The sequence below is a fragment of the Stylophora pistillata genome, chromosome 1 (assembly GCF_964205215.1).
Source record: "Stylophora pistillata chromosome 1, jaStyPist1.2, whole genome shotgun sequence".
Taxonomy (NCBI): Eukaryota; Metazoa; Cnidaria; class Anthozoa; order Scleractinia; family Pocilloporidae; genus Stylophora; species Stylophora pistillata.
The window spans coordinates 57,407,975-57,479,087 of record NC_142519.1 but is presented as its reverse complement, the minus strand read 5'-3'; the positions used below and the strand labels follow the sequence as shown (position 1 = coordinate 57,479,087).

The window sequence follows — 71,113 nt, the reverse complement described above, 5'->3', positions numbered from 1 at the left end:
GAAAGGAATTAAGATTGTTTTGTCAAAAAAAAAAATGGCGCTGATGGACACGGTCACAGCTATCTTATTTCGCACTTAATTGCACAGAAAGAGGCAATATTAAATTTTTATACCCGAGGGCAAAAATTTAATGATTTATTACCCATTATCGGTTTGTAGAAAGAGAGAGACAGAGAGTACTTATACTGTTCGCGCGGAACCATCAATAAGAGCTGAAGCTGCTGAAAAAAATGAAGTCCAGTTGAGGGTCACAAAGGACGTCAGAAGTGACAAGTGCATAATTAGAACACAATATTTCCGGTTGAGGATGAGCTTTTAAGTTTTCAAAAAGACGTCCATTCATCCCCCGAGACTTGGTAGAAGACTTAAAAGAGTTATAAATGGAATAGTTTTTTTAGATCGAGGAACACTCTGGAAATTTATGAACAGCGAACGAATTTCCATTTCGATGTTTCGAATCTGGACTATGAAACTCGTACATTTGTGAAGTTTGAAATCCCTAAAGCAAGTCGTTTTTTGTCCAATATCAGTTTGTAAATCAAATATTGGCTTATCGAGCATGGCAGACAGCCATGGTATTGTTATCATAGCGTCCAATAAAGATATATTGCTTCCCTGAACAAATAATGGAAGGTGAGAGTCTTAAGTGCAAATTTATAACACGTATATCTTTAATAATACAGTCTGCAAGCTGCTCGAAGTCTACAGTTACAGGACTTTCAGAGGGCTGCAGAAAGATATATGAAGTTTGTGGTATGGCCAAGTAGCGAATATGCCTTTCGCTCTCGGAAGAAAGCGAATGGGATTAATCCTCGCACACACACAAAAAAAAAAATTTCAAGTGGACAGGTCAGACGAGAAAAAAAAATTAATATCAGTTGGGGGACAATGTCTGATTTGACAACAAATATTTAGAATTAAAATTATGAGAAGAGTAAAGCAGACGGTGAGCACACATTACTGGTGTTTATAACTCAGCAGAGGACTCGGAGGGGTTTATGGAAATGATAGCCCGGTAATGGCCGTAGATTTTCACTGAAAAAGCAGCCTACTTCTTCAAAGCACCAATTCAAAAGCACAGCTTGTTGAAGCTTAGTCAAACTTCCTATTTCTCTCCCATCATTATTATTTGTTGGCCGTTCAGTTATTCTTTTAAAACTCAGAAAAGGCATAGATATTGACTATTCCGTAGTTTACATTTTATGGAACGTTTTTGTTAATATTGTACCTAACCGTCGGCATAGGATCTGATGCATACCATCTGAATCCACTACTGAAGTATTTTATCTTATTGTCGGTTTGAAATTACATGTCGTTTAGGATTTATTTTAAATTTCGGTGTGCGAGCTCACTTCAAACTCCCCAATAGGGATAATGACCGCAATGAAAGTGAAGTTCAGGCAAATAAGGCCACGTATTGCGCGGCTATTAAGTCCGGCACATCTAAAGGAAAAAGCCATTTATTGGTCTAAAATCAAATATTCATGCTTTTGTCGGCAAAATATAAGATCATCACTACTTTGAAAGTCGTTGTGTCTTTCGTCAGCTCAATTACTCGTGTTTAAAGATCAATTTCAGTGGAACCGCCAAAGAAAGACCGATTGAAAGTAGGAAATATAATCACCGACATAGGGCTGAACGATTAATAAGGAACCCAAATTACGATCAATCAACGAGAATTAAGCCGAGCCGAAAAAGCTGTGAATTTTATGGGAATACATGCCAATTTAAAAGCTTTCAAGGTTGATATTTATTTTGTCAATAGCGAACCTAGAGTGAACCAACAGTTAAAGATCTGAAGGTTTTAAAGTCGATTCCTTTCCTTCTCCCACTGTGGGGTTTCTCAAAAATCGGATGGGATGAAAATCCATCCATCGGAAAAAGCCACTTAGCAGAAATGATTCTTGGCCCAACAACTTGTCAAAATGAACCCAGCGATATCTCTAACCCGGACCTAATTTTCCAAAAAGAACCTAAGGCTTTAGCTATTTTGATTACGCGTCTTCTAATGGTAAAACTCAATAAAAAATTGACTTAGAGTGGACAACACTCAAGTTGACAAGAACATAATTTTACAAGCACAAAGTACTATTCGTTAGCCTTCTTCTGTCGAAAACAGAGCGAAGACAAAAAATTTCCCTGAGACATCCCTGAAAGTGAAGTATTGTTTTGGCATATGTTCACAACACATTGACTGTTTCTAAACAAATTGCTTCACTATTATTTCGAACATACAACTTCAAATTTACCCGAAATTTAATAGGATTCTACTCACCTTTGGCTAAAGAAGAAATGCTTTTTCTTAAGCTTGCTTCTTTTCTGTTGCCGCGAGCACAAGGCCATTGTATCAACGTTAAGGCAAACCCTGTTTGGCATTAAACAGACTGAAACAAATACCGTGTCGAGGAAGATCATATTTTGCTTCTAATCTCATCAAACAAAAAAAGCTTAGGTAGAGATCGTGCTTCAAATGTAAAAACCAAACTTAATTCGCCTGCAGTGATAGAAAGAGAAAGTCTCTCAACTATGTGCTACAACAGAAATAAATAAGTCATTTTGCACATTACGAATGAGAATTTGTATGCTGAAATCTGGCTGTTTAATTGTGAACCAAGAACACACGATGTCAGGTTTTAAGTTTCAAGATGTGATAATGTAACTGACTGACTTGTTCTTTGGGGTGCGTTTAACTGACACGACGAGCTGTTAGAGAAGAGCACAGGTTGGTCTTACTCGTTACAGAATTGAGTAGTGCTGTTATGTGAGATTCACAAATTTCCTCTTAGTCCCCAACACTATTTAGTGTTGATGTAATGTTTTTTTTTTTTACGCTAGTTTTTGTTAAAGCTTCCCCTTCATGATTTACCTTGGTCATATTTCGGTTCTAGTGATTGTGGCTAGGCAAAAGTTGAGCCTCCCATTCGAATCAAGATGTGCAGCCATCTCTCTCAGATGTGCGTGGCGTGGGAGAGCCGATGTCCTAACTGTTATGTTTGAAACAGTAAATAAAAAAGTGCCAGAGTACATATCCAAAATATTTTTGAATACGAATACTTTCTATAGATACAGGCAATTAACATGGCTCTCAGCTAAATCTCATTCCAAGACCTAACACTGAAGCCCTTCAAGGGAGGTTTTTGTACAGTGGTACTCGACTTACCTGGAACAGCCTGTCAAACAAGGCTAAGTAGTTGACTAGGTAATTTGGTATATCAACTAAGTTGAAATTGTAAATTGGCTACCGTAACGAGTTAAATTGCTCGAAGCGTCTGCAGCTTTTTAACTCGTTACGGTGGCATAATTACAATTTCAACTTAGTTGATATCATTACTAAATTACCTTGTTACCCCCACTGACGCAGCATCACAGTTTCTTTAGAAACTTTCACCCTTTAAGTACTTGACTAGTTTAAACAATTTTAATGCAAAACAAATTTAATAGGATTTATTGTAAGATATTTTAAAATCATGAAATTTGTATAACGAATGAACTCTCTAAGAAATGATAATTATAGTGTTATTTTATTAATCGTAGTTGAAATGCAAGGCTCCTTGGGAATACTTCTTGGTGATGATAAATACCGTGGGTAATAAAAGTTTTCATTCACTCATCCAGTCCAGTCAAGCAAAACGCCCTGGAAAACCCTCACATGTATTCCTCTCTGAACAGTATATAACTTCGATTCATTCGATCCGTTTGATAGGTCACTTGGAGTCCAACAGAGGGAAACCTAGATAAAATGTAAAACTAGGTCAGTTCTATTTCAAAAGTTTCCACTAGCGATTTAGCTTCTCCTGATCCGATTTGGCGGCGTAGTCTGAAACTTTTTCCCCGTTTTTTGGAGGAGAATAACTTTGAGGAAAGTAAGTCGCTTTCAATCGGTATACCCATCACAACATGACCGAATACATTTAACGCTTAAAACGGCGAGCATAATAATCAATTATGCGATTAGCTAATAATTACTTCCTATCGGAAGATTTCTAAACTGAATAGGTCAATGTATTTTCCAGTTTAATTCCTAGAAAAGCTATAAACGCTACTGATATCGTTATTGAACCTGTGGTTGAGGCCACCTCGTCCTCTTGCCATGTGATAGAATTTTTGGTTGAAGAATTCTTGTTACATTTGGAACAAGCTAAGATCAGTAGAAACTGACAGATATTTTAAGAATAGATCACATCCAAGATGAAGTATTGCATTATTAAAGGAAGTATTTCATTATTAAAGGAATATTTTGTCAATTAGAGTAAAACTGATAAAACCACGTAAATACGACTCAGTGACCACAGAATTGGCAAATTAAATGGCTGGAAATGGTTCACGTCATAAAAGGACTATTTAATTTATTTGATCAACATTCGGTTTAGAAACAAAATATTTATTCGCCAAAATGTTGGTCTTCAAATACTGTATCACCATACTTGACACACTGAAAACTCATCTTTTCTAAAAAAAGGAATTTTTTAGACGAAAGTGTAATTACTAATCCGATTTTCTGCCTAATCCCCGCTAGGAAATAATGATCATTATAGCTGCACAATTGTTTATCTCTTTTCCATGCAACTTGACGAGTAAACAAGTGCGAAATTGTTATGCCCAATGTGTACTTAAAGCATACACGAGAGTGCTGATATGAATCACGATTAGACTAGGCTTAAAGGTTAAAAATTTATAACTTACTGTGGTGACTAGGAGTCAAATAAGAGGTTCTAAAACAAGTCCCCACCCCAAATAAAGGTTGTATTTGCTGACTTGAATGGGTGGAGATTCTATTACCAGCTGAACGATTAATTTATGAGATCCGCCTGTTAAAACTATTGACTGGGTAATTCTTTGAACAGACGACGCGTTTGTAGGAATAAATGAAAAAGAATGCCGCCTTGTTAATAGCAACTAATGTTGTCTCGTCAACATTTTCCTCTCTTTTTTTTGTACACCAATTCTGTGACTGATCAAATCCACCACACTTTTTCCTATGCTTTCCTTCTTATGAAACACATGAACTTGGGAAAACTTGGGAAACCATTCTTTATTATCAGAGGGTGAAAACAAAGGATGGCATCTCTTTTGGCCTCGAGTGTGGCTTCTTTACCAAAGCTTACCATACAAATGATAGCAGACTTAACTCTATTGTATTTGAAAAGACATTTTTACGATACCAATTGGCAGCTCAGACCGCTTTATGCGCCGATCAATTCGTAGTTTCAACATCTCCTCCGGGTAACCCACGAGCATTTGACCGTCGTTCGTGCCCAGAGGGTGGGGAATTTGAACCTTGCCTGGCTGGGGTAGGGAATTTGAATCGGAAATGTCAAGTCTTCCCAGCGGTATCTAAGTGTGATATCTTAAGATGTGGAAGTCTTTAAAGGTAAAGAGTTCACTTAGTGAGCGAATGACTCATAAGAAAAGGTCTTTAAGGTCAAGGTGTAAAAGCTTAGTCAATCTGTAGAAAGTCACTGTCGATGATTTTGACTTTCACAAAAAATGACCAACAAATGCGGCCCTTGGGGAGGAAATTTTGTTCACGATTTTGGCCCCTAGGGGTGGTAATATAAAAAACCAGTCGACAACAGTTCAAATGCCCGGAGGGATGTTAAAGCTTCGCCGTTAATCGACGCGTAATAATAATATATATCGATTTCTGTAGCGCATTTCCATGTAAATGCTCCAAGGCGCTTTACAACACTGTGCGGAGGACTTTTCCAGACTGCCGGCGGCAGTTTACAATAAATAAAGGAGAAATTTTACAGATGCCCCTTCCCCCCATCCCCAGTAACCAGGCCAGACCACATCACAATAATCTCGTGATGTGGATTCTTTAACGTCTCCTGCCGAAATTAAGTGATTGATAGGTGCAGGAGGCGAGACCTCCGGCTTTACGTCCTATCCGAGAAGACGAAGCAATGTGAGTGAAGCGTCTTGCTTAAGGACACAACGTCAAGCCCCAGTCAGGACTTGAACCCGACGCGTAAGACGTCGGGGAGGCTAAATGAGGAGAATGGAGCTATGTCTAGCAAAAAATAAGATGGGTGGTGGACCCCGAGGGAGTCACCCACTCTCTTTTGAAGGTGTGGTTCGGAAAGCCACCCGTTCAAGGGGCTACAAAGTGAAATTGTTTCCTCTCCTGAGGATTCAAGCTGTAAAAAAACATACCTTGACTGACGAAGCATATCTCTTCAAGTTTACCAACGGAGCGCCCTAAGGGCGGTGCTGGTGGAGAGGAGAAGAGGGGGTTAGGAGGGTATCGTACGACAAATTGAACTTGAACTCGGCTCCATCATGAAATAGTGAAATATTTCGTTTTTCTCCATCTGCGTTTGTCTGCTTCTTGTATTCTTTAGATACTGTTGCTCTGTCTGGAATTCCCGTCCCTGTTCCTAATGCAACAGCTACTACCATGGCCTGTTCTAGGCATTCAGTCCATAAAAGTAGCTGAGGAATAAAATACGAGGGAGGTTTGGGTCGGGACTCTACGCGACCCGGCCCAAACTTCTCTCTTTACGGGACCCGGCCAAAATATCTCTCGTTTTCGTGCAATAGAGATGCCCATGGACTAAATTGATATTCAGATAACCCCCTCCCTGTTTTTCAGGACTCATCTTGGTTGTCACCGAAGGTTACTTATTAGTTAATAAACATCTCTCATCATGTATAGCAGCTATTTCAAAAGTCGCTCAATGATTCGCAGAGGATGTTTTAATTAAAATACAAACTAAAACGTATGGTTTGACTGCGCCTTCTTACATATGGACAATTGATGCAAATGTTATGTTTTGGTTGTATAAATATATCTTATTAAACGTTTTGTTGTATAGTATCGCTGAGTATTTTTGCGAGTTGTGCCGTATTTGAAGTCAAAATACAAACAACGAGTAAAAATATTCAGCAATACTACACAACAAAACGTCTAATAAGAGATTTATCATCCAACACGCCAAATTGTTACTTCAGTGCAGGCGAATGTCTAACCAGTTCTCTGGAGTACAAATATCGCGAGATATTTGTACTCGTTTTGGGCATTATTTGTACTCTACGAAGCACAGTTGGATAATAATTAGTGAATTACTATTACCAGTTGATTATGTCTGTAATATCGACTGAAATTTAATTTTATTTGACTTCAACTCATTTACACAGTCGTCAGTTTAATACCTCAATTTTTAGGCAAAAAGACTTTCATTGCTTGACCAAACGAAATTTTAAATATGACTTTCTTTGAAATTAGTTACGCAATCTCTAATTTCAAAGTTGTTTCCTTTTCTAAACACAGTTTGCTGTAATTCCAATTGTTTTCGCACTCCATAAACCCGACTTTACGCTAACAAGTCTTCCTTCACGAGTTTTATTTCGGAAAAAGCTCCCCTCATTAGAGGGTTTCAATGGGGTTTACCGATAAACTTACCCTGGTCCTAGAGGTTCTCTTCTCTCTAAAAAAATAGCATAAATCCTTCTCCCAAACAAAATCGGTGCCAAGCGCCGACAACGAGCTGCGAAGCAGCGAGCAGTCGAGAGAACCTCTAGTGGAGACCGTTGAGAACCTCACTTTGACTCCGATTGTAAACAACTTAAATCGCTATTCACTAAAAACTCTAAGTCACTTATTGATTTAGTCGCTGTCAGTTGCCCGCAAAATGTGTGTGAGTCGGGGGTAGTTTCCACTCATTTAAGTGACCATGAACTGGTTTATTGTGTGCGTAAATTAAACTGGAAAAGAGCACCTTCCCAAGTCAAGACCTTCCGAAATTATGCGCATTTCAATGTTGACGATTTTCGCAAAGACCTGAAGGGTGTTACCTGGAACTCTGCTCCTGGTCCCGATGGACCTGCCATTGTTAATGATCTCTGGCATGACTTTAAGCGAAAATTTGTCACGATTGCTGATCGTCATGCACCACTGACGCAGCGCCGCGTGCGCGGCATTGACAATTGTCCCTGGCTAAACAAGAGCATAAAGGTGACTATGCACCAGCGTAATTATTTTCACAAAAAAGCAATCAAGAGTAATGCCTCAGAAGATTGGGCAAACTACCGCCATTTTCGCAATCGTGTGACAAATGAAATACGGTCAGCGAAAGCGTCTTACAATAAACGGCTCATCGAGGAAAGTGGTGGCGATTACAGATTGTTTTGGAAGACGATGAAGAAAATCCTACCGGGTGAAAAGAAAGCTACTTCTCCGAACATCAAAGTAGACGGCGCTATCTCTTCTGACAAACATTGCATTGCCAACGCATTTAACAAGTTTTTCGCATCTGCAGCAAGCAAATTGATGGCCACCTTACGGAAAACTTGTGGTCATAAACAACGTTATTCCGTTACTCCTGCCTGTCAGTATCCGCCGTTTAATTTTCTTGAGATCTCTGGGGAGTTTGTTATGTCTCAACTACGTAGCCTGAAATCTGGGAAGGCCGTGGGTTTGGACCGCATACCGGCTCGCCTGTTAAAAGATTCTGCGGACATTGTAGCTAAGCCTGTGGCGTTTATTATCAACACCTCGTTGCGTACTGCCCAAGTTCCTAGTGATTGGAAATCCGCACGGGTCATTCCACTTTTTAAGAAAGGAAAGGCTGATGAGATGGACAATTATCGCCCGATTTCCATTTTACCTGTTTTATCTAAGGTTTTAGAACGGGCTGTACATATCCAACTCTACAAATATCTCCAGCAAAACAAGATTTTGAGCCCTTATCAGTGCGGGTTTCGGAAGTATCACTCGACAGAATTCGCTGCTCTTAGTTTTTCTGATAATATTCAAAGGAACATGGATCAAGGTCAATTAACTGGTGCTGTGTTTATTGACCTTCGCAAAGCTTTTGACACTGTGAATCATGCGGTACTTCTGGACAAGCTTTCCAATTTGGGGATTTTGGATAAAGAGCATGGCTGGTTTACGGATTACCTGTCGAACCGCACCCAAGTTGTAGAGTTTCAAGGGGTGACTTCTACTTCAGAAGCCGTCTCTACTGGAGTGCCTCAGGGTTCTATTCTCGGGCCACTATTGTTTATTCTACACATTAATGATTTACAGGAAGTAGTGTCCGATTGCAATATTCTGATGTACGCCGATGACACCGTTCTATACTGTTCATCCTCTCAAGCCTCTGTAATTCAAGACAAGCTGAATGCTGAACTGTCTAAAATTGATGACTGGCTTTCTTTTAATAGTCTGTTTGTAAATGTAACAAAAACTGAAGCTATGCTTTTCGGAACCGCCCCTAGACTATCTGCTGTTAACTCCTTTTCTATTATTTTAAATAACAATGTAATTAAGCGGGTTTTTCATTTTACTTATCTAGGTATAGTTTTTGATGACCGCCTTAGCTGGAATGAGCAAATAAAGCACCTAATTTCGAAGGCGGGAAAACGCATAGGAATGCTCGGCAGGCTTCGTAGAAGCCTTTCTAGAGAGAGTGCAAATGTAGTGTATTGTAGTCTAATTAGGCCTATTTTAGAGTACTGTGTATGTGTGTGGGGCTGTTGCGGGGAAGGTCGTAAACAAGACCTTGAAGCCCTCCAAAACCGGGCTGCTAGGATAGTGGCTAGAACTGTGCGCAGCAAGCAGGCAATGGACGTTCTGAAATGGCCCACGTTGGAGGAGCGCCGACGTAAATCTGTCTTTAAACTCGTTAAGAAATGCCTGCAAGGTCAATGTCCCCAATATTTTAAACAATATTTTAAACGTAATAATACAATCCATGCGCGTGCTACTAGACAAAGCAACCTCTTACATCCGCCTGCTGTGAGAACTGAGATTGCAAAAAGATCCTTCTATTATTATGGTTGCACTCTTTTTAACGAATTATCTTACTGATATTTCGTGTTATACATCTTTTAATCTTTTACTTGTAAATAGTTCTCTATTTATATTATTTCCTGTTTTAGTGTAATGTTTTAATGTTGTTGCTCAGGGCTCCCATTGATAACAGACAGCTTTTTGCGTCTGAAGGGGCTACCCTGAGCCTTATAAATTAATAAAGGTTTTCACTTCACTTCACTTCACTTTGGTGCATTCAGCTGATGATCGTCGCGATCTGATTAGCTATTATTTTTCGATACCTGTGATTGGCCAGTGAAAAAATATGTGGGGGAGGGTGTAGCTATAGTATTCCGATATCGTACCGAGGGACCGGACAGTTAGTAGTTTTTTTTTTTTTTCAAGTTTTTACCAATATTATACACACGGGAGTTTGGCAAGTATCACACCTCAAGATCGCATTGCTCTACGAGACTTGTAAACACACTTTAAAATAAGACAAATTTCAGCATATTTATCATCAGAAAACGGTGTTATCGGAAAGTTAATTTGACACTTTGATTCTGGAGAATCATTTTCCAGAGATAGATCTACTCACAAACGAACAAAACGACGCTTTGTTTGCTTTGCTTAATCGTGAAGATGTACGTTTAGTCACTGCGATTTACATTTGACAGGCAACATTTTAGTTGTAATTTTTCGATTAAAAACTCAACTCAACTTAGAGAGAGGAGAACCTCTGGAACCAGGGTAAAACCAGCTACAAGAGTGTCGACAATATAACAGAAATCATTGAGTTTACTTCGAATGTTCTCACCTCTGTTCGTGCACGACTACGTTTTCGATCCCTCGAATCGCAGAAATAATCAACATCCAAAGCTGAAAAAGGATCTTCTATATCATTTGTTGAGGGGTTTTACCACTCGCTTGGCAAATTAACAAGAGGTACTGAGACTCTGTAATTTTCTTCTTTATTCTCTCCCTTGTTCCACTGCTTATTTCTACTACTTATTTCTACTACTTATTTCTACTACTTATTTCTACTACTTATTTCTACTACTTTCAGCAAGGAGTGCTCCAGTATTAAATACAAAAATCACAGACATGTTTGGGTTAGCTAACCGTGGGAACTTCCAAAACAGGATGTTCAGTGTGGGTAAAACTCAAGGTCAGTTTTACCAACTCAAACATGACCACCTAGCAAACTAGTTATCTCAAACCATAACAAGGGATTAAAATGTCTAGCACGGTAAGTGCTGAGCCAAGTTCAAGCACACACTAAAAATAAATGATCAAAACTATAGATTCATCAAAATAGCACGTAGGGGCGAAAAGGCGAGACTTAATAAAACAAAAGCTAAACCTAAAAATGCTTGAAATATCGAGCCTTGAAAACGCTCTACAACACATTGTTATTTTGCACACAAAGTTTTCTTTTGCTCTTTGGAGCTGCGGGAAAGATACACGCTTTTTTCCTTGCATTCTTTATGTCATGATTATCAATCAGAGTGTCTTTGGCGCACCTCTTCTCGCGCTGTATGTCAATGCTTTCCCATACAGATTCCTTATAGTCTAGTCGAAGTCTTTCAAGTTCTTGGAGTTGTTCTAAGAGTTTGTAATATTTCAAAACAGTTGTATAGCATCTTTGACATAAAACCTGAGATAAATCCTTCGTGTCTTAAACGTCTGAAGCAACTACAGTCCGAAAGATGTCGAGAAATTGTTTATTCTTGTCGGAGAAAATATCATTATACTGTGAACGGCCAGTGATCTTTATGTTTTCTTTACAGACTCTGCAAAAATCGTTAGGTGGATTGCTAAAGCGCTTGACAGGAGTGTAAATAGTTCTATTCATAAATACACCGTGGAAATGCAAAGGTCAAAGTTAATTTCTTTGTCGATACACGGTGGAGAACTGTCGCACGTGTAGCAGTATTTTGAGAGAGAGTAATTTCAAAACATTGGCACTCCCATCCCCTCCAGATTAGTTTCATATCTAACAACACATTCACGAAACCCCCCGACCCTAAGATTTTTTTTTGTTTGATACTGACGTTTCCTATTGGCTGTTGAAAAGTGATAGATTTGATCAGCAGTCAAAACAGCTGAATGCACCAAAGTGAGGTTCTCAACGGTCTCCACCAGAGGTTCTCTCGACTGCTCGCTGCTTTGCAGCTCGTTGTCGACGCTTGGCGCCGATTTTTTTAGGAAGAAGAGAAGAGAACCTCTGGGACCAGGGTACGATAAATGTTAAACAGCCAGAAAAATTAGCTGTTAGGTTGAGAAATGGCAAAGTTTAACCAATAGCCCTACAAAAAAGTTAACCGTTAAAATAGTTTCTGGTGACAAGGATGGAAAGATATTATTTGTTAGCCGCAAATTTGCAAAATTTTAACTGTTAGCCGTAATTTCCATCGCCCCATTGAGACCCTCTCATCAGTGCCGATGGAAATTAATTTTAAATCTTTCCTCTTGCATTCTAGTTCAGAAAAAAGGAAAAAATTGCCGAAGTAAAAGTGCTGATATTTTGACTACAACACTTGGTGTACCAGAAATTGACGTGGGCCTCGTTAAGATTCGACAACAACATCCTGTTCCTGACAGCGTAGCTGACTAACCTTCTCAGTTGACAAGCCTTGCGTTGCCAAGAAAATTTTATTAACCTTGCTAGTTTACTTAAAGAGATGCAACTTAATTTTTCCCGTCAACTCAAGCCCTATATCACAGTCTATGCAATTTTTTCTATGTTCTCTATCTCTTTTCTTCTTCGACAAATAGAGCTTTCTTTCTGAAGACTTAACAGTGTTAATTACACTAAGTCTTAGCGATGGCAGCTTTTCCTTAAACAATGCGATCCCATCATAAAAGGTTTTGCTTCCCTTCAACACATCATTAATATTTAATCATCGTTACCTTTAATGTATTGTCCATTAAAGAATGTTTGCGTTTCTTATTTGCGCTTTTCAACCTGAGCTTCGAATACTCAAGAACTTTCGTCCCCTCCAAGCGATAGATTTCCAGCGAGGAACTACGAAAGGATGTTTTCATTTTATTATTATTATAAATACCGTCATTTCTTAATGACCTGCCAAACTGCAGACAGCTTTCAGTCATTTAAGTTCTTTGTGTTGATTCTTTCTTTGATGACACGCAACTGGCAAAGTTTACGGGTGGATTTTCACCTGTTATCAACGCTATAATGTCACTTGTATCTCCCAGTTGACAGTCAGATCAATTATCGCTTGGAACTTTATTCTAATTTGACGCTAAATGCTAAACAAACATTGTCAATTGAAACACAATCTTTCGCCTCAATTGATAACAGGATTTTTTATTTTATCTCCACTCTTCCTTCCATTTTCTGGCAGTGATAAGCGAAAGGAATTTCAAAGTTTAAATATTTCTATTATTGGTGAATAAGTATAGTTGCTCGTTTAATTATCATTCGAGGTGTACTGCGGCCATTCCGTAACACTCGGTTTCGAAGGAAACTCATCGATAGACAAAAACTGCTTTTGCATAAATTCTGCATTGTAGCACTCTCGTATTACAGTTATTGGAAAAAATTGAAATATGAGCTTAAACTTTTGAGAAAAAATCGTTTTTTTGGTAACTGAATATCAAAGCTATCAGTATAAGCGATGGTCGAGTGTTATTGAAAGTTCAACGTTGTTTTCTTTTAATTTTTCATGCCACCCATTCCACACAAACATATACAAATTATCTCTATTTCAATACAATTTTTATTATATTCTAGGCGTGAGCTGTGCATTTGAATGTCTGTAAGATTTGAGCAAATCAACTTTTTTTCAGAGTTTTCCGCCGAAATTTCTTTCGTTTTTATTTTTCCCCACTAGTTTTAGTGGTCCTTTTCGCTGGGTCACATTAAAATTATTGTTTTCAACAATAGCCAAGAAATATTGCTGCAATGAAATTTGCAAATTTCACCTAAAGGGTTTCCAAATGTATTCGTTGTCTTAAGTGCATTAGCCAGATATAAAGAAACTATTCTGATGAATTGTTTGGAAAAAATATTCGGTCTTAGCTCTTTCGTTTCGCTGCCTTTCCACAATGTCATCGAATGAATGAATGAATGAATAGTGGAACCTGTCGTCCACAAAGCTTGGGGCTATTAAAACCATTTATTAGAGAGCGGGAAATTTCGATCCATTCTTTTTAACTCAGTTATCACCTCTGTAGGAGTGTCAATAACAAGTTCTTGTTCTTCAGTTAGCTGAGCATTTTCCTCCTATGTATGGATGGGTTGTTCAATCTCACCCCAAGTTTTGAGCCATTTGAAGAAAACGTGGTCACTTGGTAAATAAACTTGAAAGTATATGAAGCATAAAGGTCGGCACACACGAGGGGACTAGTCCCTGCGACTAGTCCCAGCGACCAGTTTCATGCGACTAGTCCCTTCGTGTGAACTACACATTTCTGTGGTCGCAGGGACCAAAATTTGGTCCCTGCGACTGGTCGCACGAATTCAAACTTGTTTGAATTCGTGCGACCAGTCGCAGGGACTTGTCGCATGAAACAAATGTTTGTCCCCTCGTGTGAACTGTTTGTGCGACCAGTCCCTGCGACTAAACGGTAAATAAGCCAATCACGGGTCAGTATGATGCGTGACTTCCGGTATTTGTAAACATTGCAGTCTCTATGAATTTTCCCTGAATTCTAGATTTCTACAACTGAAGAATAAAAAACTATTTCTAGTTTTGTAAACATATACAGATGTCTTGGAGCCGTTTTGATGGAATTTTTACCCTATTTGACTCTGTGTCTGTTAAAAATAAATAAATAAATAAAAAACGGAACGTAAAAACATGAATAATTCGACTGAATAAGTGTAGTTCATTTGCGTTGATGTTTAATAGTGCTACAATGAAAAGTTGCCAAATTTTCATTATTTTCGTGTAACGCCCCAGACTAAGAAACATCTTTTGCCTCTTAATTTTCCTATGTTCTTGTGCAATTGAGTGCCCTCGTGTGAACACCTTAAGGGACTAGTCCCTGCTACCGGTCCCCTCGTGTAAACCCTTCAAAGACTTGTCGCCGGGACTAGTCGCACGGACTAGTCACAGGGACTAGTCCCCTCGTGTGTGCCGACCTTAACACGTCTTGAGTTTCGATAAGATATTAGATGAGTTAAAAGCTGAAATATGAAAAAGTGAGTTTTGAAACCTAAATATGGTTCAATATAGCAACAAGAGCAGCAAAAATAAGCACGAGATGACACAATGAATATTTCTGCCTTGCATTTGGACCCCAACCAATCTTCCCATTTTCATAAAATAATATTTATTCAGGTTTGGCGCAAGCAGGTTCATGTTTCATTTTCTCTGACATGTGACTATAGCCGGAGATAAACTGCTTCAGAATGGAAACAGAAAAAAAAGTCTCCATTTTACAACTTATTAGTAAAGCAAGCACATGTACTGGAGGTAGCTGGTACAGATCTAGATTTTATTCAGTTAACACAGTTTTTGTCCAGTCATTGATACAATATTGTTCCACTTATTTTCGTTATCAAATTTTAAGTTAAAGCCATCAAATGCATAAAACCGTTATATTGCTTTCTGGATCTATTCACAAATAAAATTGAGATCCGATCCTGATATGAAAATGAAACAAACATCTGGCTTCCCTGGTATCGTATCAGTTACCGTTTCATGATATCCCAGGTAAGAGCCATCATTGAAAGACCTCTAAAATAATATAGTCAGAATTTTTTCAATATAGTTCAACTTCTTTGTCTCAAATCAAAAACATTTTAAAATTTTTCTCTCCAAGATGTGGCTTTCTTAATAACTTTTGTCTTATTATTTGACATCAGAAAAAATCATTTTTGACCAAAAAAAACTTTTTGACGTCGTTATTTCGTTTTATGACATCTGTGATGCTCTCGAAGATCAATTTTATGTCACTGAGTGTTTGCAGCTGTGTGAAAAAGGCTATACATAGTGATGGCAATATGAGGTGATTTGATTAAAAACAAATCATCATGTGGATCACCAAGTATTTTTCCAGAAGAATGTCTTCTCAATTTTACCCGCTAATTCAGTTCAGTTTTTGGTCAATTACCAAAACCTAACCCGGCTTTCCATTCTTATCTTGTGTTCTAAGTCTTCATTTTCTTTATGGATCTCTTCTCGAACTTCGAACAGGTTGCAGGTCGCACGCTTTCTATAGCTTTTTCTATGCAACAGTAAATTACTCAGTTGCTTAAATTGGTCTAATATTAAAATTAAATGAACGTAAAATTCACTTGTGTTTCAGTTGTTTACTCTTTTCGATAAAACCTAATTAGCAAATAGTTTTACGTTCAATAATTGAATACCCCGGTTGTTCCATAAATCTGGAGATTTCGTTACCCAAGTCGAACCTTTCTATACGTGTATTTCCTGTTTAAGTCTAATATTTTTGTGTTTTGTCTTTCTATTCTTATTCGACCCATTGTTCAGAATTTTCTTTCCAAAGATGATAAAATGTCTCACTCCAAGCTCAATAACGGTGACGAAAGCTTTTCTCTCTAAAATACGACGCCAATTACTGAGTATCAATAATTGATCAACCTTTTTCACTGCCTAATGGATGTTTTGCCCTCCTTTGTTTTTCGCTTGTTTGCCTTTTTTCTACTAATAGAGGGATTTTTTTTTTTTAACATCGAAGATCCTTTCATTTTTACTGATTTCTCAGTAAAACGACTTTGTCAATTGAAAGTTAAGTTTATTCTCAATAAACCAGTTTTAATGCAATGCTGGCACTTGTCTCGGTCTGTTTTGGCGAAACGTTATCCCTTTTCATGACCTGCACTGAGGTTTCCACCTTCTTTCAACGCTCAAGTGTCACGCAGCCATTTAAAAGCTAAAGTCAGGGTATCACTTGAAACTCGCGCCGCGACGCTATTTTCGCGCAGGATGTGTCAACAGATATCACTGGATGTTACTATTCAGACTCACGGGAAATATTTTTTCATTTTCTCCGAAAAATACATGAAAAAGAATTTCAAAAAGTGTGTGTTGTTGCATCGGTAGTTGAAGATTATTTTAATAAAACAGCATCGTCTGTAGAATTGTGTTCGTCTCGGAGAACTTTTTGACATATTGTTTTCTAAATGGAAGAGACAAGTCGAAAGCCCTGTAAAAAAAACCGCATTTCACCACAAAACAAAAAAAAGCTGTTATATGAGGTATGTCTGGCATGTTAGCGTTACCATTAAAAATTGAGCATTGGCCGGCTAATTCATTATTATTAATCTTTCTTATCTTTCTTTAAGTCCATCTTTAACAACTATCTTCTATTTCTAATCCTTAATTACTTTATGTGTGCGAACAAGGTTTCTGCCAAACTTCATTTGTCTTGGAGGAATATGATGCATTTACTGCAACATTTAACAGCGCAACTAAATGAGACCTCTTGTATTTACAATTGTTGCTGGAATATCTCAAACTGATCAATGACAACACTGGAGCTTGATAACACTTTTATGTTTATGAAATCTGACGTAATAATCTCCGATTTTGGCATTTCAAGTTTAAATAACCCATTATCGTGTTTTATTCTTCCGTTTTAACAGGAAATTTGGTATCTTGTATTCTGAATTTGTCGCTAATTTCATTGACATTCTAAATGTCGAAATGGCGGTTACCTGCACCAATTTAATTCATATAGGCTTTAGCAGTTTCCAAATTAATCGAGATCTTAAGTTTCCGGCTAATTTTTTTAAACATGTTTCTCTTAAGCAGTTCCGTGATGCATTTGGATAAGTCAGATAATCGTGCCCTTTACGTAATTCACTTAAAACAACTGAAAAATAAATGGACTCATTTAGCAGATATTTACGATATTTTCGGTTAATTAGCCAGCCAATTTACGCATCATTTCGAAGTAAATATTGCATGATCAGTTGGGGACTCCGTCTCACCCAAAGCGAAAAATCAGTATTTTTTCTCTCATTTCATTTTTCCTTCGTTGTTATTGCTCCAGTAGCATGTTTTTGGATGGATAAAATATGAAAATAACTTTCAACAGAGTTGTGGACAATGACCCTTTTTCAAGAACCGTGAACATGCGTGCAAATACGTGGAAAGATAATTGTTTGAAGTAGGAATATAATGAAAACTTTTGTTTAGGGGAGTTGCTCTCGACTCGTGAGCATTGCAAGATCAACATAAATGAGGTTTTACAAGATTACACCTTATCGTACCGCTATAAAAATTTTAAAGGATTTCATTTTGAAAAGAAAATTTTAATAAAATGTTTTGTCTACAGCTTTATTTACCAAGTAATCGCGATTACGCAGATAAGAAGTAAACAAACTACCGTACGTGATAAAGGTGTTAAAACAGAACACATTATTCAAAAATTAAACTAAATTTTTCACTAAAAGACCCGCTAATAATCTAGTTTTCAAAATAGATATTTAACTTAGAGTTACTGCTAATCAACATCGACATTTTCGTCGTCGCCTGTCCTGATCTGGTTCTTCTTTTTATGTTTTTTTTTTTTTTTTTTCTCACTCAAAGTGTCGTTGTTGTTGTTGTTGTTGTTGTTGTCGGACGGGGCAGGAGGAAGGCGGAAGATGGAGTCGTAGATCCAAGCTTTTTTCAGTCATTCTTCAGTTTTCATAAGCATCACATCAAATAATGTAAAGATGGAAGACCTGCCCTTGGCGAAGATCACGGTATCGTCATGAATATACTCTCAGCTGTCCTAAGAACTGCATGATGATCTCCTACGGACCAACTTTGATATTGAACCCTCCCAGAGATAACAACCTTGGGTTGACTTTTTTAAGGTCTCGTAATTATAGTATAAAGATAGAAAATATTGCTTTAGCTGTATTATTTCATATTGGCTGGTAAAATTTAAGTTGTCCTCCCAACCGAACCCACTGATTGGTGCAGTTTTTAAATATAATTTTATTATTGGACCAGTGCATTTTTTCTTTTCCATTCAGTCGGGGGCAGACCGTAAAACCCTTCCTACTTGTAAGAACTATTGAACTAAATTTGCTTCTTCGGTTCCAAAACACACACGTTGTGGGATCAATAATGTGATATTCCAGAATCACGTTATTCAAGAATTGAATAAATAAGTATCAGTCAGTATTTTTATACTTTTTCCCCCGCTATTTTAGGGATTTTCTAAACGCATACAATGCACTTCCGTTACACTTTCACTTTTATAGATAACCGGTTTTGAAAAACAGGAGGAAAAAACAGAAGGAAAAATAACTTTAAATTCTTATTGCCTCCATTCTAAGCCAGAGTAAAGTTTACTTTTTAAAAACTTCCTTACTTGCATAGCCTTGCTCAAACATATCAATTGTCTTCCTACTTTAAAATGAGTAGAATTTTATTGCTATACTGAACTTGGCTCTTAATTTCTGTATTTCATGGAGTTATTCTTCTTTTCCTAAATTGTCAATCCTTTAACCTCTTTAAGCAACTGTAATCTTTTACAATCTAACCCAATGGTGCATGGGCATGGGTTGTGCTAAGTCATCACTAAAAAAAACGAAGGTGGGTACTCGCTATTACATTCAGATTCATCATCTTTTTAAGTTATCGAGTTGACTCTAGAAGCTTAAGACACACGTCTTTTGAATGCTGTTTTCACAAAGTTACTAATATTTTGGATTTCTCGTCCTGTACAAATATAGCATAGCTTGCTTTGAGAATGTTATTGTCAATTTTGGACTAATTTTACCAGTATCAAACTTCTCAAGTCACATTAGAAATCTTTTTAACAAGCAACTTTTAAAAATTTTCGACAAGGCAGCATGTGTGGCACAAATCTACGATGCGTATTTGACTCAAATGGTATGGCAAGCATAGAAAGAGAAAATCTGCATGGAAACTGCGCTACTTTTAAATATTCTTTTTATCTAATTATCTGTGTCATTGGTTTTTTTTTTCTTTCAACCCATCGCTTTTTAACTTAATTTTGAGCTTCAAAATATTCTTTGCATACCAATAGCCTTCTAAAGATCGTTTAAGAAACCACATAGGGTTAGATTTTCTCAGTTTCTTTTCCAAATTAAAAAAAAAGATTGATGTTGTAACTTCAGGTGATTACATAACTCATAATTTTTTTTTTCTTCTGGGCTGAAATGGCTCGCAGTTCCCATCCCTGGCTCCTTTTTACCAGCCTTCATTAACATCTCTGTTTCATCAGCGTCCACAGGTAGTGAGTAGGTTTTGAACACTTTGTAAAAGGATCCAACGTTTTATTTAGTTGATGGAGAAATAAATAAAAGGACAAAAATGCAAAGAATGGTGTATTTGAAAAAATCACCGAGTCAATTGCGCTTTGTCGCCAATTTACGCGTCAAATTTAAGAGATATCTTTTTCCGACTGCACACTGTCGCCATTGTCTAAATAAAAGTAAAAAAAAAAATACTCGATTCTCATTTCACGGACAATTACCTCGGCTACATGAATAATGTGATAAATATAGTATCAAGAGGCCGGCGAAACTTCAAGAAAAATATTTATCGGAACTTGAGTTAGATTTTTCTCACTTTTCTTTCACTGAGACTACTGCAAACTTCCTTCACTATCAAGCGAATTCCCGCGGCTCATTTAGCAATTGATTAAAAAGGAACTATTAGTGCTTAAAAAATTCTAAGATATACCGTGATCACATGCAAAAAGCCTTTAGTATTGGTTGTTTATCCTTTACAAATGATGACAGGAGCTATAATGCCTGCTTGTTAATAGACGGCGGAAAAAAAGTTAGGTTTAGAATTTACTCGCAGGATTTCTATGAAAGGAAAAAAAACTGTTTTAAATTTAAGTTACACTTTCAGGATTCATGATTAAAAGCGTCCATGACGTTATGGCAAGGTGTAAACTTGCGTTCAACGCTTTCAAACCCTTTGAGTCGAATATCAGTTTCCTGCTTAAGTTAAAAGCAGCCAATTTGTATTCTAGTTTGAGCGATTAACTGAAAAGCAACAAATTACAATATCGTCAGTTGCTTTCTACCATAATCATCATGATCTCTGATGAAGAATCTCGTTTGGTGCTTCTATCATTTCCATTTAAATATTGATCCTTTAGAAAATGTGACCCGTACACCTTGCTGTTTTGTGTTTCGTTGATCTCTTTTGATAACGCTCTGCCAAGCAGAAAGACAACAATTCCAAAAGGAAAACGACCTTCAATTGCGTCTAATCGCAACTCAGCTGGAGGGCGTTTTGTTTATCAGGACTTACGTTAAATGTCTGGTGTAATTATTCCAAGCAATTCCCAGGCATCTGACAAAGGGCCGAGATACGCTTTTAAAAGCGCACCACGAGCGGAAAGGGGCTGACTATATTGGTAGTGTTTTGTTTTCAAAACAATGAATTAAGCAAGTGAGAATCAGCTTATCTCGATCAGCCGCATCCCCTGGGCGGCTTCAGGGTGTTTTTGCCTCTGTATCGTCCGATTCGGACCGGAGAAGAGTATTACAAATCGTACTTCCGATTCATTAGCGGCAGCCCTCTAAAGTCTCTTGAAACAACCTTTTTTTCTTTTTCTTACGAAGAATCATGTCACGTTTCTGCGCTCATTAGCTAAAAGCGTGGGGCGGAATACCTAATGGGACGTTGGAACACACAAATTTTAGGTGGCTATCATTGTCAATCTTGCAAATACGCCTTCCTTTCATAACATCGTATGTGGGCACTTTCCTCGGAAAAAATATTGCACTCTTCGTATTTTTAATCAAATGATTTCTATCAAAGAATAGTTTCAGCATAAGGAGGAGAGCAAATCCCACATAAGATCTTCTTTGATGCACATGTCTATGAAAGAATGATTCATCCAGTGGTTGTTGCTAGGCAACCTTACATTTAAATTGATTAATCGCACCACTTCGCGTGAATGTCATCCTTATCAAGATTATCAGCATGCGCCCTGCTGGCAAACGACCACAGAAAATTGAAAAGGGATAATTTGAATTCAATAAAAGTAATTACTTTCAGCTTTTCTGAAAATTTAGGCTATACAAAAAGCATCGAGTTACAAAAGAAAAATATCGCCCAATCCCTACACGTTTAAGTAAAGGTGCTTGCTCAGAAAACAAGCTTAATAGCTTTCGTGATGCCTTACTTATAAACAATATTGAAATTGCTAAGATAACGTATTAAATTAAGAAAACGAGAGGGAAAACAATAGTCCTGGCCACAATACACACTCACTGAGGTACGATATTGTGACCATTTGCGATAAAAATTCACAAATTTTTAAGGTCAGACACTTTTCATGCCTTTTCCCGCCCTTTTTGTAACTTCCTCCTATAAAAATCCTGTTTTAAATTTCGGCCTATATTAAACAAATGACATAGATAAATTAGCCATTATATGTTTAGAGGAGTTGGCAGCTTTTCGCGATTTACCCGTCAATAAAATTAGTTTTAGCAAAAAAAAGAGTTATGAATACTTAACAGCTGCCGGATTGAATAAGTTTCAGTAAATAATCATGGAACGGTCTTAAAACCTTCTCAAATTTGATAATTATAAACAATTTGGGTATCAGTGGTAAGCTAAGTACTTAGTCAAACTTGCGAGAAGATTCCATTCATGTAATTTCTAGAAAAAAATAGGAACTCTAGTTTTGTCTGGTAGTAAATCGCTGTATGTCCTCGCCAACCATTTGCTGAGGAACTTAAAGTCAACAAGTTTTAATAGAGCTTTTAATTCCTAGCGCCACTTCTATTGTTGGTTGTTCTTTTGGGCGCTAATGACTATCTATGTGCCCGTTTAGCCCTGTTTGCCATTGGTTTACAAAAGCAGGCTTTTTTAACGTTTTTTTAGCTGTGTGACACGTGGAGAAGAAGCATCCTTATTCAATTTGGTTTTATCAACACTAAAAGCAATTCGCTGCTTAACTCAGGCAGCGGGTTACCAGTTTATCACACACAGTTATCTCTTCCACTCAAAAGTGTACTCCATTCGTCTTAAAATATCGCTTAGCGCGCAGGCAAATGTTTTCCATTAACCTAAAATTTCCTGTTTTACCAACGATAAGCAGATAGTTCAATGTCAAATTGCGGCTTTTATTTATTCATGGCCTCCGCTAAGTGCAAACAGTCCAATATTAAGCTCGCGTGAAACATGAGTTATTATAGCCCGGGCAAACATGTTGTAAATCTACTTCGAAAACCATCACCGCGTTTTTCTAACTTCTGCATGCAATTTGATCTCCACAGAAGTGAATTTCCTACTTGTCCGAGGTGAAATTGTGGGCTTCGCCCTATCCCGAGCGAATAATGATACCATTAAAAATGTGTCTTAAACATCACTTTTACCATGAATATTTAATTGTCTTTGTTGATTGCTTGATAGGCGAATTTCCTTGTTTTTCTCGATTTCGTTGTCGACCTTCCTACGAAGGACGTTCACTTTCCTTTTAGCCAATATCATTTAGTATTTGCAGTTTTAACCATTTCTCCTTTCGATTCTAAAAAAAATCATGGAACCTACCCCCGGAGTTTGCTTTTCTCCCGTGACGAAACCCAAAGGGGATCAGTGACTTTCTAACATCAAATTCACCTGTTTAAAATGCCATGCGGTTAAGAAAAGTAAATCGCTTTTAAATGGCAGATTCAGTGATGCTAATTTAGCGAGGATGAGACGAGAAATAAGGCCGTCGGTCGCAATTTCCTGGACGACCAAATGGAGGTTTTTCTCCAAAAAATTACTTGTTTTAAAATTCTCCGTTAGCTGGTAGAAATTTGAATGCTCTGTATTATTAACTTTGATCGAGGAAATTACAACTTTGCTGTTATGCTAAGATGCATTGTCGTTCACACTTTGCTCACTCTTTAGGCAGTCTGATAAAGCCTTTTCCTTTTATCTCCAGATAAAAGCATTAATGGGCGAGAGCTCTCCGGTCTGTTCACAATTCCAGATAACGATTACGAATTACTGCTCCGTTCCTTGTTATGGTAAATCCATAACTCCTTTGTGAATAGTACCTAAACGCCATTTTCTCACCTTTCGAAAGCTCAATAAAAGGAATGATTAAGTTTTACTAGGAGTAAAGTAATTCATTAACACTTTCGGGGCATCGCAGCGTCGCTTGTCAGATCGTTTCCTTAAATGAGCAACCAAAGGTACACATTTCCTTTTCCAATCGTTCTGTCAGGCTTTCTCGAAACTTGATAAGTTTGATTACAACTGTTATATTTTAAGAGAAAACAAAGTTTTGAACTAGTTTAAAGTTGGCAGCGTTTCAAAGGCAATGAGAACTCTCTCTTCGTGTGCAATTTACAAACTCTTTCTTTTATTGTAAATATTTGACTACAATTTAGCACGTATTTTACAGTCTGGACCCACAAACTCTAAATTCATTAACCTTTTTTGTTCTTGAGAGTTTGAAATAATCAACTACAAATGCTTCTCAGCGAAAAGATCGTTGGGTCGTTAATGGCCCCTACTTCGCTTCTTCACCGCAATTACACTAGTTATTGGAATCCTTCGAATTCGAACAAATTTGCGAATATGTTATTTAATATACAAAATTTACATCATTCGCTGCGGATCCAAAGCAAATTGGATGTCTTTCGATCTCCACTCTGCGTTAAATATTCCGTGCAATAACTAAAGTGGTTCATCTCTTAGCCCTAATCGCTTTTAGTGTTGTATAAATAGGTGTAAATAACAACTGTAAACACTCCATGGTGCTTGACAACTACGACTCTTCAGTTCAAGCTTTCTCGTTTCGAAACGCTCAATGAAAACCAGATTGAATGAGGGGAATAGAATTTTTTGATGAAATTTCCTTACTTAGTGACGACAACTATATCCGGCTGAAGTGCTTTCCGCTCTCAGCAAAGGTATCCCCGTTGGATGCTCTAGAGTTACGATATTAAACTGGGTATCAAACAAATGATTTTTGTATTATACTTAGATTGCCTAGATTTTGAAGTAAAAAATCTTAAGTGTCTGTAAGCAAGGTATTGCTTTGTCCACTCTAGTCTGCGGTACGTTTATTTCGATGTGAAGAGAAAGAAGTCATTTCGCGTTTACGTTATTGTTCTTTCTTTCCAGTAATAGACCCGTTAAAGCAAAGAAGACATCGGCGATGGTCTTAGATGAGGAGGAAGAAATTGTGAATAGTGCTGTGGATACTGAGCTAAACCTGGATATGAAGGATGGTAAAATGAGTACGGAGCATGTGTTGATAGTTCGCTGGGGCGACTTTGTTCTCTGTACAGAATAGGAACACGTACCATCCGTTGATGACTCGCTTGAGCTAAACTTGCTGCCTCCATCTCGGCAGCAAGTTGCCTCTTCCATTTGTTCCGCCGGTTCTGAAACCATATCTTAACTTGCGTTTCTGTGAGGTGAAGTTGGGAGGCCAAGCCAGCTCGTTCCGATGAGGAAAGATACCTTTTTATATCAAACGTCGACTCCAGTTGATACACTTGACTTCGTGAGAACACCGTTCTTGTCTTCTTCTTTCTTCGTTTCTTGTTAATATCTTTCTTGTCACCTTCAGAGGATTGGTCGTCCTTTTCCAATGAATCTGTAAGAGAATTTCACATGAATTTCTGCTGCAGATCGAGGTTTTAGATCACCCTCATTCGAGCCCAAAAAGGGCTCGTTTACAAGTGCTATTACTCCGTCTACAACCCGAATACCGGAAGCGCGCATGTTGCTAGTTACTAACCTTCTACAGACGCTCTGCTCCAGTCATCAAAGTCATACTCTAGTCTTCTATTCAGATGCGAAGGGCTTGAATCAGGCCGGTGGATTTCGCAACCTTCTTTATTCGTATGTTCAGCGCGCTGTCTGTCATAAGTTCCTCCCGCATCATTCGATGTTTCCAACTCTTTCCTCCCGTGACTTTCCCTTGAACTGCCGTTGTTCAAAATGTTGGAAATCGAAAACGGGTTCGATCGAGTCTTCTCCTCCATATTTAAACACAGTTCCGCCTGAATGTGTCGCAACGAAGATAACTCAAGACTGAAGTAGTATATATTTCTTAAGCTTCAGAAATGGCAAACAAAGATCGTTTGTGTACGCCTGAATGCATTGGGGCATGCGAGGCGACAATTTAAGTCAGTGATAATGATCAAGAATAAAAATGTCAAACTTGTTAAACGTCTGACATGTAAATGCGCGTCTGTGATTGGTCCAGGGTGACGACTAATGGAACCACGAGAAAGCTCGAATAATCATCTCCTCCCCCTCGTATACAAAAGCCCAGGAAAACTGATAAGAGTTGTTTGTGATTGGCTTTTGGCTGCTATCAATTAGTCCAAGACACGTTGTCATTCTAAAAGTGTTCATGTTTTGTCTTTTTCAATTGGCTGGGGGATAACAATTCGACAATTACCTCCTTGGTGTCGAACTACAATCGTGAAAGGCTTTTCTGTTAAAGGCATTCTTAGTTAAAGTGGACCATTTGTTGCTCCATGTCATAAACGGAACGTTTAGCTGTGCGGTTAAGGATTTGATTGGCCTCACGCCTACTTAAAACAAACATTCATCACGCCCCACCAACGATGTATCACACTTCATACGCCGAGATTTAAAAATCAAACTGTCGTCAAAGGAAATCTCTCGAGCTGACTCCACGACTTTGAGAGACCACGCGAAAACTTGCAGTCTCCTAACATCGCGCTAACGTGAGAGTTAGCAGTTTGAATTTACATAACACGTTCTGTCGAAAAGATGTGAACGATAAGGCATGAAATAATTAAGAGCACCAGGGAGCTTTTAACGAGAGTTTCGGGCGATAAGAGAGTGCCACGCAAGAAGTAGGTGATAAGGAGTGTCGCGAAAGAAATCCTACGAGGCGCTGCTAATGGTCTTCTGCCATTTGAGGTTGTTTCCACTCAAACGTTTTTGATGACTTGTTGATTGGCCTAAGTGACCACAGCTGGAAAATTTCATGAGATGCTAATGAGGTAAAAAGCAATTGGGTGATTGCATTCTGGCCCAACTTGTTTCGCCTAAGCAATATTAAGTCATTATTTCTTGACAGAAGAAGTGACATGATTGATGAATTGAAGATTGAAGATCTCAAACACCAATTCAAAGCCGACGCTAATCAATAGCCCTACCTGCTCTATTTAGCATAAACGAAAAAAAACATTTTCAACACCTTCTCGAAAAAAATCCTAACCTGTGTTTGTGAAAGCCCTCGGGATAGCCATTCATAAATCTTTTTTCACAAAGAAGGGGACATTGAATGGGTCTCAATAGCGAAAAGTATAAATGACAATTCCTTTAACCGTATTTGAGTTATAAGAATTCGATCCGCGAAAGCTGAGAAGATCCAATATTATTTTTTAATTCCTTCCTTTTCACAGATAAATGGGAAGGTAAACAATGAAAAATAATCTCAAGACCCATTAAGACCACGTATTAGAGTAACTATCTCTTATATTTATAGCCCCATAAGGTAATATCAGAAATCTATTTACTTAAAAAGAGGATAATCTCTAGAAGGCTCAGTGAATCGCTTCATTCTCGTCGTCGCTTTTGTTTAAAAAACTATCAAGGTGCAATCAGCGAGCATTTAGTAAGCACGGCAGGATTTCGTAAATTTCTCAGTCATTTGTAAGATTTCGTGACGTTTTGCCTGACAAAACGCACAGAAGAAAGGAAATTGATTTCAAGAGAAAATACACCTTTGTCTGATCTAGACAAATAAGTAGAGTTTCCGAGGACTTGAATAGAATATGTTTTGTAATTTGCAAATTGATGTGGATATTCATTTTTCCTGCCTCCTTAATCCGCAACTTATTAGACTTGAATCGACGAAGCTTTCAAAGACAATTTCTCCCAAAAAAGGTTGAAAATTGACTTTGTGGAGCCATTTGTGTGGGCAATATTTTTTTTTATCAAAACGGCGAGAATAGCAATAAAATTTTTGCCCAGAGCGCAATTTGTGTGAGAACAAGTAAATAAATAAATATTTTCCTCCAAAGCTTAGTCAATTTGAACTATCGAGAATTATATTTACCGAAGGAGGGGCACGAGGGACTATCAACAAATACATCACTTAATAGGTTTTTAGTGGCTTCGACAAGCTGTAGCAAACCGTTGGTTTTACGGTCAGTTTATGACTCCTTTGTGGGCTTTTACAGCAATTAATTGTGAATAGGAATGAATATGCCCATTCACAGGAAATTTCTTCTCTTAGTTACCCACTTTAACAGAGGGGTTTGATCGCGATGGTGGTTTCCCCGTTTCCGATAGGGCATGAACTTCGTCAAATTTCTCAGTGATTAAAAACGAAAATATATACGACAATTCTTGAGTATTATTTGAAGAGATTGATAGTCGCAGTGAGAGGAGGCTTGAGCACCTTACGGAAATGATTGAAGTTGTGTCTTCATCTCAAGAAATTAAATTGGATTTAGAAGTGTTTTTCACTTTACTCTCATTTCTTTCAATAAATCGCCCATTTTCATTCGGTTGATAAATCTTTATTTTGATAGAAGAGATTTGAACTTGGGGAGAGTTCTAGATCTTATTTCGTCTATTTAATGCAGTGACACATGCAAATGACGGTGCATTGTGATTAATAGCTCGCTCGACACATTTTTATCATTTTGAGTAATTTCATTGCAAATCAGCCGTCATTAACGAAAGAGTCAAGGCGCCAAACATTCTGGAGTACATAAAAGATAACAACATTGGTTTTATCGACTCGCGTTTAAAATGCTATCCCTTTAGATTGCTTGGCGCTCCACCCCAAAATATAACTAAACACACGATAAATCAATCGTTTGGTCTTGTTCAAAACAAGAACAAAAAGTTCACGGCCAATTTTACGATATTTGTTGGCTTGATTTGCTTTCGGGAGCAAACACTTAACCTAAGTGTTTTTTTTCTCAGTCGTGGCTCGATGGCTGCTCAACATCATGACATCAAAAACGTGTCACTTCTTAGTTAAGGAAGCAATTGTTCGGTTCAACTCTTCAGTACAATTGACTAAACTCTTCAATTAATGGCAATTTAAAGCAAGGGTAGCCTTAATCCTGAGAACTTCGAGCCACCCATTACATGGCTCCATGTCGCAAGGAAGCTGTTAGCCATATATCATCCATTTTACAGGGAGCTATCGCGATACATAAATTTCAGTCAAGTCTAAACCGTAGAAAAGTGACGAACTGCCTCGAGGGCTTGTTTTGACAAGTATTGTTGAAAACCTTTCAAGATATTAATATTTTAAAAGATGGTGATTTGTAAAGTGGTGAAACTTGGTGGCCCGTTCAGCTGCTTTACTCACGCAATCGATGAAAGAAAGCGAGTCCAAGGAAGAAGAAAATTTCGAGTCTGAAGTAAGGTTTCGTTTGTTTATAGTCGCACTAAATTGGACAACAAAGGGTAGTATTCAAATTATTTAACATACACAGTCAAATTTCGTCAACATTCAAGCTTAAAATGGAAAGCAATTAACACTCCGCAGGCTTTATTGCGATCTCTTTGTTCGCGCTTTTGTCTCATGGGCTTTTGTTTAGAGCTTCTGAGCACCCCCGAGGCAAAACTATGAAATTGCTACGAGCAGGAGGTACATAGAAGGTTGTGTCATAACAAGACGTATTGTCGCTACCATAAGAAAGAAAAACACGTTAATTTGACTCTGCGGGCTTTTCCTTTCTACGTTTTTCACAGCACACGGCCAATGAGGTTTCTGTTTACAGTACTCTTTCACGAGGTAATACCTTCAGTGAATATACGATTAAGATTCCATTAAGAGGGTTAGAAGAACAATGTCAAGGCAATTAGAACCTTCGTCTCACTGTTTCGTAGCCCTATTAGGTACCTAACGGCTCATCACGTAGTGTTTTAATGTGAATCCTTTTTTATACAAGTTGCTTTTAATTTGACTGAAAGATGTCTCACTCAAATCATGGTATAAAGCGTGTGGTGAAAAGGGATTAATCCAAAGACGAATGGCGATCGAAACTGCCCAGCGAAACTCGACATTTGCGGCCAAGAGTTAAATGCAGTTTTAGACTTGAACCCACCATTGTCTGCGATACGTTGCCGTTTGAATTTTTATGGGCCTTAGTAGACTATGAATGGGGATTTCAATGACATAACAGGATGCAGAGCACTTAGCTAGCTCCTCCCATCGAGGACTAGCCAAAAGCCAACATCGCTTGAACGAAATTAATCGGCGTAGTGAATGGATAACGATAGATGCGTCTAAATATCTAAAAGCGTCAAAGGCAGCTTAAGTGCCATTCTTATGCTTAGAAGGCGTTTAACAAAAGCACTAAACCCGAGGTGCCTCGAGCAATGATACAAATAAACTTTATAAAGCGCACGCTTTAACTTTGAACAGGAATAAATAGCGCAGCAATTTTAGTCAACAGAGTAAGGTTGCACGAAAATTCACCTTACCATTCTGGCTTTGTGTTTTCAAGAAAAGTTCAAACTGCCGCGGGCGGTTTAGTTAATATGGGGGTTCAAGGCATGAAAACGTTTCAAAAAAGAGTTTCGGACCAGCACTAGTTCGTAACTACCCAATGTCGTTTTGAGAGAAAAGGAAAAATACCTTTCCGGACCTTATATAGTTATCAATTCTCAATGTGGTATTGAAAGTTAGTACGGAGAAATTCGAATTTGGTCATTCTTGACGAATGAACATCCGTTTGGCTCCACATGTTTGTTTTGATCGATTTAACGGTCAATTGCTGTCGAAAAGTCTGATATTGCTCGATTGGTTTCATACTTAGTTTTCATCGGCCGATCCTTCTAGATTTGATGTCCCGTAAAATGAAAAGCTTTTATCCTCCTTGATTACAATGCGCCAAATTAGGTATATAATGTTTCGCACTCTTTTCTATCAAGAGTGTGATATGCTATATTGGACCTATCTTAGAGCTCGTTTCAACATGATGCCAGGTGAGACATATGTGCTAAACTACACTGAAATTTTAGTTAACAAAGAAAGAGATTTTGCTATCAGCGCAGCCTTCGTGGATTTCCTGAATACAACTTAACTTTGATTACCTGTGATATGATTGCAGATTAGATTCACAGAAGTTGTCTTCAACAGGAAACTTGTTAATCTCGGCTTCAAATTAACAATTTTTTATTTGTACGATAGATCGAGTTTGCCACTTTGATTCTTTTAGATCATAACTGCAAACGTTCTCTGATAACCAGTTGGAAGTAAAATAGTTGGGGATATTTACCGATCTGGGAGCTTGGATAGTAAAATTTCCTAGTAGCAACAACTACATAGGTAACAACTCTTTTTGAAATAGAATGATCAGAAGATATTTCCAATCCTGTGCAAGATACAAGTATAGTCAGTTCTGGCGGCTAATCAGAGCGCGGTGAAACCAATCGACCATTACCGGCTTTGGTTAGTTAATATGCGAAAAAGGTATTAAAGATTTGGATTTTAAGCCTGATCCGATAACTTTTACTTTTCAGACTTTGGTTGTTTCGCTTCCCAGACGAGACAGCTTGTAAAGTCATGAGTTATCAGATCTGTGAAAATCAAAGCTTTTTTGAAAAAACCTTCCCGACATTCCCTGTTGTAATTACAAGGAAGAGCCGTATGTTTGGCAAAAAAAAAAAAAAAATTGTGACATTTCCTGTTTGACTAGAAAACGGAAAGTTGTTTTTGAGTTTGCTGTTTGATGATATTCGCTTTCAAAGAAGTCTTTCTACGATCCTTATCAACCACTCATTCTAACATCGCTCCTGTCATTTCCCTTTTTCTAATGTAGAACTTAAATATTCGTAAATTTTACGCCGTCTTAAGGCTAATAACAGTCTTGTTTACTCGCTTAGATTACAGTGAACTGCATCCTACACAATCTGATTAAAATGAACAACTATTATAGAGATCTTTTTTTTTTTTTTCATTTCTAGCTAGAGCACCGATATGTCGATCACATCTCGATTTGTTCGAAAAAAAAAAAACAGAATTTATCCGACTTTTCATATGTAAAATAAAAGTTTGTTATAAAATCGCATTTGCGGTATTGCTGCATCACGTTCCATCAATATACAAAAAAGTAAAGTTTTTAATTTAAATGTCCAATTTTAGTATGTTCTAGACATATGCTATTCTTAGAGCTGAATTTACGTCTAAAGTTCTAAGAAGGTCACCGGTCCAATAGAAACAAGAAAATTGAACATCGCTTGCTCAGACCTCACTGTGTTGGCTTCGTTGGAGATCAGCTAATCATGCAAAGCGGATTTCAGCTAAGGTCTACGAAGGTGATAAGGGGAGGAAAAAGAGGGAGGTGGAAGTGAGGCGGGGAGGGAGTTTCTCTGAAAGTAAAATGGCGATTTCACATCTCAAAAATTATAAAAGGGGCATCTACAACAGCCAATTACGTAGTCAGGCTCTTGGCATTTAACGTTCAGGAAATTTAAAATAAAAAAAAAAAAACACATTATCATCGATATCCACAACAAAAACAAAGGAAAAACAACGAGGCAAAACAACAATAAGACAGCAAATCAAAAACAGTAATAAAAAAAAAAAACATTTTCTCCAATCTTGGTTAACAATAACGCAAGAAAAGCCTACAGAGTTTGCCTACTAACTTAATATCGCTTGTTTCTTGTTCAAGCCACTGTGAAAAGGAAATAATTAGAATGCAACAGACCTATGTAAAGTTTGTTTGTTTGCGTTACGACCCTGGCGTTAGAGACGTCACGCTGGCAGGCTGTCAAGGTAGATAAACTCTTCTCGTTAATTAATCTACTTTGATAAACATACCTCGCAGAATACCTTCCATTTACCGTAAAAGGGTCGTTTAACCTTCCCGCTTTTGCTTTGCTTTTTAAGAAATCCTTTCCACAGTTTCAAGACTTCCTTCAGTATGCCGACTGATCGTCCACGTGGAATCTTCATCGACGTTCATAATTCTAAAGAAATCAAACACAGCTTGACGGAAACCTCCCGAATCGTTGTGTCTATAGACTTTGAAATACAGGACTTCGCCTTATGGTTTAGAAGTGTCATGCATCTGGTGGATAAAAAGTTATATCTGGCACTCGAGACCTCCCGAGCTCCCGGCCCACCGAGTTGTGCCAGTCATGTTTGTTCCCAAGGCTATCCCGGCGAAGTGTCAAGAGCTCCGAGTCGAGTATGACGTACGTATCTGTAACGCAATGTCGTTTGCATCAAATTCTTACAAAATAATAACAGGGGCGTGCGTGAGATTTTGAAGGTGTACGCTCAGCGCGGAAATTGGGAGCGCCGAAGGCAACCCGAACTTGGAGGTCTGGAGGCACGCTTCCCCAGAAAATTTTGAAATTTAGGGTCTCGGAAATGCCATTTTCAACTGTTTGCGTGGAACTTTTTTTTATAAATAAATGCGACGGAAAATGTAGTAGTTAGTTGTTTATTTTACCCATCTCTAGAGTTTTAAAGCTAAAAGGGTGTTCGCTTTCTAAAATAACTTAAGAGTTAACAAGTCTAGGAAGCCAAATAACGTTTCTTGTCGTTTATGGATTAATGAAAAGGTACTGGAAAAACAAACACACACGCCAGTATAATTCGAAATTTAAAAATCGGTCCTATTTTATGGTAACTGTGACAAATGCTATAAGCGAATAAAAAAAAATTTTTTTCTAGATTTCAGCCGCACGCATAGTCTCCTTCGCAGCAGTTGTTTGGGCTCGTCACGCAACGCTCCCCGAGCCCAAACAACGGCTGCGAAGGAGACTACCGTACGCATGGGCGTACGTGCGTATATGGACGCCACGCCCCTGAATAATAATAAACAACGAAAAAAAAATAGTAAAATCAAACAACAGCAGTATTTACATGTGAGGTAATTGCAGTTGAATTAAAGCACCTCCAACTTGTCTTGTTCTGGGGTTTATACATTCATGACGAACTATAGGGGGAAATTTTACCATATTATTACATTGCAATGAACGTGTCAAAGTTGACAGGTATAATGGCTAAGGCAAGAGACCACGTATCCCTTCCAACACTGAAAATACCTTATAATACTGAGATATATCCATGGCTAACATATAGTGACGTCGTTTGAACGAGTTCGCATTCAACGAGACTTCTGTCCATATTCGAGATTCAAAAGAAAACCACGAGAATACGACCTTCTCAAATCGCTGATAAGAATCGAGACCATTGCCTTTTGAGTCTTTAAAAATACTAAACGTATATCAGCGCAATACATTTCTGATAGCAATTTTAATGTATTCAAATCACCACAACAATCTGCCAAGTTATTTTACTGAATTACTTCTTGACTGGCAAATGGCAAAATGCATACTTATGATACACTCCGATCAACACAAAAAATACATATTGTATATACTGTAAGGAATTATGGAAATAAGTACATGGAACAATATGCCAAGAGAGTTAAAGGCTTAAATTCATTTTACTATATAATTGACACTAGGATGTTAATGATAGGGGCGTTAACCAGTCAGGACGACAACGGCGAAGAAAATGTCGATTAAAAATGAATTTAAATTGATAGAAAGAATTTTGCGAATAGCTGGATGCATTTGCTGTATCTTATGCCCCACCTCAGTGTCACGTATGTGAGCAACGTTGAGTTCCAAATATTTGGAACTCAACGGTGCTCACATACGTGAATTAATTTAAAACTTAATTCAATATTTAGCCGTCGGCGTTTTAGTTCTCGGACAACGTAAATTTTGGTGATTTCACGTAGCTCAGTTTGGCAGAGGACGGCTGTGAAATGTACAAATTTTTAAAATGCACGTGCTGAGCTATTACTCTGCCAATTAGATTTCTTGTTTTGCCACGTCCTGATTGCCGTTGCGTCGTGTTTTGCGTAAGGTCCCTATTATTATAGATAAGACTTCGAACGTGACCGCGTTTAGCTTACCAGTCCTTGTTTCTATTGACGTAGTAGAACTAAGTAGGGCTCCTATGTAGGGGATCTTTTATCTAGTACTTTCTAGCCGCTTTTGTCAATAACTTTTTACAAAAGGCGAAAATATGATTAGAAAATTAAAAAGTTACTGAACAAAAATCTGAACCCATGAAGCCGGTGACTTCAAACATCCTTTTCAACGAATTAAAGAAATTTCATTTAACAGTGCAATATGTTTTCTCAGAGGGATTTCAGCCTAAGATTTGGATGGGTGGTTAGCTAATTCATTACGGGGCTTTTCCGTAGTTCACGACGATGCCTTTTGACGCCAAGTACCACTGAATGCTTCTGTTTTTGTTACTTTGTGTAAATACAGTCTTTCTGTTATTTACGCCTCACCAAGATCGAAATGAATTCTGGTGAGTGTACTTAAATAGTTCCATTGAGAATATGGCCACAATCAAGTTTAGTAGAGTTATGAAATAAAGGTAAACTTGTCACCTGCGTGGGCGTTGTTAACTCAATCAGGCATCATCTTTCATTTGTGCACGTGTGATATTTTGAGCAAGCTAGATGTGTTATCTATCGAGGGACGCACCCGCTTTTACCCGTCTTGAATTACCCTGGTCTTTTACAACACCCCGTCACCCAATCGAGCACAGAGACCCCTAAATTCTGAAAGTCTTTTGTTAAGGGGGCGACCATTGATCACTGCACACGACTTGAGCATCATCGTCCTGTCACTTCCTTATCCATTTCTTACTTACTGTCGTCTCATGTTTTCTATCTTCTCGTGTTTTTCGCCATGTTTTTAGTTTAATCCAATTTAACGATATTTCTATAGTACATATTACGAATTAAAATTTCGTGGTATGGTTCCCCTAAGGAATTCTGAAAGATTTTCATATGAGACATCTTTAACAGGTAAAGGAGCAATTCTTAAAAAAAGGTAAAAGAGTAGGAGGAAAAACTAAGGTACTCCTTTTATCTAAGCATCAAAAGCCCACAATTTGAGACATTTTTTTCGAACCTACGTCAGACCGCCTCTGGATTCAAGACCAAAAGAAACTCCTGTAAAGGAGCGATAAGTTATTGCTATTTTCAGTCCGCTAGAGGGCCTCCTAATTCCTTGGCCAGAAAAGGGCAGGGATTTGTTTTCCTGAAATTAGAAACATCTGAACTACGCCTCAATTGAATTATGATCACGCCAAACCTAATTATGGCCTACGCTTTCAAACACTTTTAGAATCTCGGTCGGACAACGCCAGCTAGAATTTATAACCAACGAAATATCCATCAAGATTCAAGAAAGCGATGAACTATCACTACTTCCATTCCATAGAGGATTCTCTGCCCCGAAATGTGCAGGATTGTTTTTCAATTTTTTTATATTTATTTATATATCTTTTTATTACAAACAACTGAACTACGCCCTAAGTAAATCCTGGTCAGAATAGGACGTTTTACGTGCCTGCAATTCTACACGGGGCTAAAATTATAACCGGTTCCACCAAGAGTTCTAATCTTTGGTCAGTGAACGTTTATCTGTCAGTATCAACTAGCGTACTTGCACCCACGTCAGCTGCTAACCAATCAATAACTCGGAGAAAACAATACGCGAATATTCTGACGTGTTGTCTGCAAATACGATCAGTTATCGCCATGTGCCAGTAGTTGACCTCAAAGTGTATAAATTGGGAAGTGGCGTGACTACGGTGGAGTTTCACTTCGCACTGCTCACCAGTGTTTCCAAGTCTTTACACAGAGAAGAGAGAACGCAGCCGAATAGGAATCTAACCAACCTAACATGGAAATGAATTCTCGGTGGATTTTAATCATTTCCGTAGGAATGCTTGCTGTTCAAAATCTCTTAGTGGACGCTGGCCCAGTGGACATGAGAATGTTTCCTAGAGAACAAGAAGAATACGAAAGAAGCTGGCTAGAAGAAAAGAGAGGTAATAGTCAATCTGATTTTCCCAGCTCGGTGATTGTTTAACTTGAAAATTGTTTCTAGTAAGGAGGTTTGACATGATTAATGAATAAGTCTTTATCTCAGCTGCAACTAAACCCTGCTGCGTTCTGAACGACATCAGACACTTGTCGCTCGAGCCAAAGGGAATGTAGTATCAGTCCATCTTCTCTCTAGTAAAACCGATGAAAGAGAAATGCTCGATTCGTTCATTTTAAATCTTGACTTACATGACTAGGCGATCAAAATATTCTAAGCTGCTGTTTTGGGTATGCACTGAAATTGAGACGACAAACATTTCCGGTGTTTGAAGCGCAAGGCACAAAATTCTCTGATAGAGAACATGACACTCATTAATTTGAGGAGAACTTCGTCTGGGGTTTTAGTTAACAAGTAACACTGTACGTCATGAAATCTTTCTGGAAAGCCATAGATTTAAATCTAAAATTTCCCCACGGCCCAAGCTTTGTTCCATTATTGGGCCAAGTTAGAACAGACAAATCTTGGCTGACAGACGTTAAAGTTGGCTGACACTGGCATGATTTAGGAAGCCCACAATTTCAATAATAGTGCCGTCATATCTTATTAACTATCCCTTGATTTAACCCGGTGAAATAAAACTTCAGGAAAATAAAGAGACTTCGTTATCTTCTCACAGGCCTCTGCCATGATATGAAACCAATCAAATGCATTTGGGAGCAAAATCTGTGCAATCACCTAAACCATGCAAACTATCAGGACTTCCTCGCCTTCGCTTACGTGGAGTGTCCCCAGACGTGCAGGATGTGTTGAGAGGTAAAATAAAGCCAAAGTCGCGATCCTGTAATAATTGGTAGTAGCAATCCCATGTTAATGTCATCATAATCGATACCAGGTTATGCTTCCTTTTCCCTCCTCCCCAGCCCCCTCCTAGCATGGTGTCAGTCTATTCCACTGTCCCTTTTAATGTTTTTGGGGAGAGGTCTTGCGTGAAACGCAATTTTTTTTTTTGTACCCCGCTTGTGCGCATGACAATGGGGCTTACTATCAAGAAAGCTCATTTCGTTCCAGGGCGGGCAAAGTTAAGAAAATTCCGCAGGCGAAACGTCGCGATACACATCAAAAGTAGTCACATCGTGAAACAACAAAAGATATTCAAGGTGTAAACATGACCCTCCTTTTGCAACGTGATAGCTATCTGACACATCCCATGGCGTTGTAATGCAATGGTAGTACGTAAAGCTTGCTGGTCTTAGAGAAACTTGATGTCTTAATTGGACTTTTTGAACACAAATAGCAGTTTGTTGCACTGTTTGAAATATTCAAAGTACCAGGAAAAATGCTCTCTCTCGGTATTTTTTTTTTTGTTTTTTTTGTTTTTTCTTTAGTTATTGCCTTTGAATAGTTTAAAGGCGAGTGTGTAGACTCTCTTTCCCTCATTCCTTGCAGTTGTGTCGGTATGCGCCCTCGTTTCAGATATTTTTTAAACAGCAACTATTTTGGCCAGAATTCTTTTAAATAAGGGAAGCTTAATGCTCAAAAGGAGAAGAGGGTGGGCAAAACTTTGAGATTAATTTTACTTAGAGGCCTCCAGATCAATTGAGCGTGTTCATGGATAGCTGGAGGCGATGGAATGGATGCTAATTCGTATACTTATCTGTTTATTTATCTCTTTGCATTTATTTTTACAGACAATATACTAGGAAACGGCAAGAATTCATGTTTACAAGAAAAGTTAGATGTTCCTCTAAAAACCTCTGACCAGCTATCGAGATATGTATTCATATTGCAAAGAAGTTCTTCTGTTTATGAAGCATTACCCTCCAGATTCAGCTATTTTTTTATTTTGGTCAATGTTATTCGTATAGTTATACTACCCTTATCAATAAAAATTCTCTTAGCCTACAATTGTTGTACTGACTAGTTCAGAGCTGTTCTACGAAAATTTGTGGATAATTAGTTTTCCTTAGAATATTTTAGCATTTTAAGGCTGGGTAGTTTTTTTTGTGTGATTAAATTCCTTGTAACATTTCCAAGTTAAAATATCAAAATGTGTGCGTAATACTTTGACACTTAAAATGTCCCGTAATACTTGAAAATTTGCCTCGGCAAGATTTTCCAATAGCTGGTATGTGTCAAGACGGATGACCATGGCATCCTGTTGAATCAGTCATGTTGTTGAGACGGTGCCTTGCAGATTATCCTTGTCTCTAGTCTTGTGAGCAAAACCACGTTCTAATTTTGTCCTTTACTGCTTGTCTTACTTCGCTGATCTTCCAGCAGTAAAGAAACGGGTTTAGTGTTGAGTTTAAGAACACGATAGTGCCTGTAAGATCCCGAGCTAAGTCAATAGATGGCGTGCGTAAAGCAGTGACAGAAATTAGAACTTGGACAATTCCAAAAGGTAGATAACAGGCCAGAAATGTCATTTGCACCCAGATTGCAGTGGACAATGTTTTTCTGTATCGCACAATGTTTATGGGAGGTAGTCCTCCCGTGGCTCCTTGTTGAACATTTACTTGTCTACCATGATTGCGAAGCGTACGATAAACTTTCGAGTAACAGAAGGTTGACGTTGTTACGCATGACAGCAGTAGTATGCTACCGCTGACTGCAGCAAATAAGAGCCTGAAAATAAACATTCCAGCAATTGCTGCACTAATGAGCCAAAATATCAAAATGGTGACTTTTATTCGTCTTAAAGAGAGAAATTGTCTATACCGAAACCCCAGTAACAAAGCGCACAGCCTTTCCACGCTTATGGCAGTCAGTGTCAACAATGATACTCCGCCAAACAGCACACTGGTTGCCTTACCTAAGATAGTAACATAAAGACAGCTGGTAGAATCCTCCGGCGACAGCAAAAAGACGGCTATTAGAGGTTGTGTAACGAGTCCTATTGCCAGATCTGTGCTTGCGAGGCATCGAAGGAGAAGTTTAGATGGTGGACGGAGAGACGTGGACACATTTTGAAGGGCAACAATAATTAGAACGTTACCCAGAAATGCCGTTACCGATAAAGGAATATTCAATGAGGCAATAAATATTTTAAGATGAAATGCATATAGACGCTTGACACATAACGGTTCGTAGCTTGTCGCGTTACTTCCAACCATCGCTGAACCCGTCATTTTTGACAGCTGGACTAAACAAAGATTTTGTCACACATCAATTTGTGATCGACCTTTTATCTAGCCTTATCACCTTTGCCGTTTTTTTTTCCCTCCAAGATTCTGAATCTTGCAGCAGTTCCAGGTTAGCCCAATTCCCTGAAGGAAAAACATAATTAGTTAAAGTGGTTCAGTGGCCAACTCCGCTTTCAAAGTCAACGCTGCTGTAAGTTCAAAGAACGATGTTCGTTGGAATGTAGCTGGGGCCAAAATAAAAGTAACCTTAACAGCCAATCAGAGCAAAGGAAAATATCACAAGGAGCCAATAAGTACTCAGACTGAGTAAATATGAGTAAACCGCTGTCAGTGGGAACACTGGAACGAAAAGAGGAACGCGGTGAATATGACATGACAAACCAAATCTCTCTCCTTGTTGTTGTTGTTGTTATTGTTGTTTTTTAATTTTTTATTTTTTCACGATGTATTGTAACATCCAGGTCTAATGATACTCCAGAAGCAAAAAATAAAAAAAAAATCCCCGCGGTCTTGATTTCCTTTTTTTCTCTTTTCTTTCTTTCTTTTTTTCTTTTTTTCTTATTTTCTTTACGCTCTGGGAGACACAGAGAGAGGCTATGAAGATTCACTATTGTTAAGTCATTATCGTTTAGTCGAGTTTCTACAGAATTCGGATTATTATTTGCCCTACACACAAGATATTTATGGCGGCGACTGCACTTTATGGATGCTAGTATCATAACTTTAAGACACCTTTGTAAAATATCCCCTGCCATCAATATACCAAGATCTTCCTAACGGAAATATCTTTTAAATGCCATTAACTCTGAACACTCATTCATCGGAATGATTCGTATTGTATTTATGGCTATTGATCTTCGTGACATTTTCTCATATTTTTCTTGTTTTTTAATTTCTGATTTCCTTTTTGCCTTTCTTTTTCTCTCTTATTGTCTTATTTTCTTTATGCTAAGGGAGACACTGAGATACAATAAAGATTTATTATTGTTCAATCGATGTCAAGGGAATTCCCTTTGTTAGTCAAATTTCGACAGAATTCGGATTTTTATTTGCCTTGCAAACAAGAAATTAATACATTCCATAAATTAAAGCACTTTTGTTTGTGCGTTTCTTTGTGTAAAATATGAATAACTAATTTTTATGGAACAATTTTCCTGCTGATCACTTTTTTTCACTTGGAAATGAAAGTAAAATACTTTACATTTATCATGAGAACGAGTCGCGTTTCAATCATTCAAACATTTACCTTAGGGATAGACTAGCACGAAAGCGGAGGCCCACATCCTTCGCACATGTACGTGATCAATAAAATTATACTTTGTTAGACAGGGGACCGTAGAAACTCTCTTCATAAATTTCTTTAACCCCCATTACTGAAGTCTATCAAGTGAAATTACATTTTACGGTCTAGTTTGGGATATCTCCCAAACTAGAAGGTTCTTTGACACGTTAATAAAGTTTCTATCTATCTCTACTAGGAGGGGCATAACATTAGTTTCAAAGTGACCAGGCTTTTGAAGTTAACCTGGATTCTACGTTAGATCTCACTTGTCTTTTTAGTAAGGATAAATTTGAGTGATTAAAAAAGATCTTTCAGTTCCACAGAGGATAAATTTCCAACAAATCTCGAAAACAAGGAGAAACTGAAATGACCAACTGTCTTTCAACCGTCGATTGGAGTTTCGGAATCATAATAAAAGCCTTACCTTGCACATCTACTCGCGGCCAGTAGTCTTGATTGATCCTGAATTGAGTCAGAATGTACAGCTACTCAAATAGAAAGTCCTGCAGAGTATGAACAGAACTCTCTGTTTACACTCAGCTTGCTGACCTACTTATTACGGAAACCTGATTGACATCTTTTTCAAGTACTCCCTGCCCACCAACATACAAAGATCTTCCTAACGGAATCATTCTTTATCTTTTGAACTTCCATTAATTACAAAATACAGACTTTCGTAACTTATATTGTATTTATACAATTATGGATACTGATCTTCGTGACATTTTCTCCTGTTTTTCAAGTTTCTTAATATCACTCTACTTGTGAATGACGTATCCAATGACCTTCCCATAATAGCAGTCCAGGAGAGAAAAAAATAATCTCATGATTTCCTGACAGAATGAGCAACGGAAAATTAAATAGTGGAGGTCGAGCGACTTTAAAAACCTCATCTAACGAACGTAACTTCCTTTTAATTTGAATCTTTCTGTGACAGAAGTCTAAATAACTTGGATATTTCGAGCTCATGAAAGACGGCTATAAAGGTTTATGATTACTTTCAATATGGAAAATGACAGTTTGCCAAATTTTGTTTGAATTTTTACATGAGAGTCGTTTTTAGATATTGTGTTTGTAAACTAAACAAACATCTTAAAAATTGAACCAGTTACTTTCCAGTTAGAGTCTTTCACTTTTTATTCACTGATACAGATATTTCCCTTCATGATATTAATTCAGTGCCGTTAGTAATGAATCAATAGTAAATTTAGACGAAACCTTGGAGATTTAAAACATGAGTAAAATGTTTTATGGACTCGGTCGGTACTAAGTGCTTCAGCTCAAGGAAAAATGATATCGCATCGTTTATTATATTGAATATTCAAGCCTCGAGTAGGTGGAAACCGATATGACACATCTACTGTTTGTAATCAAAATAAATTTCTTGCAATTTTACAGATGATTAAAATGATAAATATTCGAGACATTCGCTCATATCTTCATTAAAATTCTTCTATTGACGCACTGAAGTCTTTTGTAAACGTTACTAATAAAGCCGATATTTCTAACTTTTACTGACAAGGCATGCAAAACAAGACCAAGATGACAAAACGAAACAATAAATTATATTTAAAACATTCAATTTCTTAATTTTCATTTTTCATCCTGCCGGATTGAAAAAAATTATTATTAAGACAAAATCTCCATCTTCTGATAGTGAAAAATGAAGTTGTAACTCAAAATTTTTTTTTTTTTTTTCAAAAGTTTTGACCGTGTATGACTTCCTCCATTCGCAAGTGTAGGAGTGGGTTGAAAAGCCTGTATAAGTTACACCGTATAAATTATAAACCACTGTTAATTTACCGTCGAGAGTTTTGTTGGGGTCTATTGTTTATTAGATTGCAAACTTTAAAGTGGGAGAACCGTTCGTTCTAAAATCTATTGTCCAATTTATGATTTTACTTTATGGCTTGGTCTTTTTCTAGAAATTAGGGAAGTGATTAAACAGTTCTTAAGGTTACCGTGCACCTTCAGGGGTGTCTCGCGTGCAAGCGATGTAGCGCGTCCGGTTTAAACTGTAGATATCTAAACCCCTATATCAGATTAAAGCTTATAGGACTGGCTATCAGACTTTAGAACATAGCTAGCAGAACCGCGCAATCAAATTCAATATTTGTAAGCGTGCTCAAAATCCCGATAGCACACGCTGACAGCGTCAGCAAATCGCTTCGCCAGAAATTTTTTTCTCGCGCGAGCGGCCGATTGTTAGCGCGGGAAAAATAATATATTTCGCGACAATAATGGATACAAACAGAAACTCGGCCTACTAGTCCGAAAACGAAGACAATGTTTCGACCTTTTCCCTTGGGCTAGAGTTCTTAAATGAGGCAGAAAAAGAGAAAAACAAAGGAAAAGGAGATTCGGCATCAGCGCCGTCACGATTCGCTTCAACTGATATTGTTGTCCGTTTTTCGCGTCGGATTTGATGCACAATTCTACCGGCTATGTTCTAAAACAATTGGTTCATGCTTTCAGCTGTGCACTATCGAGTTATGGAGCACGTGGGAAGTTTGGAGAGCACTCAAGAAGCTAGAGTTGCCCTCGGCTATCGCCTAGGGCAACTCTTACGCTTCTTTCGTGCTCTCCAAACTTCCCGCATGCTCCATAACTCGATAGTGCACGCTAAAGCATGAACCAATTGTTAAGTACCAGAAATTTTGATAAAAAATATTGTCGAATTTTTCACGACTTCTAAATGCGAGCGCCCGAATCACCTTTTGAACGTTACATGTCAAAGCGAATTTTGTTTTTCGCTTATTTAATGTGTTCCTCCGTTTCCGGGGCCAAAGCGCTAAAACAACGTGTCTTGCGATTTGCCATATTCAATTTCAGTGAAAAGTTACAGAACATTTTTGAAATAGGATTTAAAAAATGTGGAGTGATCCTAAAAAAATCGCTCTTGAAAAAAAGTATTTAGAAATAAAAAATTCGGAGACACTTTTATGTTGTTTATATATAAAACTAGCAATTGTCGAAATTTGAGAGCAATCAAACAAATTCCCTTTGATTTGTAGCTCTGAAAAGGTGATTCGGGCGCTCGCATTTAGAAGTCGTAAATAATTCCACAATTAATTTTTTTTCAAACTTTTTGGTATAGTCTGATAGCCAGTCTTATAAGCTTTAATTTTATACCGGGGTTTAGATATCTACAGTTTAAACCGGACGCGCTACATCGCTTGCACGCGAGACACCCATGAAGGTGCACGGTAACCTTAAATGTCATAAACACCACGTGCGCCTTTCTATATTCACGAATAACGTTCCTCGCGAATTAATATTCACGCTGATCACGCTTCACGCGTAAACCCATCGCTACCCTTATCTCATAACTAATTGATTTAGGAAAGATCAAAACAAAATACTTTCTGGTGTTCAACTTCCAAACACTAATTACGATTAGCCTTTATGCATAGACAGCTTTCTACCAAGAAAGAAGGAATCGTCTTTATAGCTACTTTAGATAAAGACAAGTTTTCGAACGTGTGTTTGCTATCTCCAAGGCCCTGATCCTTCTAGAAAGAAGCACAGGGATCTTCAGTCGAGATCGCTAGAGTTTAGAACTACACCAATTTTAAGAAAAGAAAAAGAGTCTAAGATTTTAAAAACGCATGAGTTACACATAGGGAGTTAGCAAAGTATTGAGTCCTCCATCGGCCTACTTTGGCCCGTGATGGAACATCTGCTTAAATATAAAAACGAACCAATCAGGCAACAATCTCTCTAGCAGCATTTTATTCAGTACCGCAGCTAGTAGTCAATAAAATAGCGAATATCATACTCTCTCTAACTCATTGAATTTCGCTCCATTTTTTTTCTCGAATATGAATTGAGAAAATGGAAACAGTAAGTCGAGTACTTTCTCCTAAAAAACATCCAACCTCTTTTTCATGACAATAAAAATAAATGTAAGAGATGACAACATTGCATTTGTCATTCGCAGCATGGGAAATCATTGCAAGGAACCAACACTAGTACACACTAAAAACAAGCAAAATGTTTGACATATGACTAGTTGAGAGGGTAGAGCAAAATTTTCGACCAATCACAGAAGGTGCTTTAGTACAAGCTATGCCACCCAGGTTTACTTTTCATTTCATCGTAAAATACCCCTTTGCCGCAGGACATCATCAATTCCTCTGGATTCCATATCTTTTATAAATGACTCAGCAAAAAAACCCTCTGATTGTTTCCTTCACGGCTTGTCTTACTTCACTGACTTTCCAACAGTAAAGGCAAGGATTCGCAGCTGAGTTAAGGAAAACCATTGCTATGGTTACATCCCACATCAAGTCTAAAGATGGCGAAGTAGTTTTTCTAAAAACATATATAGTTTGAATTGCTGCATGTGGTACATAACAACCTATCAGTGTTATTTGTACCCACACTAATCCCGAAACTATCTTTTTGTATCGGGCAATGTTGAAGGCCTGGTCTTGGTGGACTTGCTTTTGCACGTGTATTTGCATTTGATGTTGGCGAAGTTTCACGTAGATTTTCACGAAACAGAAAGTTGAGACGGCCACACAGAGAAGCTCAGTTATAAAAATGCTCATCCGGGTCAGGAGTGAGCTGTAAATGAGCGTCGTTGCAATTACGGAGCTAAAAAGCCAGAAGAAGACCATTATAGCCCGTACTCGTCTCGTAGTCACTTCCTGTCGGTATCGAAGCCGCAGTGACAGAGCTAGAAGTCTGTCCGCACTTATTGTTGTCAATGTTAACATCGATACTACCCCAAGTAATGCAGCGGTACAGTAAAAAATGGTTTTAAGACTTACGCAAGCTCCAGTGTGCCCTTGAGACGTTAAAAAGCTAACGAAAAGCGGCCCTGCAAGAAGGCCAACACCAAGATCAGTACTTGCAAGGCAGCGGAAGAGAATTTTTGACGGTGGATGAAGGGAAAATACCCTTTTTAGCGCAACAATTATTAAAACGTTACCTACGACAGCAGTGATAGAAATAATGATAATTAATATAACGATGAATATCTTTTGTTGCAATCCATAAAGGCGAATCGCACAGAGGATGTCCTGACCACTCGTTTGCTTTTCACATGATGTAGAGTTCACAGCCATTCCTCTTTCTCGCCTTCGAACTCAGTGATGGTTTTTAGTACGGCCTCATTTGTTATCTTCTGCGTAAACACAAGCCTCAGCACTTGAATTTAATTTTGTCTCGGTTGGAGAGCCATCATTATTTTCAAAGTTCGGCTGACCATCCAATGCCAATGTTCCGGCGACTCATTTTCATAATGGTACCTACAAGCCCAAAATCGTCTATGGTTATCTAAATTTAAAGAGATCATTGCGAGATGAGCAACTACTTCGGTACATCTTAAGTTCCAGCAATGATTATTGTAGCAATGAAGAATTCTCCATCGACAGTCAGTTACAAAGGCCATCTCTCCAAGTGCGTCTAATTTCACCTGTTTTCGTACAGCTTTACAAAATAGTACTAAAATTAATTATCTGTAACAATGGTTGATTAACTAGGTTTCAGATACAAAATGACGGCAATTCTATTTTACAACAGCACAGTAGCGTTTCAATCGACCGTTCGCTATCAAGTGTTCGCTCTACCCATAACTTAAGTGCCGGGAGATTGGTAATATGCTTAAAAAACAAAATATACGTTTCTTACTATCAGAATGGCTACGACGGTGGTACAATATTTATTAGGCGCAGACAATTTGTCTCCTTTGAATTCTTTTTCTCGTTTCTCAGTTAAAACTTATTAACATATTACTGATTGATTTGCCCGTTCTCCTACCTTAGCGATATTGTCTTGAAATAGCGATTTTAAGGATCCCATTCCTTACACCATTGAATTTCGAGAAAGAATTATGCCTTAGACTCAACTTTTCGTGATAATGTATCTTATCACTTTTACCTGACTACCTCCAGTATCTGCGTGTCAATCGCAGAGGAAACCCACGACGCCAAGACAAATATATAAAGACAGATAAAGCAAGTTTACAAACAAAACAGCCAGTAGGCTAATGAACTAGACTCACTATGCAAAGTCAGTTATTTGGCGCGAGACCAAATCTCAAATCTTTCAGGATCCCTAACAGTTTCGGCAATATTATGTATTTTTTTCCAGTCAGTCAGTATTCACTTCCATTTTTATAAGGAAATGATGTAATAAAAGATCCAAAGTTTACTCTAATGAGTTTCCTACCTAGAAATGTGGCGTCCGTCCAGAATCGATGATGTAAGTCAAACAAAGGAAAAACAACGAGAATTAAAAGGAAACAAGGAGACTTTCGCTCAACACCATTCTTTTGCTGTCATCTTTTTTGCTAGAATTTCAATATTGGAGATAATTTAGTTGAGGAAATTAAATAGTCCCCTAGAGGGCAGATTACGTAGAGCGAACAGTTGTTAACGAACGGTCGATTGAAATAGTGCATTAGTGATTTATTTCCCCATTCTAACGCCTTTGCGGTACCGTCTAGATTGATTTTAACAATGGTATTCTTTGCACCACTGAATTTCATGACAGATTTTACCCTGGATATCAGCCCACTCAATTTTTCGTGACAAAGAATATGAGATTTTCACCTGCCTATAGCTATATCCATTATCTACACGTCATTCATAAAAAGAGGGATCCTATGTTTTATAAGCAAAACAACCACCTAGTTAATTTATTTTCTTACAATGCATAATAAGTTCTTTGGCCACCAGTTTAGGAGCAAATTTTCCCAAATGCTTAAGCCCCCCAATCATTTAAAATGAAGCCTATGGCGTCCGTTTTTCTATTTCTTTTTACTGGTTCCGTTTAAGCAGAAGTTCGTATTTGTGAAGCAAAACCAACGTTTGGCTAAAGTGCTCTAGGCTGCCATAATCTGGTTTCAAGCCTTACAGAGAACACTCCTGAGCAGTTTTAGCGGTGATGCATTTTTCATTCTAGACAATCAACATCCGTTTTCATTATTATACAAAAATTCTGTAACAAGCTCCTCGAAGGTCTTGTCCCAGGAAAAGTGGCGTCCTAAGAGGATGTACAACGTCCTTAATTTGTAAATTGGGGCAGAAGTCGTTAACTCGAAACTTCTGTCAAATAATGAAAGGAATATTTTAAGTTCCTTATCCTTCCTCATTAGCGGTTTTTGAAAGCTTGCATTAATTGAGCAAGTCATCGGTGAATTATAATTATTATGATCGTCACCATTTAGCTTATATTCAGATTATTGTACAGATTATCATAATTAGTAAATTGAATTTGATATTAGACGATTAAGATTAAGAGCGACCTTAAATTATTATTCAAATAATGAGTCGGCTCAACACCCAGAGGAATGGATTATCTTCGCAACTCTGCACAAGGATAAATGTTCGTATAGACCACTTTCATAAATGGCTGCCGGATTAATATTCTTTTGTTTGAATTTAAATTAGCCCTTCTGGCCTCGTTCTCCAGTACAAAATTCAAAAGAATACATGATCTCAAGCGAGGCCAGAAGGGCTAATTTAAATTTAAACAAAAGAATATTGATCTGGCAGCCATTTATGAAAGTGGTCTATGCTGATGGCTATTCAGTGATAAAAAGTGAGGGTCGACGGGATTTTCATACTCTTTTCCCGAGTTTCAGGCACACGAAACTATAATCAAAGGTGTTTCTGAGAAGTGGTAGCGTTTTGAAAACTGAATGACTGATGATAAAATTAGGGTATGTAGTAATAACGGGAATTAGTATGAAGCTTTCCTGCGCGTAGTTTGCGCTTTATTCCTTTCTAAGGAAAATGGTTCTGGTGTTATATATTCCCCGAAGTTCTTGTAAATGAAAAGGAGGCCAGCAATTTTTTAATCCCGAGACTGGCGTTTTGAAAGGACAAGTTAAAATTATTTTATGAAGATAAAAGAAAGACTTTACAACCTGGCCAATTAGAACAAAAGGTTTGCGTTGACGTTCGTAACGTCACAATGAACAGGTGCTGTAAGAGCAACCATTTTTCTTTTACCTGTGAGTGAGTGTGAGTGACAGAAATTTAAGTTTGGCCACTTTCGGTTTACACAACTAAGCAGTTACCTGTTCAGTGTCCTACAGGTATTACAAAACCTGACAATTCCAAGAATGGGCTATTAAAGTAGTCTCACGTTTCATAAGTGAAGAAAGTAATTATAGAAAGCAAATACATAAAATTATATCCACCTACTAGCTAATTTTCGAACCAAAATAAGATCAAAATACGTCAAGACGCTGCCTCATCGCCATCGGCGACCAGTCATTTTGTCCCATTTTCATTTTTTAGCAGCGGAGAGCACCAACAATTTGACATCTTCATTCCTAAAAACATCAATGGAACCAGCTTAATATTTAGAGAGGACACTGTAATATAACCATGGCGAATGGTCAACAGAAAGTCTACAGCATCACGTCCGCGGATATATTTCTTAGTATATCATTGTACCTCCACTTGATGTAAAACCAGTCTGAGGCTTATTTATATTTTGTGACTACAGTGTACCGACGTTGAATTGTCATCGGTGGCTCCAAAACTGAGGACAAAGGAGATACGAGTGGTGAAGCTGGGACCAGAGGAGAATCTCGCGTGATACTTGGCGGAACTATAAAGGTAAACTTAATGCTATCAGCTTGAAAAAGAAAGTATGGCAAACTCAACACCAGATGAGTACCACATGACGAAAGGTCTAGACGAGTTCTGCACGATTCGTAGCTATGGATTGCCGCTAAAAATTTTCATTGTGGTATTAAATATCCTCATGTCCATATCTACAATTGTGGGCAACAAACTTATCATTGCTGCGCTTCAAAGAGTATACTCCCTCCATCCTCCGTCAAAACTTCTCCTTCAATTCCTTATGGGTACCAATCTCGTTCTTGGTCTTCTTTCACAGCCTCTCTTTGTTGGCTTTCTCATGTCTCAGGAGCACTCCAAAACTTGTTATTATCTGAAGACCCTTTTTTATGCTACAGCTACATTACTTGGGCTGATGCAGATTTTTACACTGACGGTAATAAGTGCCGACCGACTTCTCTCTCTTCTGCTGAGTCTGAGACACCGGCAGGAAGTAACTATGGGACGAGTGAGGGTCACATTGTGTTTGATTTCGCTTCTTAGCGCTGTGATTGCATCGACGTTCATTTACAAGCCATTCGTTACTAAGAGGATCGTTTACATAATTGGTTTCCTGTGCGTTATCATCCCGACATTCTGTTACATGAAAATTTACTTGAGACTTCGCCAACATCACACGCACGTAAACGCGCAAGGACAACTTCGTCAGGGAAAGGCCTTTAATATTGAGCGCTTCAAAAAGACGGTGATGGGCCTAGTTTGGGTCCAGATAACACTGGTAGTTTGTTATGTACCGCACACGATAGCTCAAGCTATATTTGCTTTCACTGGGATGAGCTCGGGATCTTTCGACTTCATTTGGGATGTGACAGTTTCCGCGTGTTATTTAGCGTCTTCTCTGAATCCTTTTCTATACTGCTGGAAGGTTCGTGAAGTACGACAAATAGTCAAAGACAGTATCAAGCCCTTGCTTTGCTGAAGCAAGATAAAGAATATTTTAGAACATGATGGAATGAGCGGTTTCCTGTAAGAAAAGCATGCACGTGCATGAATTGTGCAATACAGAACTTCAACATGCGAAACTAGCGCGCAAGCGCGGTGCGTCCCCATACCTAGGCTGAAATATTATACCAATCTAAGGCCGACAACATTAGACTGTCACGTACTGGCTGCGCCGGCCGAGAAAAACAGACCTTAGGGAATCAAAAAGTTTTATCGGTCATACAACTTTTTGAGATTACAGGCTGATAGTTTCTAAAGAAACTGTTTGGGGCTGCGTCGGTGGGGGTAACGAAATAATTTCAATCTATCAACAAAGTTGAAATGGTAAATTGGCCACCGTTATGATTATAAAAGCTGACGTTTCGAGGGTTAGCCCTTCGCCGGAGCGAATAGAGGAATGGTGGGTTGTGTGTGCTTTTAAAGGTAGAAAATGGAGCTACGTGATTGCCTTTAAAAGCACACACAACCCACAATTCCTCTATTCTCTAGGACGAAGAGCTAACGCTCGAAACGTCAGCTTCTATAATCGTAACGGTGGCCAATTTACCATTTCAACTTTGTTGATATATTGAAATTATTTTTGAGAGTACGCTGACATAAGAAGTCCCGTGAATCACCTCCCGTTTTCAGTAGCCTGACATGTTGCTAAGGTAACACCATATGAAGTCAGTGATAATGGAGTGCGTAAGGCTGCGCTAATATGAATCTGGTCGAGAGTCTTGAGGCATTATGTAATAAACGCTGTGAATTTAATGTGGTCTAAGTCTTCTACCAAGAAAGGTAGCCCTCTAATTATGTAAATTAAAGAAGTTATATCACTCAAAATTTGTGGCTCTTTCTGACAAAATGTTACACAAGAATATCTTAAATATTTGAAACTTCCGCATCAGCTGTTCCGTGTGAACTTGCAATAATTTACTGAAAGTAATAGCGGCGCCATTATCATAGTCTTTACTTTTATTCAGATTATTATTCAAATTATCATTATCATTATTAGATAGCATTAGATGATTATGTTTAGACTAAAAATATCTCTACTGCAGGTACAGATCCACCTTGAATTATCGAAAAAGTGAGTTGGCTCTGCATCAACGGTAAGGATTTAATGTTTTTAAAGCTTTGTAGAAGATACGTCTTGGTCACTTCGTATAAAATTCAGTGATAAATCATTGGAAACTTGCTCATCAGGTGTTCTTTGCATTGGTAATTAGCAAGAAGCTTTACCACAATTGAGCTAAGGAAGGTGCGTGCCTTATTCGTTTCTAGGAAATATTTCAAGGATGTCACGTTTCCATCGAAAGTTCCAATAAATGCACAGGGGAAGGCCAACAATGGCTTATTCTGGAAACTGCTCCATTAAAAGGAAAATGAAATACCGTAACACCTGGCTCGACTAGCTAAATAAACCAAAAAAAAATTAAGACGCGTTTGAGTCGATGTTGTTCACATTAAAACAAATAGCCGCTGTGAAAACATATGTCCGCCTATGAGTGACAGAATTTTGATATTGTCGCTTTTGATTTACATAACTAAAAAGTTATCTGTTGTCATAGAAGTTATAAAAACTGTCAATGGTACAGAAAAGGCTTTCGATCTCAGGTAGATTGAGTTTTCTCTTGAGGTGATGAAAGTGCTAACAAAACTACTTCAACAAAACCACCAGTGCAGAATAAAAAGGGAGAAATAAAACATTATAATAAAATGACATAATAAAACTATTGTCAGATACAATGAAATATATGAAGTTCATATATCATTCACCATATGTAAAACTATTGTCACGCTACTTATTCAAACTAAATAATTTGGATATATCAACAAAGTTGAAATGGTAAATTGGCCACCGTAATGATTACAAAAGCTGACGTTTACCATTTCAACTTTGTTGATATATCCAAATTATTTCGTTACTCCCACCGACGCAGCCCCAAACAGTTTCTTTCGAAACTATCAGCCTTTATTTACTTATTCAAACTGACCGTTGAGTATCAACAACTTGAAAATAAAAATTCAAGGATTCATTTATCAGAATAAATGTATCTTATTTCGTGGAATTGATTGCAATTTTAAAAGAAAAAAACCCTATAGTGTTTGTTATCGGCATTAAGGCATACGTCTAAACCAAATGAGTACCAACCGTTTATGTTCTCTGGTTCGAAACTAGCTTTTCCGTTGGTGTCTATTGCGAAAGTGCCACAGTTATTGAATATTAAAGAGCTAAGGAAATAGAGGTTCTCTCTCTTAAAGAAGTGAATGTCTTTGTACCCTGGAAAGAGGCCTTTCTTGAAATTCAATATTGTAAGGAACACATCTTCAAAATCGATTCTTTTATGTGAAGACAGTATCGGGAATTGTGAGACGGGAACGCCAGGAAAGCGACTTATGAAGCCTTTCAAATGACTTCTTCGTTACGCTTCCATGTGAGGTATTTTATCAATATTTTGCCAACCAGGAACACATAGCGAAAAGTAAATCAAACTCTTAGTGTCTCTGCCCTTGGATAAAGTTATCAATATATTGAGAATAATGCATGGGCGTGCGAAGATATGGAATTTATCTTGAGTGTTTAACGATATCTCACAAGTGAGCGCGGCTAGCGAACGAGTAAGACATCGAGTTGAACACGAGCACCTATGGATTATTTTGTTGAATTGGATAGTGTTTATTGTAGATATATCGCTCGATATGTTGGTCGAGAGTCGGTCGATACTCGACCGCCGGATCGGATATGCCGGCAAGAGAACCCACAATAAACATAGTCAATTTTGATTTAATATAAATACCTGACAAGAAAAATCGACTCATATTAATAAATGGAAAATAGAGTGACAGAGTGAGCGAAAGGCAAGTGACGTATCAGCATCTGATAGGCGATATTTAATCACACGTAAAAAAATCAACGTAATTTCACACGTGTGTAGTTACGGATTTTCTCAGGACTGGAAATCCTTGTAAAACGACATTTTGCTCATCCTTGTCAAATTATTGTTGACTTTTCGAAGAAAAATTAAAGTGTCTCATAATTAATTTTCATTTAATCAGAATGCAGAGAGACAAGTAAAAGGAAAATTAGTAAAGAAACTGGGAGAAATCATTATGCATCATTTGTTTAGCTGGGTAATCATTGCATTAGGTACGTCACGTATTTCAAAGCACGAAGAGGTAAAAGGGAAGACGCACGTGAATTTGATGTGAGTTTGTAGTTATTATGTTCAAAAAGCATATCTGTCCTACAGGAATATATCTCGGAAAAGTCAGAGGGAAATTCGTTTTATCCGCTATTCTGTTTTAATTGCAGAGAGCAAGTATTCATTTTATTCATGTCAGTCCTAATGTAGCTTTAATCCGGATTTTGTGACTGCTTTGTGACTGCTTGCTTTAAAGTGTCATCGGTGGTTCCAACAGAGAGGTATACGTAAAAAGAGACCCAAGAGGTGACACTGAGGTGAGAAAAGATACTTTTATAGAAAAGATTAAGTGAACACTATCAGATTAAAAAAAAACGGTAGATGGCTAACTTAACACCAGATGGGAATCACACGGCGAAAGTTCAAGCCCTGTTTTGCTCGACTCGTAGTTATGGCTTCCCGCAAAAGATTTTTATTTTGACATTAAATATTTCCATGTCCATGTCTACAATATTAGGAAACGTACTGATAATTGCTGCACTTCGAAGAGTACATTCTCTTCATCCGCCATCGAAAACTCTCCTCCGATGGCTTATGGGTGCTGATCTTGCTACTGGTCTTCTTTCACAGCCTCTCTTTGTTAGCTTTTTAACGTCTCAGGAGCACTCCGAAGCTTGTTATTATCTGAAGACTATTTTTTACACTACAGCTACATTATTTTCGTTAGGGCTGGTTTTGACACTGACAGCAATAGGTGTCGACCGACTCTTTTCTCTTTCACTGGGTCTGAGATACCGGCAATTGGTAACAACGAGAAGAGTGCGGTTTACAATGAGTTTGCTTTGGCTTCTTAGCGCTGTGATTGCATCGACTTTCATTTATCACCCACTGGCTACAACGAGCAGCGTTTATATAATTGTTTTCCTCTGCGTGATGGTCTCGACCTTCTGTTATTTGAAAATTTACTTGGGAATTCGTCAGCATCAAACACAGATAGGCGTGCAGAGGCAATTTGGTCAGGGAGAAACCTTAAACATCGCACGCTACAAAAAGACAGTGACGGGTGTAGTGTGGGTGCAGATTACACTGGTGATTTGCTATGTGCCACATGCGATAGCCCAAGCTATATTTGCCTACACTGCTGAAGGTACCGCATCTTTTAACTTCTTTTGGGATGTGACAATTTCTATGGCTTTCTTGACCTTAACTCTGAATCCTTTCTTGTACTGCTGGAAGGTTCGTGAAGTAACACGTGCCTTGAAGGACATAATTAGGCCATTGCTTTGCTAAGTACGACAAAAAAAGAACCATTTTAGAATGAGCGGCTTCCTGTAAGAAAAGTATACAGCTGGAAAAACAAAGCTTCAGCGCGTGAGGCACGCAGGCACAGTTCCATACGCAAGAAATTATGTTACCCATCGAGATCAAGAGAGTTTGGTTGCCATGCAATGGCGGTATTCTTGAAATAACTTATAGGATACTCCGACAAAAACATGATGTCTACAATAATTGCAGGATTAAAGATATTACCTACTGAGAGCAGTCATCAAACTCTAAGGAAACTTACCGAGTGAACTTATTTACAACCAGATCCGTCAGATTTATAAACATTTGTGCCCGCAAGAATCATTGCCACAGGTATAGCCATAGCAATGATGCAACAAACAAGTGAATTAAGCTTTTTGAAGTGAAAATAAATCGTTGTCGGCTTGAGACGCAGTCTTTTTAAATTAAAATGTTGGTCGTTAAAGACCCAATGGAGCTTCCGTTGAAATTTTTTAACTGGTTTGGATATTGGGTCTCGAAAGCACTGGCCTCTACAACTGTGTCACAAGGGGGATGAATGCCACGTAAGGACCGTAGCTCCCTGTGTTGTGGTTAGGTCCAAAATTTTTAGGGCACCTACAAAATTTCTTTTCAAAACGTGTAAACTGCTCAACGCAGTCTGGCCAAAGTCCCCTACTAAGTGTTGTTAAGTGCATTAAGGCGGATTGATATGGTATAGTGTGCTATATTACTGGATCATTATTACTTTCCTATTACCCCCTTCCCCTTTCTAAGGTTTTAATTTGATTTTGATATTATCAGTTTGAAGTAAAAACTGCACCAGCCCGTTACTTCATCCATAATGGCATGCGCAGGTTTCTAGTGTTTACGTAAGCAAAATGTTTTAAAATGGTCGGAAAATGTCTTTTAAACCCCATTTCCTGCTAAACCATTGTTTTTTTGTGGAATGGTTACGAATATTCTTATCAATAAAATTCCCTGATGAGTGAGCATTCACGAAACAGGCTTGAAGGGATGAAAGCGTAGTCTTTGTATTTTTCTAACTCGACATATATTGCGCTCTACTTTTGTGTATCGAGCACTGAAACATGTAAAAAATAAAAACGCAGTCTTCCTGTGTATATGTTCCTCTGCTTTCTAAATAATGAATGTTTGCTTGTTGAAGGTGGTCCTCAATTTTGTCTATGTGTTCTAACTTCAGATTGATCATAAGCTAAATGTGAAGTACGCGGGCATGGCTTGCCTTTTAGCTTTCGTTCTGCTGGCGGCAATGTGTTATTCGTCATCTTAATATATTTTCCTCGGAGGCGAGTAACACAGACTTTAAAATCTAACTTTTTCCATAACAATATTGAATTTTAAATCTGACAAAACCTCCCGATAATTTTTGGTCTAATGTGTTTTGATGACTCGGGTAAATAATGAACACTGAAGTCAAATCATGCAAACGCAAGATGAGACTTTATTAGAAGCATCTGAAATTTGCTCAAATGTAACTGCTTTTATTCTTTGTATTTAATAAGAACCTTCCACATTGATAAGCTCCTAGGGAAAAGATTGAGGTGAGAATTTTGTTTAGAGGGGCATGGGATGTTATTGATCTGAGAAATATCAACTCTATTGTTTTAATGCCATTAACTTCAATGGGAAAGTCTATGTTAGGCTCAAGCTGATGAAACAAACTAATTGTTAGTTGCTTGGGAAAAAAAATATTTTGAGTGCAATGACTGAAAAGGAGCCACTCAAGCATATCATATCACGTTCCAAAGTGAAATCAAAACAGATCCTCGCATTTAGTGTGAGCTTGATTTGTATTAGCTTAAGACTGGTTTTCGACATCATTGAAGCAACCGATAAGATACACAAAATAACTCGATAGAATACCTCTCAATTCCCCTTTAACATAGTGTGTTATGTGAACAAATGGCATAAAAGAAAGAAATTACATAAAAAATATTAGATCATAATCATGGGGGAAATCTGAGGAGATCGAGATGGTAAAACAAGTTTTTTTTCAATTAATTGAATATTTGTCCTTTTTATTCGAAGATTCTCGATTCCACTGTCTACCAAAATGTTCTTTACCTAGCTCAGCAAAACAACACTCGGATTGTTTCTTTCACCGCTTGTCTTACTTCACTGACTTTCCAACAGTAAATGAAAGGATTTACAGCTGAGTTAAAGAAAACCATTGCCAAGGTCACATCCCAGATTAGGTCTAAAGTTGGCGAAGCTAATTCTCTGAAAGCATATACAGCTTGGACTATTGCATGTGGTACATAACAAGCTATCAATGTTATTTGTACCCACACTAACATCGTCACTGTCCTTTTCTATCGCGCAATGTTGAAGGCTTTGCCCTGTGGACCTTGCTCTGGCATTTGTATCTGCATTTTATTGTTGGCGAAGATTGAAGTATATTTTTGCGTAACAAAACGTCGAGAAGGCCACACAGAGAAGATCAGTTATAAAAATGCTGACACTGGTGAAGAGTGAGTTGTAAATAACCGTTGTTACGATGACAGAGCTAAGAAGCCAGACGAAGACCATCGTAACCCGTACTCGTCTTGTTGTCACTTCCTGTCGGTATCGAAACCGCAATAACAGAGCTAGAAGTCTGTCTGCACTTATTGTTGTCAATGTTAACATCGATACTAACCCGAGCAATGCAGTGGTACATTAAAAAATGGTTTTGAGACTTTCGCAAGTTCCAGTGTGCTCTTGAGACGTTAAAAAGCTAACGAAAAGCGGCCCTGCAAGAAGGCCAACACCAAGATCAGTACTTGCAAGGCAGCGGAAGAGAATTTTGGACGGTGGATGAAGGGAATATACCCTTTTTAGCGCAACAATTATTAAAACGTTACCTAAGAAAGCAGTCGTGGAAATGATAACAATTAATGCAATGATTAATGTCTTTTATTGGCGAATCACACAGATAATATCCTGACCACTCGTTTGGTTTCCATATGAGTTGGCAGGCATTTCTCTTTCTCGCCTTTGACTTCAGTTGCGGTTTGTAGTCTCGTCTTAATTGTTATCGTCTGTAAACGTATTCAACTCAGGATTCTCCACTTCGCTACGTTTGGGAGCCACCACTATTCTAACTTTAGAACTCGACTTTGTCAAATGCTCAGGGAACGTACTATTCTTAAAATTCCTGCGACCCAAAATGGAGATAATTGTTAGAGGTGCAACCATTTCAACACATCTCCGATTCCATCAAATATTATATTTTTTTACAAATTGTCTTCGGCAACTTTTGAACACAAATTCTTACCATGCTCTCTTGTTTTCCTTTTACAGAATTAGGTATGTATAATAATCAGGGGGTTCGAGATGACATAATATACATTTCTATTTTATATCAGCACTGCAAAATTGAATGTCCATATTTTAGGTAAAAAGCTCCAAATCAGAATGTTTGAGACGGTGACACAAATGATCTTGAGTGCTCTCTTGTTTTCTCTTTTAAAAAATTAGGTATGTATAACAATTAGGGGGTTCGAGATAACATAGTATACACTTCTATTTTTTATCAGCACCGGCAAAATTTGAATCGACCTTTCGCTAACAAATGGTCGGGCTCCAAAGAACCCGATTGATGGTGTCCTTAAGTAAAATGTTTGAGGCGGTGACACAAACGATCTTGAGTGAAAATACCTTGCTACTTTTGAGTTCTCGATGATGTTTAACGTTTCTTAAAACGTCCTTACAATCGTAAATGCTTGATTTGTCTCATATAATCCCTTCATATCCTTATCGCCTTGAATATATCGATCTTAACAATGATATTCTTTACAAGACCGATTTTCTAGAGAAGATTTTGACTTGGATATCAATATATTTACCTTTTCCTGATAAAGTATCTTTTCATTTCCACCTGCCTTTATCAAGTAAGTAGTACCTGCACGTCGTTCACATAGACTCTTTACGCTAAGGTGACATATTAACCGATTGAGTCAGTTTGCTAGACATAACGTCTCGTAGTCACGTTCGACGCACTAAAAACTACTATAAAACGAATACAAGAATTGTAAAAACGTGTAAAATGGTATATAAAAAGTCACTTGTAAAAATGTAGCGGAATTCCAAATCGATTTCGATCAATTACGATCCTCATCAGTAGTACTCCGCCATGTTTAAAATACTACTTAAACATGGCGGAGTACTACTGATGAGGATCGTAATTGATCGAAATCGATTTGGAATTCCGCTACATTTTTACAAGTGACTTTTTATATACCATTTTACACGTTTTTACAATTCTTGTATTCGTTTTATAGTAGTTTTTAGTGCGTCGAACGTGACTACGAGACGTTATGTCTAGCAAACTGACTCAATTATCGAACACGTTCCTGGCCTCGGCCCACAAAATTTCACGACATATTAACCGCAGATTTCATATTTACAAAGAGAGCTGCTTCCAGGCCAACTTTCTTCTTTTAAAATGCAAAATCTATTCTTTGACACGAGTTTCGGAGCCAATTTTTCAAATTTATTAAACCCCTCAGTCATTGGACACGCGGTCTGTAAGTGTCTTTTGAAAAAATTTCTTTTTCTTTCTCTGCTGGTGACGTTCAAATGCGTTAGACTGCCTTAATATGGTCGTGAGTCTTGTTGAATTATGTAACGCTGGTGACGTTCAAAGTGCTTTAGGCTATGTAAGAAACGCTTTGAATTTTATGTGTACGTCTTCTACAACGAATGAAGCCTCCTGATGACTTAATTTCAGTAGATTAAGTTTTCTCCTGAGGTGATTAATGTGTTAATAGAACTACGTCAAGAACACCATCAGTGCAGAATAAAAAAGAGGGAAATAAAACATTACAATAAAATGACAAAATAAAAGTGCTGCTACGCTACGTATTTACACTGATCGTAGAGTATCAACAACTTGACAACAAGGCTTCAAGGATTCACTAGTACTTATCAAGATAAAAACGATTTATTTCGTGGAAATGATTGCGATCTGTAGTGTTTGTTATCGGCATTAAGGCATACGTCGAAACCAAATGAATAAGAACCGTTCGTATTCTCTGGTTCGAAACTAGTTTTCTGTTAGGGTCCTTTGCAAAAATGCCACAGTCACTAAATTGTAAGGAGCTGAGGAAATAGAGGTTCTCCCTCTTCAAAAAGTGAATGTCTTTGTATCCTGTAAAACGGCCTTTCTTGAAATTCAATATTGTAAGGAACATATCTTCAAAATCCATGATTCTTTTATGCGAAGACAGCATCAGGAATTGTGTGAAGGGAACGCCAGGAAAGCGATTTCTGAAGCCTTTTAAATGACTTCGTTACGCCTTCAGGTGTGTTGTTTTATCAATGCAATATTCCGCCAACCAGCGAAAAGGAAATCAAGCGAAAAGTAAATCAAACTCTTAGTGTCTCTGCTCTACGATAAAATGATTAATAAAGAGGGAATATTACATGTGCGTGCATAGATATGGAATTTCTCTTGAGATATCTCACAAGTGAGTGCACTAGCTAGCGAACGATTAAGATAATGAGTAGAACACGAGCAACCATAGATTATTTTGTTGGATCGTGTTAACTGTAGATTTATCGTTCGATATATCGGTCGAGAGTCTGTCGTTAGTCAGCCGATACGTCGGTCGACACTCGGCCCCCTCTTGGTCCACACGGTCGACACACGGTCAACATTCGGTCACCTATATATCGACCGCCGGATATGCCGGTGAGAATAACTACAGTATACATGATCCATTCTTTTTTAGAACATAGCTAGCAGAGTCGCGCAATCAAATTCATTATACTTGAGCGTGCTCAAAATCCCGATAGTGCACGCTGATAGCGTCAGCAAATCCGACTTCGCCAGAAATTGTTTATTTCGCGCGAGCGGCCATTGTTAGCGCGGGGAAAAATAATATATTTCGCGACAATAATGGATACAAACAGAAACTCGGCCTACTAGTCCGAAAACGAAGACAATGTTTCGACCTTTTCCCTTGGGTTAGAGTTCTTAAATGAGGCAGGAAAAGAGAAAAACAAAGGAAAAGGAGACTCGGCATCAACGCCGTCACGATTCGCTTCAACTGATATTGTTGTCCGTTTTTCGCGTCGGATTTGATGCACAATTCCACCGGCTATGTTCTAAAACAATTGGTTCATGCTTTCAGCTGTGCACTATCGAGTTATGGAGCACGTGGGAAGTTTGGAGAGCACTCAAGAAGCTAGAATTGCCCTCGGCTATTGCCTCGGGCAACTCTTACGCTTCTTTCGTGCTCTCCAAACTTCCCGCTTGCTCCATAACTCGATAGTGCACGCTAAAGCATGAACCAATTGTTAATTACACCCGATAAGAAATATCGACTCATCAACAAATCAAAAGATGTGAAAGAGTGGCTCGAAAGGCAAGTGACGTATCTGTATCTGGTTTGTGATATAAACACACAGCAAAAATCAACGTAATTTCACACGTGTGTAGTTACGCCTTTCCTCAAGACTGGAAATCTTTGTAAAATGACGTTTTGCTCATCCTTGTCAAATTATTGTTGACCTTTCGAAAAAAAATTAAGTGACTCAAAATTAATTTTAATTTAATCAGAATGCAGACAGACAAGTTAAAAGAAAATTAGTAAAGAAACTCAAAGAAATCATTATTCAAAATTTGTTTAGCTAGATAATCATTGTATTTGGTACGTCACTTATTTCAAAACACGAAGAGATAAATGGGAAGACTTATGTAAAATTGATGTCAGTTTGTGGTTTTTATGATCAGAGAAGGGCATATCTGTTCTGCAAGGATATATCTGGGACAATTCAGCAGGACATTTGTTTTATCCGCAATTCTGTTTTAATTACAGAGAGCAAGTTCTCATTTTATTCATATCCTCCTGATGTAGCTTTAATCCGGATTTTGCGACTGCTTTGTGGCTGCTGGCTTTAAAGTGTCATCGGTGGTTCCAAAAGTGAGGTATAAGAATAAAATTCAAGTAGTGACACTGACGTTAGAAGTTACTTTTACAGAAAAGGTTAAGTGAACACTATCAGATTTAAAAAAAAAAAAAAACGGTGGATGGCTAACTCAACACCAGATGGGAATCACACGGCGAAAGTTCAAGACCTGTTTTGCTCGACTCGTAGTTATGGCTTGCCGCAAAAGATTTTTATTTTGACATTAAATATTCTCATGTCCATGACAACAATATTGGGAAACATGCTGATAATTGCTGCACTTCGAAGAGTACATTCTCTTCATCCGCCATCGAAAACTCTCCTCCGATGGCTTCTAGGTGCTGATCTTGCTACTGGTCTTCTTTCACAGCCTCTCTTTGTTAGCTTTTTAACGTCTCAGGAGCACTCCGAAGCTCGTTATTATCTGAAGACTATTTTTTACACTACAGCTACATTATTTTCGTTAGGGCTGGTTTTGACACTGACAGCAATAGGTGTTGACAGACTCTTTTCTCTTTCACTGGGTCTGAGATACCGGCAATTGGTAACAACGAGAAGAGTGCGGTTTACATTGAGTTTGCTCTGGCTTCTTAGCGCTGTGATTGCATCGACTTTCATATATCACCCACTCTTTACAACGAGAAGCGTTTATATAACCGCTTTCCGCTGCGTGATAGCCTCGACGTTCTGTTACCTGAAAATTTACTTGGGACTTCGCCAGCATCAAACACAGATACGCGTGCAGAGGCAATTTGATCAGGGAGAAACCTTAAACATAGCACGCAACAAAAAGACGGAAATGGGTGTAGTTTGAGTGCTGATAACACTGGTCATTTGTTATGTGCCACATGCGATAGCCCCAAGCTATATTTGCCTACACTGCTGCGGATACTGCATCTTTTTACTTCTTTTGGGAGGTGACAAAAAATTATGTCTACAATAGTTGTAGGATTCAAGACATTACTTTTTAAAGGCTATCATCAAACTGTAAGGAAAATTACCGAGTTTAACATACTTACAACCAGATCTGTCAGATTTATAAACATCTGTGCCCGCAAAAATCCTCGCCAGAGGTACAGCCATGGTGATAATCCAATAAACAAGCGAATCACGCGTTTTGAAGCCAAAAAATTCGTCGTAAGCTTGGGATCCAGTGTCTTTTTTATTTAAAATGTTGATCGTTCAAGACCTAATGGAGCTTCCCCTGAACTTTTTCAACTGGTTAGGAAGCACTGGCCTCTACCACTGTGTCAAAAGGGGGATGAATGCCACGTAAGGACCGTAGCTCCCTGTGTTGTGGTCAGGTCCAACATCTTACGGAACCTGCAAAATTTCTTTTCAAAACTTGTAAACTCCTCAATGAAATCTGGCCAAAGTCTCCTGCTATGTTTTGTTAAGTGCATTAATTAAGGCATATTGATATGGAGAATGTGCTATATTAATGGGTCATCATCGTAATCCTCTTACCCTTTTCCCCTTTCTACGGTTTTAATCTGATTTTGATGTTATCCACCAGTGGTGTGAAAATTGCACCAGCCTGTTACTTCATCCATAATGGCAGGTTTCTAGCGTTTACGTACACAAAATGTTTCAATGGGTTCGGAAATGTCTTTCAAACTCCATTTCCTGCAAAATCGATTTTTTCTTGTGGAATGGTTGCGAATATTCATATCAATAAATTCTCCTGATGAGTGAGCAATCACGAAACAGGCTTGTATGGATGCAAGGGTAGCCTTTGTATTTTTCTGACTCGACATGGCTTGCCTTTTAGCTTTCGTTCTGCCGGCGGCGATGGGTTGTTCGTCATCTTCATATATTTTCCTTAGAGGCGAGAAACACACTCATTAAAAATTGAACTTTGTACTTTACAAAATTGAATTTCAAATCTGACAAAGCCTCCCGATAATTTTTGGTCTAACGTGTTTTGATGACTCGGGTAAATAATGAACACTGAAGTCAAATCATGCAAACGCAAGATGAAACGTTATTAGAGGCATCTGAAATTTGCTCAAATGTACCTGCTTTTACTCTTTGTATTTAATGAGAACCTTCCACATTGAAACGCTCTTAGAAAAAAGAATGAGGTGAGAATTTTGTTCAGAGAGGCATGGGATGTTATTGATCTGAGAGATATGACCTGTATTGTTTCAATACCACTAACTTCAGTGGGAAAGTTTATGCTGGGCTCAAGCTGATAAAACAAAACTAATTGCTAGTTGCTAAAAAACGAAAAGAAAAAACCTTTTTGAGTGCAATGACTGAAATGGAGGCGCTCAAGCGTGTTATATCATGTTCCAAAGTGAAATCGAAACAGATCCTTGCATTTGGTGTGAGCATAATTTTTATTAGCTTAAGACTGGTTTTCGACATCATTGAAGCAACCGAGAAGATAGATAAAATAACTCTATAGAATACTTTTCAATTCCCCTTTAAAATAGTGTTTTATGAGAACAAATGCATAAAAGAAAGAAAATACATAAAAAAAACCAGATCATTAGAGGAGAGATCTAAGGAGATCGAGATGGTAAAACAAGTTTACTTTTCAATTAATTGAATATTTGTCCTTTTTGTTCGAAGATCCTCGATTCCACTATCTATCAGAACGTTCTTTACCTAGCTCAGCAAAATAACACTGAGATTGTTCCTTTCACCGCTTGTCTTACTTCACTGACTTTCCAACAGTAAAGGAAAGGATTTACTGCAGAGTTAAAGAAAACCATTGCTAAGGTCACATCCCAGATTAGGTCGAAAAATGGCGAAGCTAATTCTCTGAAAGCATATACAGCTTGGACTATTGCATGTGGTACATAACAAGCTATCAGTGTTATTTGTACCCACACTAACATCGTCACTGTCTTTTTGTATCGCGCAATGTTGAAGGCTTTGCCCTGGGGACCTTGCTCTGGCATGTGTATCTGCATTTGATGTTGGCGAAGGTTGAAGTATATTTTTACGTAACAAAACGTCGAGAAGGCCACACAGAGAAGATCAGTTATAAAAATGCTGATATTGGTCACGAACGAGTTGTAAATAACCGTTGTTGCAATAACAGAGCTAAGAAGCCAGAAGAAGACCACTGCAACCCGTACTCGTCTCGTAGTCACTTCCTGTCGGTATCGCAGCCTCAATAACAGAGCTAGAAGTCTGTCCGCACTTATTGCTGTCAATGTTAACATCGATAATACCCCGAGTAATGTAGCGGTACAATAAAAAATGGTTTTGAGACTTTTGCAAGTTCCAGTGTGCTCTTGAGACATTAAAAAGCTAATGAAAAGCGGCCCTGCGAGAAGGCCAACACCAAGATCAGTACTTGCAAGGCAGCGGAAGAGAATTTTTGACGGTGGATGAAGGGAATATACCCTTTTTAGCGCAACAATTATTAAAACGTTACCTAAGAAAGCAGTCATGGAAATGATAACAATTAATGCAATGATGAATGTCTTTTGTTGCAATCCATATTGGCGAATCGCACAGAAGATGTCATGACCACTCGTTTGGTTTCCATATGATGTTGAGTTGGCAGGCATTTCTCTTTGTCGCCTTTGACTTCAGTTCCGTTTTGTAGTCTCGCCTTAATTGTTATCGTATGTACATGTAACCAACTCAGGATTCTCTACTTCGCTCCGTTTGGAAGCCACCGCTGTTATAACTATTAAGCTCGACTTAGCCAAATGCTCAGGGAACGTGTTATCCTTAAAATTTCTGCAACCCAAAATCGAGATAGTTGTTAGAAGTGCAACCATTTCAACACATCTCCAATTCCCTCAAATATATTTATTTACAAATTGTCTAATATTCATTGCAAACTTTTGAAGACAAATTCTTACCGTGCTCTTTTGTTTTCCTTTTAAAAAGTTAGGTATGTATTATAATTAGGGGGTTCGAGATCACATAATATATACTTCTATTTTATATCAGCGCTGCAAATTTCAGTCGACCTTTCGCTAACAAGTGGTCGAGCTCCAGATAATCCTTAAGTAAAGAGCTCCATATCAGGATGGTTGAGACGGTGACAAAAATGATCTTGAGTGAAAATGCCTTGCTTCCTTTAAGTTCTTGACGATGTTTAACGTTTCTTAAAACGTCCCTATAATCGTAGATGCTTGATTTGTCTCGTATAATCCCTTCATATCTTCACCGTATTAAATATATCGATTTTAATAATGATATTTTTTACATCACCGATTTTCAGGAGAGATTTTTGTCCTGGATATCAATATATTTACCTTTTCGCGATAAAGTATCTTTTCTCTTCCACCTGCCTTTATCCTGTACCTGCACTTCGTTCGCATAGACTCTTGACGCTAAGGTGACATATTAACCGCAGATCTCATATTTACAAAGAGGACTGCCTCCGGGCTAATTGCCTTCATTTAAAATGCACAATCGAATTTTTTGGCACGAGTTTCGGAGCAAAATTTTCAAATTGATTGATTCCCTCACTCATCAAATATGCAGCCCGTAAGTATCTTTTGAAAAGAATTATTTTTCTTTCTTTACTGGTGACGTCTAAATGCGGTACGCTGCCTCAATATGGTGTAGACTCTTGAGGAGTTATGTAATGTTGGTGACGTTCAAAGTGCGTTAGGCTGCCTTAATATGGTTGAGAGTCTAAAGAATTATGTAAGAAACGCGTTGAATTTTTGTCTAAGTCTTCTACCACGAATGAAGCCTCCTAATAGGATATTTAATTTAAATAATTTAATATTTAATATTTATATTGCGCAAATTAACATGTGGATATGATCAAATGCGCATCACAACACTTTTAGGGTGACTTTGGCCGGACTGCATCAGCAGTTTACAAACTTTCTTTAACGTCCCCTGCCTAACCAAATTAACTAACTGATAGATGCAGGAGGAGACGGGACCTACGGTTTATTCGTCCTTATCCGAGAAGACTAGAATGTCTATCCATTTCTCGATATTATAGAAAGGTAGCGCATTCTCCTCAGTTATTTAAAGACCTTGAGTGTTGGTCCGCCCGGGGCTCGAACCATCGACCTCGACCTCCCGCACAACAATCCAGCGCTCTAACCAATTGAGCTAACCGGGAGGCGGTATACAACTTCATAAGGCGATATACAACTTCATAATTATGCGAATTAAACAAGAAGATATTTCCCTCGAAATTTGTGGCTCTTTCTGACAAAATCATTAGACAAGAATATCTTAAATACTTGAAACTTCCGCATCGGCTGTTCCCTGTGAACTTGCAATAATTTACTAAAAGTCATAAGAGAATTATCATTATCATAGCCATCATAATAGTCTTTACCTTTATTCAGATTGTTATTCGGATTATTATTAGTTAATAATTTGAATATATCAACAAGGTTGAAATGGTAAATTGGCCACCGTTACGATTATAAATGCTGACGTTTCGAGCGTTAGCCCTTCGTTCGCTCCGACGAAGGGCTAACGCTCGAAACGTCAGCTTTTATAACCGTAACGGTGGCCAATTTACCATTTCAACTTTGTTGATATATTCAAATTATTTCGTTACCCCCACCAACGCAGCCCCAAACAGTTTCTTTAGAAACTATTAGCCTTTATTATTAGTTAATACTAGAAGATTATTTTTAGATTAAAAATATCTGTACTGTAGGTACAGAGCCACCTTAAATTACATAAAAAGTGAGTTGGCTCTGCACCAACGGTACAGATTGCATTTTTTTAAAGCTTTTGTAGTGTACGCGTCTTGGTATTCGGATAAAATTCAGCGATAGATAATCGGAAAGTTCCTCATCAGGTGTTGTTTGCATTGGTAATTAGCAGGAAGCTTTTCCACACTTGAGTCAAGGAAGCTTAATTCGTTTCTGGACTGAAATATTTCAAGGATGTCACGTATTCCTCGAACGCTACAGGAGGCCAGGAATACCCTAGTCTGGAAACTGGCCCATTAAAAGGAAAATGAAATTCTGTAAAACCCGGCTCAATTAGTAAAATGATCCAAACAAACAGAAACGCTTTCAGTTTACATAACTAATAAGGTCAAAGTTCTCATAGAAGTATAGAACAATCTCAGTTCTCAGAAAAGACTTTCAATTTCAGTAGATTAAGTTTTCTCCTGAGGTGATTAATGTGTTAACAGAACTACGTCAAGAACACCATCAGTGCAGAATAAAAAGAGGGAAATAAAACATCATAATAAAATGACAAACTTAAAGGCCCATTTTCATCCGAGATCCTTTGCAGTCGTTTGTTTTTGTTTTGGAATCGCGCTATTGTTAAATGGCGAACTCTTATAGTCATTCACAAACACTATTAAAAAGAAAAACAAAGATTTGGTGAAGAACACAGTAAACAAATTTGCAGCAAAATATTTGAGACTGAAAAATCATAAATCGAGTCTGTGTATAAAACTTGTACAAAGCTTACTTGATGTTGAAGGAAATTGGTCGGCTTCAACACTAAATAAAATATAAACAAATAACCAATATTGGCCAAAACTGATTTACTTTACGCATTTCAATTATGGAATAATGACTTGTACAAATGAGATCGCTTACATACATATCTCAGGATCTCGAGTAAAAATCAGTCAAATAAGTATTCTCACCTCGAAAAAATCTCCCTAGAGTCTCTAGTTCCATCGTAGGAACAATGCAATAACATTTCTGCAAAAGCACTGTCTGTAGTGTTACCGAAACCCGTTGTTGTTTTCCTTGCCCTCCATAAATCATACACAGACTCTCGAAGTCGAATAATCCTTGCCGAGCCGGGCAGACTCGGCCTTCCTCTATACCGTTTCTTCGGCGGCATAACTTTTCAAATGACGTTTTTCACCGTCATACATGTAAGAATTAAAAACTATTTACTGATATGGATACTACGATAGTTTGTTGTTCGCACATAATTCAAGATGGAACTTTGAAAGCCCTAATTAGTAAGATGGAAGAAGATATCAAAGCGATTCCGCAACTTCGAGGAAAATAGCGTATTTTTCATATATAAAAAAATAATCTGGGCGCGCAAGGCATCTCGGTTGAAAATGGGCCTTTAAAATTATACTGTCACGCTACCTATCTATTCTGACCGTAGAGTATCAGCAACTTGACATCAAGGATTCAAGGATTCATGATGAAGATGAGTACGGTTTATTTTGTGGAATTGATAGCATTTGTAAAAGAAAAAAAACTCCTGTAGTGTTTGTTATCGGCATTAAGTCGAAAACAAATGAAATCGAACCGTTCGTATTCTCTGGTTCGAACCTAGTTTTTCTGTTGCGCTCTTTTGCGAAAGTGACACAGTTACATGATGAATTTTAAGGAGCTGAAAAAATACAGATCTTCCCTCTTAAAGAAGTGAATGTCTTTGTATCCTGTGAAACGGCCTTTCTTGAAAGTTAATTTTGTAAGGAACATATCTTCAAAATCCATGATTCTTTTATGCGAAGACATAAAGAACCGTCCAGGGAAGCGGTTTCTGCAGCCTTCTAATGACTTCTTCGTTACGCTTTCAGGTGTGGTATTTTATCAAAATTTCGCCAGCCGGCGAAAAGTAAATCAAGCGAGAAGTAAATCATATAGCGAAAAGTAAATCAAACTCTTAGTGCCTCTGCCCTTGGATAAAAGGGTTAACATATTGAGAAAAATATATGGGCGTGCATGGAATTTCTTTTGAGATATCTCAAGAGTGAGTACAGCTAGCGAACGATTAAGATATCGAGTCGAACACCAGCAACCATGGATTATTTTGTTGGATCATGTTTACTGTACATATATCGTTTGTTATATCGATGAGAGTCTGTCGATATTCGGCCGATGCGTCGGTCGACGCTCGGCCCCCACTTGGTCCGCACTCGGTCGACACAGGGTCAACACTCGGTCACCGATGTATCGACCGCCGGATATGTCGGTAAGAGTAACTACAGCATACATGATCCACTCTTTTTAAGCCCCGACAAGAAATATCGACTCATCAATAAACGAAAAGATGTGACAGAGTAACTTGAAAGGGAAGTGAAGTATCTGTATCTGATTAGTGATATAAACACACGTAAAAGATCAACGTAATTTCACACTTGTTTAGAAAATTTGGTTGCCATGTAATGGCTGTATTCATGAAATAACTTATAGGATACTCCGACAAAAAAGACATCTACAATAGTTGCAGGATTCAAGACCTACTAAGGGCAGTCATAAAACTCTTAGTCTAAGGAGAATTACCGAGTTTGACATATTTACAACCAGGTCTGTCAGATTCATAAACATCTGTGCCGGCAAAATCATCGCCATAGTGATAATGCAATAAACAAGTAAATAAAGCTTTTTGAAGCGAAAAAAAAATCATCGTCGGCTTGAGACTCAGTGTCTTTTTTAATTAAAAAATGTTGGTCGTTAAATATCTAATGGAGCTTCCGCTGAAATTTTCCAACTGGTTAGGATATTGGGCCTCCGTAGCACTGGCCTCTACCAATGTGTCACAAACTTCAAAGTTCTGTCTGACGAGCGCTTAGGTGCGAAACTCAGAGTCACAGAGAATCGATGCGTCCACTTTTAATTCTTTAACTTATGTGTACGTATATATATATATATTTAACAATTATTTCACGAGCGCGCGTTGGATATGAGATGATAGATAGCCAACGAGGCGCGTAGCGCCGAGTTGGCTATAATCATCTCATATCCAACAAGCGCGAGTGGAGTAATTGTTTTATTAAAAAAAAAAAAACGCCCCCAAGATACTAGACAGATCTTCTCGACTTTATCTTGTAAGAAGAAACCGGATGTTACAATGTACAGATATTAGATTATGGTATATTGGCTCATATGCCATAATGGCTAAGCCATTTAAAAGTCTTGAATTGCATTATCCAATGATCTAGTTTTTAATAAATATATATATATAACCAACTGCAGACAGTACTGTTTCGGCCTTCTGGGCCTCATCAGTGCAGTGGTGATGCTATGTGCTCCAAATTGAGCACTGTGGGATGAGTCATTGCCGCTAGCATTGCGCATAGCTCACTCGGCTTTTCTAGTTTGAGCACTCTGGCATGGCTTAGACGATACCACAAATGTGGTATCGTTTGGGGTGAACATATTGGTTCTCCCCCATCCCAGCATTAGCATATATAAAAAGTTTAAAAATTGCGAGGATGGACAACTTCTGACGTAAAAATATAAAAAAATTTAAAAAAAACGTTTCGGTCAGAGACCATCTTCAGTTATTTACAACTTTTGAAATAAAGAAAGAGCAAGAGCATTAAATAGGATCGAGGTACTAATGATTACGTAATTACAGATAACGACTAATGAACTGGTGCTAATAAAAAGATAACAAAAA

The 71,113-nt window shown here is 38.0% G+C and overlaps 7 protein-coding genes, 2 long non-coding RNA genes and 2 pseudogenes across 15 annotated transcripts in view; 5 read left to right on the top strand and 6 right to left on the bottom strand.

Moving 5' to 3' along the window:
* LOC111333391 (uncharacterized) overlaps positions 1–2,506 on the bottom strand; it is a 14,223-nt gene extending 11,717 nt beyond the window's left edge. Inside the window, exon 1 of the mRNA XM_022938942.2 lies at positions 2,276–2,506. Coding sequence (XP_022794677.2) covers positions 2,276–2,415 — 140 coding nt within the window. The 5' untranslated portion in view covers positions 2,416–2,506. The remainder of the gene's footprint in view (positions 1–2,275) is intronic.
* LOC111333411 (protein O-mannosyl-transferase TMTC1) overlaps positions 1–14,484 on the top strand; it is a 56,278-nt gene extending 41,794 nt beyond the window's left edge. Inside the window, exon 19 of the mRNA XM_088725443.1 lies at positions 12,241–14,484. The gene's annotated coding sequence lies outside the window, so the exon portion shown is untranslated. The remainder of the gene's footprint in view (positions 1–12,240) is intronic.
* Positions 14,485–24,015: 9,531 nt separating this feature from the next.
* On the bottom strand, positions 24,016–25,825 carry LOC111333400 (uncharacterized). Its single transcript, XM_022938962.2, has 2 exons — positions 25,427–25,825; positions 24,016–25,282 (listed from the first exon to the last, which is right to left on the bottom strand). Exons 1-2 carry the CDS (start codon positions 25,671–25,673, stop codon positions 24,816–24,818), a joined length of 714 nt encoding a protein of 237 aa, XP_022794697.1. The 5' UTR covers positions 25,674–25,825; the 3' UTR covers positions 24,016–24,815.
* Positions 25,826–25,993: 168 nt separating this feature from the next.
* LOC111333394 (uncharacterized) lies at positions 25,994–38,427 on the top strand. Of its 6 annotated transcripts, none has more exons than XR_015988764.1 (5): positions 28,455–29,054; positions 32,319–32,422; positions 32,537–36,526; positions 37,199–37,335; positions 38,211–38,427. It is a non-coding gene; the product is annotated as an uncharacterized LOC111333394 (long non-coding RNA). The 6 variants fall into 6 exon arrangements; XR_015988760.1 differs by lacking the exon at positions 28,455–29,054 and adding an exon at positions 29,117–30,627; XR_015988768.1 differs by lacking the exons at positions 28,455–29,054; positions 32,319–32,422 and adding an exon at positions 25,994–26,669.
* On the bottom strand, positions 38,164–41,585 carry LOC148743281 (adenosine receptor A3-like). Its single transcript, XM_088725459.1, has 2 exons — positions 41,372–41,585; positions 38,164–39,788 (listed from the first exon to the last, which is right to left on the bottom strand). The coding sequence occupies exon 2, from the start codon at positions 39,648–39,650 to the stop codon at positions 38,730–38,732; it is 921 nt and encodes a 306-aa protein (XP_088581585.1). The 5' UTR covers positions 39,651–39,788; positions 41,372–41,585; the 3' UTR covers positions 38,164–38,729.
* Positions 41,586–44,662: 3,077 nt separating this feature from the next.
* Positions 44,663–47,579, bottom strand: LOC111333398 (uncharacterized). The gene is made up of 2 exons (XR_015988739.1): positions 46,714–47,579; positions 44,663–46,230 (listed from the first exon to the last, which is right to left on the bottom strand). It is a non-coding gene; the product is annotated as an uncharacterized LOC111333398 (long non-coding RNA).
* A 714-nt stretch (positions 47,580–48,293) lies between these two features.
* Positions 48,294–50,474, top strand: LOC148743280 (uncharacterized). Its single transcript, XM_088725422.1, has one exon. The coding sequence runs from the start codon at positions 49,561–49,563 to the stop codon at positions 50,467–50,469; it is 909 nt and encodes a 302-aa protein (XP_088581548.1). The 5' UTR covers positions 48,294–49,560; the 3' UTR covers positions 50,470–50,474.
* Positions 50,475–53,931: 3,457 nt separating this feature from the next.
* On the top strand, positions 53,932–56,025 carry LOC111333403 (melanocyte-stimulating hormone receptor-like). Its single transcript, XM_022938966.2, has one exon. It carries the CDS (start codon positions 54,002–54,004, stop codon positions 54,908–54,910), a length of 909 nt encoding a protein of 302 aa, XP_022794701.2. The 5' UTR covers positions 53,932–54,001; the 3' UTR covers positions 54,911–56,025.
* A 493-nt stretch (positions 56,026–56,518) lies between these two features.
* LOC148743279 (trace amine-associated receptor 8a-like) lies at positions 56,519–57,823 on the bottom strand (annotated as a pseudogene).
* A 3,461-nt stretch (positions 57,824–61,284) lies between these two features.
* Positions 61,285–62,793, top strand: LOC148743278 (alpha-2Da adrenergic receptor-like; annotated as a pseudogene).
* A 1,352-nt stretch (positions 62,794–64,145) lies between these two features.
* Positions 64,146–68,916, bottom strand: LOC111333395 (melanocortin receptor 4-like). 2 transcript variants are annotated; one of them, XM_088725403.1, is made up of 2 exons: positions 68,385–68,916; positions 64,146–65,524 (listed from the first exon to the last, which is right to left on the bottom strand). In XM_088725403.1, exon 2 carries the CDS (start codon positions 65,347–65,349, stop codon positions 64,441–64,443), a length of 909 nt encoding a protein of 302 aa, XP_088581529.1. In that variant the 5' UTR covers positions 65,350–65,524; positions 68,385–68,916; the 3' UTR covers positions 64,146–64,440. The 2 variants fall into 2 exon arrangements, with proteins under 2 accessions (XP_088581529.1, XP_022794682.2); XM_022938947.2 differs by lacking the exon at positions 68,385–68,916 and adding an exon at positions 66,049–67,114.
* Positions 68,917–71,113: the final 2,197 nt, after the last annotated feature.

What these genes read in the sequence shown, in the direction of transcription:
- LOC111333400 (XM_022938962.2), bottom strand. Translation starts at nt 25,673, where the DNA reads ATGGAGGAGAAGACTCGATCGAACCCGTTTTCGATTTCCAACATTTTG. An exon ending in GAGCAGAGCGTCTGTAGAAG is followed by an intron (nt 25,283 to 25,426) that starts GTTAGTAACTAG and finishes ATTCTCTTACAG; the next exon opens with ATTCATTGGAAAAGGACGAC.
- LOC148743281 (XM_088725459.1), bottom strand. Translation starts at nt 39,650, where the DNA reads ATGACGGGTTCAGCGATGGTTGGAAGTAACGCGACAAGCTACGAACCG.
- LOC148743280 (XM_088725422.1), top strand. Translation starts at nt 49,561, where the DNA reads ATGGCAAACTCAACACCAGATGAGTACCACATGACGAAAGGTCTAGAC.
- LOC111333403 (XM_022938966.2), top strand. Translation starts at nt 54,002, where the DNA reads ATGGCTAACTTAACACCAGATGGGAATCACACGGCGAAAGTTCAAGCC.
- LOC111333395 (XM_088725403.1), bottom strand. Translation starts at nt 65,349, where the DNA reads ATGCCTGCCAACTCAACATCATATGGAAACCAAACGAGTGGTCATGAC.